Below are 72,089 nucleotides of genomic sequence, written 5' to 3'. Positions count from 1 at the left end.
AGTGAAGTCCTAGGTGCAAAATTTGGTCACTACTTTGTGTGATTTTTGTGAAAAACATCAAAATATCATGAAAAATTTGAAAATTTTGCATTTTATGAACTTCTGAAATTCTCTGCTTCTAAAAAAAGGAAGTCATAGCACATAAATTAGTTGCTAAATCACATTACCAATATGTCCTCTTTATTCTGGCATAATTTGGGAAACATATTTTACTTTTTTAGGATGTTATGGGGCTTAGAAATTTATTAGCAAATTATCACATTTTGTGAAAATTTCCAAAACTGATTTTTTTTAGGGACCAGTTCTTGTTTTAAATGGATTTAGAAGGCTTGTATACTGGAAACCTCCATAAGTAACCCCATTTTGGAAACTAGACACCTTAAAGAATTAATCTAGGGGTATAATGAGCATTTTAACCCTACAGGGGCTGGAGGAAAGTATTCACAATTCACATTAAAATTTTCAAATAATATATACGTTTAGATTAAAGTTTCTCATTTTCAAAAGGAACATGAGAAAAAAGCATGCCAAAATTTGGAACGCAGGTTCTCCTGAATACAACGGTACCCCATATGTGGGCGTAAACCACTGTATGGGCAAACAGCCGGTCTCAGAAGGGAAGGAGCGCCAATTAGCTTTTTTAATGCAGATTTTGCTGAAGAAGTTTCTGAGCGCCAGGTGCGTTTGCAGAGCCCCTGTAGTGTCCGCAGAATAGAATCCCCCCAAAGTCACCCCATTTTCGAAAGTACACCCCTCAAAGAATTCATCTTTGGGTAGGATGAGCATTTTGACCCCACATGCATTAGAGGAAAGTATTCAAAATTAGACAGTAAAAATGAAAAACACGAATTTTTCCAATAATATGTTTGTTTAGTTTGAAATTTCTCAATTTCACTAGGAACAAGAGAAAAAAAGTACCACCAAATTTATAACGCAGGTTCTCCTTAATACAACGGTACCCCATATGTGGGCATAAATCACTGTATGGGCACACAGCCGGGCTCAGAAGGAAAGGAGCGCCAATTAGCTTCTTTAATGCAGATTTTTCAGAAGAAGTTTCTGAGCGCCAGTTGCGTTTTTGCAGCGCCCCTCTAGTGTCAGCAGAAGAGAAACCCCCCAAAAGTCACCCCATTTTGGAAAGTACACCCCTCAAAGAATTTGTCTTGGGGTGTGGTGACCATTTTGACCCCACAAGTATTAGAGGAAAGTATTTAAAAGTAGACAGTAAAAATGAAAACTCGAATTTTTCCAATAATATGTTCCTTTAGTTTAAAATTTCTAAATTTCACGAGGAACAGGAGAGAAAAAGTACCCCAAAATCTGTAACGCAGGTTCTCCTGAGTAGAACGGTACCTCATATGTGGGCATAAACCACTGTATGGGCACACAGCAGGGCTCAGAAGGAAGGGAGCGACAATTTGCTGGAGCAAAACCGCAGCTAGAAACAGTTATTAGAATAGTGCAGTTACTAAAATACAATAAAAAAAATTAGATTACAGGTAATGTGGGGTGGTTACGGGTAATCTGGAGGTGGTTACGGGTAATCTGCGGTGGTTACAGACAATCTGGGGTGGTTACAGGTAACCTGCTGTGGTTACCGCCAACGTGGGGTGGTTACGGATAAACTGAAGTGCTTATATGTAATTTGGGTTTGTTACGGCAATCTGGAGGGGGTCTTTGGCAATTTGGGGTGGTTAGAGACAGTGTGCGGTGGTTAAAGGCAAAGTGCGGTGGTCAGTGGCAATGTGTGGTGGTCAGTGGCAACGTGCGGTGGTCAGTGGCAACGTGCGGTGGTCAGTGGCAACGTGCAGTGGTTACGTGTAATCTGGCGTGATTACGGGCAACCTGGGGCGGTTAGGGGCAACGTGCGGTGGTTACGGGTAATCTGGTGTGATTACAGGCAACCTGGGGTGGTTAGGGGCAACGTGCGGTGGTTACGTGCAATCTGGCGTGATTACGGGCAACGTGCGGTGGTTACGGGCAACGTGCGGTGGTTACGTGTAATCTGGCGTGGTTACGGGTAATCTGGTGTGATTACAGGCAACCTGGGGCGGTTAGGGGCAAAGTGCGGTGGTTACGGGCAACTTGCGTTTGTTACAGGCAACGTGCGGTGGTTACGTGCAATCTGGCGTGATTACGGGCAACGTGCTGTGGTTACGGGCAACGTGCGGTGGTTATGTGTAATCTGGCGTGGTTACGGGTAATCTGGTGTGATTACAGGCAACCTGGGGCGGTTAAGGGCAACGTGCGGTGGTTACGGGCAACGTGCGGTGGTTAGGGGCAACGTGCGGTGGTTATGTGTAATCTGGCGTGATTACGGACAACCTGGGGTGGTTATGGGTAATCTGTTGTGATTACATGCAACCTGGGGCAGTTAGGGGCAACGTGCGGTGGTTAGGGGCAACGTGCGGTTGTCACGGGCAATCTGGCGTGATTACGGGCAATGTGCGGTGGTTACGGGCAACGTGCGGTTGTTTCGGGCAACATGCGGTTGTTACGGGCAAAGTGCGGTGGTTACGGGCAATGTGTGGTTGTTACGGGCAATGTGCAGTGGTTACGGGCAATGTGCGGTTGTTACGGGCAACGTGTGGTGGTTACGTGCAATCTGGCGTGATTACGGACAACCTGGGGCGGTTATGGGCAACGTGCGGTAGTTACGGGTAATCTGGGGGGGTTAGGGGTAATTTGGGAGTAAACTGCAATTATTACTATAATAAAAAGTGTGTGTTTTATTTTTTTGTATGTTTGTCACTTTTTGTACTTTATACATTCATTTTTACTGTATTACTATGATTACTGTGATATTTTCTATCACAGTAATCATAGTTTAGTGACAGAGACCAAATTGGTCTCTGTCACTTAAAATTTTCAGAGCTGGCTGCTTCTGGCGCGCATGTGCACATCAGAAGCAGTCAGGACGTCAAGGAGGACGGACCTCCGTGGATCCGGTGAGTATATGGGGAAGGGCGGGTGACTGGGGGACGGGGTTGCCGGGGGGGGGGGGGCGACTTGGGGGGCGACACTGTAACACTTTTTAATCCCCTGTCACCAATGATTTATGGGATAAAAAGTGCCGGCAGCACTGGGAACAGGCGATCAGCGGTATATAGTATATATCGCCGATCGCCTGTTCCGGGACCCCACAGGGGGGGTCCCCGATCACTGCCCCATGCTCTCCGCTACCTCCGGTGGCGGAGAGCATGGGACTTTGATAATTTTTTCATTTAAATCCCTACGAACAAACATCGTTTGTTCGCAGGGATGGGGGCGGCCATCTTGGATTTGATGGCCGCCCAGGGAGGGAGCGGGTTAGTGATCGGGGCACTAGGGGGGCTGATCTGCGGTCTGATTATTACATTTTCATCTCCCCCCACCGTGGATTCACGGTGGGGGGAGATGAAAGCTGTCGGCGGCGCCGGTACCGGAGATTGCCGTTATAACGTTGATAGCGGTGATCTCCGGTACTGGCGGCAGGGGAAGGGGGGCCGGGGGACACAGTGACAGTGGTGGCCGGAGGAGGCAACGTCCTGCAGCCTCCTCCCGCCGCCCGATCGGCGGCAAACATGACATCTCCCCATAGACGCTGCGGTCGCATCGACCGCGGCAATTATGGGGTTAACTGCCCGGGGGGAGCGCGGCTCCCCTCCGGGCAGAGGCAGCGGGAGGATGTGGTGTGATACTGCCTCCTCCCACTGCCCGATCCCACTGCCCGACAGCGGGGGGAGGCAGGAACAACATGACGTTTGGGGAACGTCATGTTGCATTAACTACCTACTTTACATGACGTTCCCCAAACGTCATTTTGCGGCAAGGGGTTAATGATACTTGTCACAGGTAATATTACTTTTTCAGCACAATAAAAACATTTTCCTGTTGTGAGCCTGAGATTGTGTTCATGCATTCTATTCAAATACCAAGGTAAACCATTCCCTAACACAATAGTAGAAGTGACTTACAACGCACTGGAGCCTCATTAAAATGCTGCAATTAGAAATCCAGTAACAAGGGTGTATAAAGAGAAGCTTCCATCTAAATATACCAGTTACTTATCCTATTTTCCTAAGGCAGATAATGTCACTAAAACCCTCAGGAGAAAACTAGTTCCCGGTAGTTGCCTGTAGCTCATTTACTATTTACGAACTATGCTGTATTATTTGACTTAACTGTAAATCGTGATCAATATAGCTAAATAATGTATAGGCTATCTTAACTTGTTTGCTGTTGTACATAACCGGAGTGGCAGAAGGCTAAAATATTTAATAGTTGCAGATGGTCACATTTACATTTATTTGGCCACATATACTTTTAATTTGAATTTGCTTAGGAGACAAATTAGACGATTACTATGATAATCTGTAAATATGATAATAGGACAGAATTATAATAAATCAATATAAATATAAAATAATAATTCTTATTTTATTATGATAGTGATTCTACAGACTATTGTGAAACCTCTCCAAAAGACCACCTCACAAATTCATTAAACAGGACTATATCTACCCATGCTGTCACTAGTTTATGCCATTTCCCCCACTTGTTCCACCCTGCAAACTCCAACTCTGTGACATGACTGTAGGAAGGGTATAGCCTGAAAAGGGCTATAAAAGGACGCAGACAGTGAGCCCTTGTCTGGTCCCATATCTGCACTGAGTAGTCTTACAGAAAATCTGCACATTGCACAGGCTGCTTGTCTCCTCTTATTGCTCACTTGTCCCCCTCAACCCCTCACGCCTCCATAGCCTATAATAGGCAGTGCAAACTTTTTTTTTTTTTTTTTTTTTGCTGTAGATGTCTTTTTCTTGACAGTTTCTTACATTTGCCTGTACTATTGATTTCTATATGACAGTTATACCCTTTTATAAGATAAATTAGAATTTCTAAATCATATAAGAAATTAAAGGTGTCTCTAATGCAGAAGTTGTTGTTCATGTTTATGTATGATAGCTATTCAAAGGTAGAATCATAAACTTTTTATGGGAAAACTTTGGGTTATTTTACAGTTTCAGTACTTTTCTTATTGGATATGAGAAAATGACTTACAGGACACAATTTACTAACACTTTAAGTTAAATTGCTATTTCTCCCCAGTGTAAGAGAAACAATTGTCATATGTGCCATTTTCTAGCAAAAAAGTATTGTATTTGTTATTCTTTAGAATAATACTAAAACTCCAGAAAGCAATTTTATCAACAGAAAGACATTTTTAAACTACAATGTTTCTTTGTGGGCAAAAAGAAGAAAAAAATCTCCACATGGAAGCTATTTTCATGTAAATTCTAGGAATTCCGAACATATTGGGAAAGCATATATTTTATTTTGCCACTTTACTGTGAGAAGTGACTTGCAGTTCAGTCTTGTCTACAGTGTTTATTCATAGTGATCTCAAAGGTGATTTATCACACTGTTACACTAGAGGTCTACAACAATTTAAATTAGAGCTTTTCAGCACTGACATTAAATCTATGGAAATAAATCACTTTGGAAAGCCCATTATTTCTTAATTACGGGACATATTAGTGTCTAGGTTTTGAAAATCTCTCGTGGCTTCAAGGAACATTTGGTTAGAAGGAAAGTTTTCACTTAACCTTCCTTCTGTGCAACATGTCAAAACAACATCTATATCTGACGAACATTAGGACATAAGTATGCATTAGGTAATGCATTATTAGACAGTATGGATTATAGCTTACTTTAAATCTTCCATGACACAGAAGATATACCATTTCTGTAAATAACATCATAGGCTTAAAATATTGTGTAAAACAGTAACAGTTTATAGTTAAAAATTTTAACAGTTAAAAAGTGGTAAATAAAATACTAGTCGAGGTAACATGGTTTTAAATGTATTTTCCTTAAGAAAAAATTTGTGTCTTTGCATTTATTTAATTGTCTTTAAAGTTTCTAGTGTAAGCACACACACACGTCCACTTCAACTTTTGAAGAATGGAAGAAGTCCAGTAACTTTGCGAGGTTCCAATCTGAAACATCTTTATTATAATGCAAACAAACTCCACAGTCCATGACTAAGGACCTGCATGTCTAAACTGGATTTGCAAATTAAACCTGTTGAACCTGGGATCGTTTAGAACTTTGGTTTGTTAACGAACTGAACTTTTGACCGACTTTGATCGAACCTTTAAAAAATGTCTGTCTAAAAGGTTTTTTAACTGTTTTAGGACTATCCCAAATCCCGTTTTATAAGTGTAATACCTGCTCAAAGTCTCCTTCTATTGATGGCCACTGCCCTTGAATATAGTGTAGAAGGTTGGTCCAAAGCATAGGAAGAACAAAGACCTGCCCCTCCTTAAGGGAACAAAAGTTTACAAAGACCAAAATCAAACTTCTCTACCAACTGCCACTCTGGGTCTGAAGTTTACTGCCGGAACGTCTGGAGTCCACAAAGCACCATCATTTTATGGGAGCTTGATGCCCGAATGAGAGACTGTATCCCTGCCTTAGCGAGAGGAGAGAGCTAAGAAGAAGTCAGCATGGCAAACACAGAGCAGCACTGTGACGGAACTCCTTCACAAACCCTAGAGTACTACAGGCATCTAAAGTGAGGCATGTGCCTTCTACTCCAGGTCCTCTATCCACAACGAGGCTGTATGATCTAGCTGGGGTGACCTGATAGACCAAACCGAAAGATCGGAGCTACCCACTATGAGGCCACTCACTTTAATGCTGAGGCCCCTGAGTCCGGAAGCATCCCTCATTAATGAATGGCTGTTTGTGGAAGAGGAATGTCTCCAATCTGTCCAACTCCTTCAGCCCAATCCTGTGGGGCCATTCAAGAACCATCAGAGCTAGTTCAAGGCTAAGAAAAAAACAGGAATAGTATGTGAGGAGACAGCTTAGAACACTGCAGCCAGTTAAAACTCTTTCTAAAAGAAGAGAAGCAGTGGGGGTGGAGTTCGACCTGATGAGGAACATCAAGAAACCCTTTTTGTTATTCAGGGATCAGTGAAAAAGGATTACCACCCTGAGTATCTCCACAACCTAAAATCTGGTGGTGAAGTATACTCCTATGAAGGGGTGGTGGGCAGTGGCTGTCACACGTCCTGTGTTGCTACCTCCAGGGCCTCCCTCCTTGTTGACATCAGAAGAGTGGAAGGAGGATCTGAATCAGCTGTCCCTTGCATTACTCCCATCACTAGAGGGTCTGCGCCTGAAACCAATCCAAGACGGTCTACTAATTGGGAGTCTAAGCAGCGGCCACACCAGTCCAAGAAGTGGTTGTTGCTAAATCTAGTAACATTCCCACTGTGGCCATGAGTGCAACTGAGGCAGTGATTAACACTACTGTTAAACCCTCCAGAAGATCATTTTGGGCGTCATCCTCACCGTCAGGCTACGTTTTTTGCACCCAAGTGATCATAGACTAAAAACTGTGTGCGGGGCTTACAGATTACCTTAGTGATCCGGTTCAGCCAGGATGCCTGCAAGTTAACAGATGACTATCCCCAAGGGGCAGCAGGAGTGTCTGGTGCAGAAACTCCACCAGAAAAAGCATGCCCTCTTTACCAGCGGGCATAAGGGAGAGGCCACAATGGGACATAACCAGTGGTCGGTCCTTCATCTGGAGACCCACAACTGTCAGGCCAAAACAGGAAAACACACGGAGGACTTGTGGTGGATTCCGCTTCTCATCCCCTGGCGCTCCCGCTTCACTCCCCGCCTGTGCCATAGACTCCATTTTATGGTCAGGCAGATTCCTCTGTCCGGAATTTGCCTGTACATAGAATGGAGTATATGGCACAGGTGGAAAGTGCAGCGGGAGTGTGCAGGGACGAGCGGCAGAATCCTCCACAAGACCTCCACTTGTTTTCCTCACTGTACATATACCCTTAGTGTGTAACATTGAAGCAAATGTGCCTGGTCTTAAGACAATAGTCAGTTCTTGTATTTGATTACACAATTAAATATAGAGTAACGTTTAACCCATAGCTGCACCAGGACGTTATTGAACGTCCTCGTGCCGCTATGGGAGTTCAGAGGGGGGTCGCGCGGCGACCACCCTCTGAACTGCCGCGATCCCGGGTGCCGCGTGTAGCCCGGGCTCGCGGCTATTAGCGGGCACGGTCCGATCGCCGTGCCCGCTAATTAAGTACTTAGAAGCAGCTGTCAAAGTTGACAGCTGCTTCTAAATACTTGCTTTTATTCATACCTGGTGGTCTAGTGGGGGGATCGCCCCCCTGCGGCGCGATTGCGGGGGGGCGATCCCTGCATCCATCCCGGGCCGGGGTCTGCTCCGTAATGGCGCTGATCCCGGCTCGGCATTCTATTGCTTTTGGCTGCAGCAGCCAAAAGTAATAGAACACCGATCTCATGGATTCATGCAGTATAACTATACTGCATGGATCTCTATGAGAGATCAGAGTACATATACTAGAAGTCCCCCAGGGGGGCTTCTAGTATATGTGTAAAGTAAAAGAAAAATTTATTTTTAATAACACAAAACCCCCTCCCCTAATAAAAGTCTGAATCACCCCCCTTTCCCCATTTTATAAATAAAAATAAATTAATTAATTAATAAACAAACATGTTTGCTATTGCCGCGTACGTAATCGCCCAAACTATTAATTAATCACATTCCTGATCTCACACGGTAAACGGCATCAGCGAAAAAAAATCCCAAAGTGCAAAATTGCGCAATTTCTGTCGCATCAAATCCAGAATAATTGTAATAAAAAGCGATCAAAAAGTCATATATGCGCAATCAAGGTACCGATAGAAAGATCACATCATGGCGCAAAAAATGACACCTCACACAGACCCATAGACCAAAGGATAAAAGCGCTATAAGCCTGGGAATGGAGCCATTTTAAGTGACGTATATTTGTTAACAACGGTTTGAATTTTTTACAGGCCATCAGATACAATATAAGTTATACATGTTACATATCGTTTTAATCGTAACAACTTGAGGAACATGCATAACAAGTCAGTTTTACCCCAGGGTGAATGGCGTAAAAACACATTTCCCCCAAATAAAAGAAATGCGTTTTTTTTTTCAATTTCACCACACTTTGAATTTTTTTCTGGTTTCCCGGCACATTTTAGGCAAAAATTACATCTGCCATAGCAAAGTACAATTAGTTGCGCAAAAAATAATGGCTCACTTGGGTCTCTAGGTGGAAAAATGCAGGCGCTATGGCCTTATATACACGAGGAGGGAAAAACGAAAACGCAAAAATGAAAACTGGCTGTGTCCCCTAAGGGTTAAAGGGAATAATGTCAGCAACCGTGCCCTACCTGTGGGGCAGACAGTGTGTTGTAGCTGGAAGTCTCCTAGTTAACATTGTGCCCTTTGGTAATTTGGTAATCTGAGGAGTAGATTATGCTCAAAGGGGACTTCAGTAAGAGACCCAAGATTGTGCATAATCCATTCCATGGACAATTTACCAAAAGGTACCATGCTCACTAGGGGACTGCCAGCTACAGAGCACTGTCAGCACCTCAGATAAGGCAAGGGTGCTGACAGATTCCCTTTAAATCTAACTATTGTTTTTTGGGGAGAAGGGAAATATAGTTTTTGTTGGGGTTTTGTTGTGTTAATTATTTGCCATGAATGCGAATGTCATTTTGAGACTCTATGGATGCTAGTTTACGTACCAAAGGAGATCTGTTTATAAAAAGGACGTCCTAAAAATGTCCACTATGTAGAGGAAACAGTGCAAGGTGGCCTGTACTTGCTGCGGCAAGCAACCCCCAGGTCATTATCCCTGGCTTGGCTTGCTAACGGCAGCATGTTAGACGCAGCAGGAGACACGTAGGCAGGCAGGCTAGATTGCAGCAGAACTGATGGCTGGATCTTGGGCAACAGTAACAAAGGGGAGGAGACACAGGCAGAACCGCAGACATGAATCAAGGGTAGGGAAACTTGTACCACTATGCATGGTTGCAATATCAGAGGCTCTGACAGAAGAGCCAGGTGAGGCCAGGGTTTAAATAATAAGGTGGGCACTGGCCTTTTAAATCTAAGTGAGCCAGCATGTGCATACTGACAGTGGAGGAGAGGAGCAGGAGCGTGGATCCGTGGGCCACAGCCATGACAGATGTAGTGAAAGTTAAATGCCCGGCCTGAGGATTAAAATTTTTGGCACTTTGAAATTTTGCCTTTTTTCCACAGTAATTGCTAATGCTGTCTCTCAAACCTATACTCTGTAATACTACCAATAATAAAGCTGCAATACTTCACCTATTATAATGCAGTTTGTTTTGGTTCGGTTCAGATCAAACCTGAGTTGCGAGACTTCTATTTTTTCAGTTTCCATTTGGCTAACTTGCAATGTAGCTGATCTGAGTCTCAAGTGAAGTGGTGAGCTGGACATTTTTCTTAGTAGTATTGTGTCACTTCAACTTTTGAAACAACACAAAGGCAGAAGCGGGGCGCCTTCTAGTGCAGTAAATAAGGTCAGCTTCAAATAAGCAGAAGAGGTGAACAGAGTGTATGCTCACCTGTATAGGTTGTGCATATGTAGGCATGAGGAAGGCTCCATCTTATTTGTGAGCCCAAACGCATTGCGTCTGTTAATAAATACTGCTTGTTATGATATTATACCGCTTGGAGATTCTCCTTGGTGGTGTATGATATACTGGATTTCCCTACACCTGCGCCAGGCTCGTTTGGAAGGTTCCTTACTGTCCCAGTTGGTTGAGCTGGGAATTCGCTCTACTGCTACTTCAACTTTTGGTTACAGTAAAATTCTTTGATCTCAAAGTCACATAGATCATTGCAAGTATTTTGATATTGTCATCAACTTTTTCCCATAAAGAAGTACTGAGATGATGTATCAGTCCATTAACTCCCAATCTTCCCTTTACAGTAACATTTCTAAAATGCTATTGAATTGGTTGTCAGACAGGAGGAACTATAATATACTCTGAGCCTAAAGTTGCTAGAGAACAAACAAAACTGTACATTATAGTACAGTATGTAGTGTGTTTTACTACTTTGTTGTGCAAGTGATCCACAGTGACTTCAGGATAACACAGACATATATATATATATATATATATATATATATATATATATATATATATATACACACTACCGTACAAAAGTTTGTTTTTTGGTGCAATATCTACATAGGTGTATAGAGGCCTATTTCCAGCAACTATCACTCCAGTGTTCTAATGGTACAATGTGTTTGCTCATTGGCTCAGAAGGCTAATTGATGATTACAAAACCCTTGTGCAATCATGTTCGCACATCTGAAAACAGTCTAGCTCGTTAGCTACAAAACTGACCTTCCTTTGAGCAGATTGTGTTTCTGGAACATCACATTTGTGGGGTCAATTAAACGCTCAAAATGGCCAGAAAAAGAGAACTTTCGTCTGAAACTCGACAGTCTATTCTTGTTCTTAGAAATTAAGGCTATTCTATGCGAGAAATTGCTAAGAAATTGAAGATTTCCTACAAGCACTAACAGGCTCTAACCAGAGTGGAAAAAGAAGTGGGAGGCCGCGTTGCAAAACTAATAAAGAAGATAAGCACGTTAGAGTCTCTAGTTTGAGAAACAGACGCCTCACAGGTCCCCAACTGTCATCTTAATTAAATAGTTCCCGCAAAACACCAGTGTCAACATCTACAGTGAAGAGGCGGCTGCGGGATTTTGGGCTTCAGGGCAGAGTGGCAAAGAAAAAGCCATATCTGAGACTGGCCAATAAAAGAAAAAGATTAAGATGGGTAAAAAAACACAGACATTGGACAGAGGAAGACTGGAAAATAGTGTTGTGGACGGATTAATCCAAGTTTGAGGTGTTTGGATCACAAAAAAATAACGTTTGTGAGACGCAGAACAAATGAAAAGATGCTGGAAGAATGCCTGGCGCCATCTGTTAAGCATGGTGGAGGTAATGTGATGGTCTGGGGTTTCTTTGGTGCTGGTAAGGTGGGAGATTTGTACAGGGTAAGGTTATGTTCACACTACGTATATTTCTGGCCGTAGTTCATACGCGTCTGGACACGTGCGGCTGAAACTACGGTCGTGGGAAAAATAGACATGCGGCCGGATTGCGAACATGCAGGCGAACCGCGAACATACGGCCTTAGTACAGTTATGCTTCCTAGCTTGTTTCGAAGCGATCTGAAACAGGTCATTTACTTGGAAATTTTCGCCCAGTCCAATAAAACACACAGAATGTTAGGAATGTGACTTTGCGCTCCTCGGTCTGTGCCAGGCGGCCGAGGAAGCGCTGAATTTTTGTCTGTGTTTGCATATGAATTGTGTCTGAACTGTGTTTTACTTCAGCCACACCTGCCTTGCCTGTGAGACTTCTGGCAGTGCAGGGGTTACTGCACTGCTAGGTCTGTTCAGCTGAGCTTGGTGCTGGAATCAGGGCTGCTCCAATCAGCTGCTGGACCTAAGCTCTTACCCTGGATAAGAAGCAGTCAGATCCTCAGTTCCCCGCTGGCTATTAGTTGTCACTAGTCCCAGCTCCCCTACTCCTTTCCCAGCGTTCCCTGTCCCAATACCCTTGCTATTGCTCTGCCCGTGTTCTGACCTCTTGCTTGACATTTGACTATCCGCTCTCCTTCTGATTTTGTACTGCGTTGTCTGTTTGGTTTTGACCCTGCTAGTTGACTATCCTCCATTGTGTTTTGTTTGTCTGTCTACGTTTTGTGTATTCACCTACGCAGTGTAGGGACCGACTCCGTGGTTGTCCGCGACCGTTTAGGGTCGACCGAGGCAAGTAGGCAGGTGACAGTGGGTGGGTTCAGATCTAGGGTCACTGTCTCTTGTCTTGTCTACGCCTGCCAGTCCTGACAGAATAGCCAGCCTTAAAAAAAAAAAAAAAAATTTTTTTTTTTTGCAGTCACCTTGCATCATGGACGCCATGGAGGCTCTGGTTAACCAGATGCAAGGTCTGAACACGCTGGTTCAGAACCTTGCTGAGCGCGTCCAGGAGCAAGAGACTGCACCACTACAGGTGACCATGACCACCCCTCTACCTCTGGAACCTCCTGTGCAGCTCCCTGAAAAGTTTAAGGGAGACAGGAGGAGTTTCCGAACATTTAGAGAGGGATGCAAGTTGTTTTTTCGTTTGCGCCCCTGCTCCTCTGGGGGCGAGGACCAAAGGGTGGGCATTATTATGTCCCTCTTGCAGGGTCCTCCTCAGGAGTGGGCTTTTTCATTGTCCCCTGGATCCATGGAGTTGACCTCCGTGAATCAATTTTTTGCTGCCCTAGGGCTATTATATGATGACCCAGACCAGGCGGCAGTAGCAGAGCATCAGCTTACTTCTCTGAGACAGGGTAAGAGACCTGTAGAAGAATATTGTGCTGAGTTCCGGCAGTGGTGTGTACCATCCGGCTGGAACGATCCAGCTCTGCGTTGCCAGTTCCGGATGGGGTTGTCGGATCAGCTTAAAGATCTATTGGTAGTGTACCCTACCCCTGATACTTTAGAGGGGACCATGACATTAGCCATACGGGTGGACAGACGACTCAGAGACAGACGCAGAGAGAAAGACACCCCTGAATCTTCTAAAACCCTGTCCTCTGCTGTTTCTACTCCTAAGTTAAGTCCTTCTGTTCCCCGATTGCAAGATGAACCCATGCAACTCGGGGTTGCGGATGCCAAGATTAGACGGGCCTACCGCCTACAACATAATCTCTGCTTGTACTGTGGAAAGGCCGGACACCGGGTGAGGGAATGTACCTCCAGACCAGAACCACCTCCGGAAAAACTCCAGCGCCTGAGTGACGATCGAGGGGGTCACTCAGGTGCCCAGGTACCTCTTGAAAAGAAAAACAAATTAATGTTGCCTATTTCTTTGTTTTTGGGAGACAAATCTGTTTCTGGTTATGCTCATGTGGATTCGGGGGCCTCGGCCAACTTCATTAACTCTGCATTCTGGTCAGCTCTGGGAATATGCCCGCTTCAGCTTAGATGTCCGTTGACTATTACTGGTGCTGATTTTACACCCCTGGCCCAGGGTAAAGTCAGGTACATTACTCCTTCTATGGAGGTGCAGGTTGGGTCAGTACACAAGGAGATTCTTGATTTTCTGGTCATAGATAACTTGTCTTCTGACATAATTTTGGGTTTGCCCTGGTTGGAACAACATAATCCTGTATTTGATTGGTCCACTAAGGAGTTGATTAAATGGGGTTCTAAGTGTTCTTCTCACTGTATTGCATTAAATGTCACAGACTGCTCTACTATGGAGGGAGAGATTCCTGAGTTTGTAGCTGACTTTGCCGATGTGTTTGATGAAAAATCTGTGGAAGTTCTGCCACCGCACCGTCCGTACGATTGTGCTATTGATTTGATTCCAGGGTCCAAATATCCTAAGGGGAGAATTTTTAATTTGTGCAGACCCGAGAGGGAGGCCATGCGAGAATACATCCAGGATAGTCTTCGCAAAGGTCATATTCGTCCCTCTTGCTCTCCATTAGGTGCTGGTTTCTTTTTTGTGGGGAAGAAAGATGGTGGACTTAGACCCTGCATAGATTACCGTGAACTTAATAAGATCACCATTAAGAATCAGCACCCCCTTCCTCTTATTCCGGATCTGTTTAATCAGATTGTGGGTGCTCAGTGGTTCTCCAAGATTGATCTTCGTGGGGCCTACAATCTGATTCGAATAAGAGAAGGGGATGAATGGAAAACTGCCTTCAATACCCCTGAAGGGCATTTTGAATACCTAGTCATGCCCTTTGGGTTAAGTAACGCGCCGGCAGTTTTTCAGCACTTTGTAAATGATGTCTTTCGTAAATATCTTGGTCAGTTTCTGGTAGTATACCTGGACGACATCTTAATTTTTTCACCAGATTGGTCCTCTCATGTTTGTCACGTCCGTAAGGTATTGGAGTTACTCCGACAGAATCACCTCTACGCTAAATTGTCCAAGTGCCAGTTCGGGATCCAGAAAGTCTCTTTTCTTGGTTATATTATCACCCCTAACTCTTTTTGTATGGACCCCCTTAAAGTGACCGCTATTGAGAAATGGGAACGCCCAACTAACCTCAAGGCCCTGCAACGGTTTTTGGGGTTTGCCAATTATTATAGAAAATTTATTAAGGGGTTCTCTGTCATTGCTAAACCATTAACTGATTTGACCAGAAAAGGGGCAGATCTGGTGAACTGGAGCCCCGAAGCCGTACAGGCATTTGGACAGTTGAAGAGGTGTTTCTCTGAAGCTCCAATCCTTATTCAGCCTGATCCTGAGCAACCATTTATCATTGAGGTGGATGCTTCGGAGGTAGGGGTTGGAGCAGTTCTCTCACAGGGTCCTGTGACACTGACTAACTTAAGCCCTGTAGCCTACTTTTCAAGAAAATTCTCTAAAACAGAGTGTAATTATGATATCGGCAACAGAGAACTACTGGCCATTAAGTGGGCCTTTGATGAATGGAGACATTTTCTTGAAGGGGCTAAGCATAAGATTAAGGTTTTAACTGACCATAAGAACCTATTATACCTGGACAAGGCTAAACGCCTTACCCCCCGGCAAGCCAGGTGGGCATTATTTTTTACCCGGTTTAATTTTGAGATTACCTTTCGTCCTGGTTCTAAAAATGTCCGAGCTGATGCCCTGTCTCGCAGCTTTGATGTCAGCAGTGCCATCAGGGAAGAACCTGAGACTATTTTAACACCAGGAGTGGTCATTTCCACTCTCCAACCTGAACTTGCAGCTCAGGTGGTAAACTCACAGTCCCTAGCACCCAGGAATACTCCAGATGGGAAACTCTTTGTACCTCCTAATCTTAGACTCAGGGTTCTTGAAGAGACCCATTGTTCTGTATTAGCAGGTCACCCGGGCATTGCTGGCACAAAGTATTTGCTCTCACGTTGTTATTGGTGGCCTACTTGGGCCAGAGATGTTAAACTGTTTGTTGAGGCCTGTGAGGTCTGTGCCAGATCCAAGGTCCCTCGCAGATTACCCGAAGGTCTTTTACATCCTCTACCTTTACCTGAGAGACCTTGGACTCACCTTTCAATGGACTTCATCACTGACTTGCCGCCATCAAAAGGAAAGACTGTCATCTGGGTTGTTGTTGATAGATTCTCTAAAATGTGCCATCTCATTCCCCTTAAGAAACTTCCTAATTCACGTGCTTTAGCATCTTTGTTTATCAATCATATTCTACGGCTACATGGGGTGCCAGAGAACATTGTATCTGATAGAGGGGTGCAGTTTGTGTCTAAGTTCTGGAGGGAGTTCTGTGGTCGATTGGGCACTTTATTATCATTTTCATCTGCCTTTCACCCTCAGAGCAATGGGCAAACTGAAAGAGTGAACCAGTCATTGGAACAATTTCTCAGATGCTTTGTTTCTGGTGCCCAGGACAAATGGAAGGAGTATTTGTCCTTGGCAGAATTTGCCCTCAATAATAGGGAAAATCAATCTATCAAAATGTCGCCGTTTTTCTGTAATTATGGTTTTCATCCAAGGTATTCATCTGCGCATGCTTCTGAATCTGTTAACCCGTCCGCTGAAAAGACCTATAGTAGACTGTGCACAGTCTGGGCTCGAGCTCTTGAGAGCTTGGTTAAAGCCCAAGAATCTTCTAAAAGACAAGCCAACAAAAGACGCATATCTGGCCCAGAGTATTGTGTGGGTGACAAAGTGTGGCTTTCCACCAAAAACTTGAAGCTTAGGGTTCCGTCCGGAAAGCTAGCACCTAAATATATTGGTCCATATGCCATTACTGAAATCATTAACCCTGTTTCTTTCAGGTTACAACTGCCAAGAACCATGCGCATTCATAATGTGTTTCACAAATCTTTATTAAAGATGTATGTTACTCCGGTGTTGCCATCTACTCCCCCTGCCCCTCTGATCGTTCAGGGGGATCTTGAGTTTGAAGTGGAAAAGATTCTGGACTCTCGTCGGGTGCAGAACTCTGTCCAATACCTCATCCATTGGAAGGGGTTCGGCCCAGAAGAGCGAACTTGGGTGGCGAGCAAAGATATTCATGCTCCTCGCCTCATACGCCAGTTCCATGCTCGCAATCCCTCTAAGCCGGGTCCTTTGAAAGAGGGTCCGGAGGCCCCTCATAAGAGGGGGGGTACTGTTAGGAATGTGACTTTGCGCTCCTCGGTCTGTGCCAGGCGGCCGAGGAAGCGCTGAATTTTTGTCTGTGTTTGCATATGAATTGTGTCTGAACTGTGTTTTACTTCAGCCACACCTGCCTTGCCTGTGAGACTTCTGGCAGTGCAGGGGTTACTGCACTGCTAGGTCTGTTCAGCTGAGCTTGGTGCTGGAATCAGGGCTGCTCCAATCAGCTGCTGGACCTAAGCTCTTACCCTGGATAAGAAGCAGTCAGATCCTCAGTTCCCCGCTGGCTATTAGTTGTCACTAGTCCCAGCTCCCCTACTCCTTTCCCAGCGTTCCCTGTCCCAATACCCTTGCTATTGCTCTGCCCGTGTTCTGACCTCTTGCTTGACATTTGACTATCCGCTCTCCTTCTGATTTTGTACTGCGTTGTCTGTTTGGTTTTGACCCTGCTAGTTGACTATCCTCCATTGTGTTTTGTTTGTCTGTCTACGTTTTGTGTATTCACCTACGCAGTGTAGGGACCGACTCCGTGGTTGTCCGCGACCGTTTAGGGTCGACCGAGGCAAGTAGGCAGGTGACAGTGGGTGGGTTCAGATCTAGGGTCACTGTCTCTTGTCTTGTCTACGCCTGCCAGTCCTGACACAGAACCTTTTGGATCTAAAAATCAAGTTCAATTTGGCTGAAATAAGTACTCCGTACGGGACCGCATTGATATCCACGGCCGTGAGTTGGAACAGTTCCGGCCGTAAACAATGTTCTTGTTCATTTTTCACAGCGCCGTATACGATTCGGCTGTAGGCTCATACGTAGTGTGCATTGTGCGGCCGGAAATCGTATACTTCCAAGCGTATGCATCAACCTCAAAACTACGGGCGTATATTTGCGGTTCGCACTACGGCCAGAAATATACGTAGTGTGAACATAGCCTAAAAGAGATTTTGAATAAGAAAGGCTATCACTCAATTTTGCAACGCCATGCCATACCCAGTGGACAGCGCTTGATTGGAGCCAATTTCATCCTACAACAGGAGAATGATCCTAAACACACCTCCAAATTGTGCAATAACTATTTATAGCAGAAGCAGGCAGCTGGTATTCCATCGGTAATGGAGTGGCCAGCGCAGTCACCAGATCTGAACCCCATTGAGCTGTTGTGGGAGCAGCTTGACCGTATGGTACTCCAGAAGTGCCCATCCAACCAATCCAACTTATGGGAGCTGCTTCTAGAAGCGTGGGGTGCAATTTCTCCAGCTTACCTCAATAGATTAACAGCTAGAATGCCAAAGGTGAGCAATGCCGTAATTGCTGCAAAAGGTGGATTCTTTCACGAAAGCAAAGTTTGATGTAAAAACAATGTTATTTCAAATACAAATCATTATTTCTAACCTTGTCAATGTCTTGACTCTATTTTCTATTCATTTCACAACGTATGGTGGTGAATAAGTGTGACTTTTCATGGATAACACAAAATTGTTTGGGTGACCCCAAACTTTTGAACGATAGTGTATATATATATCTTCTGCATGTTAATGGTTTTTTTTTTAAGTCTCTAGGAGTGCAGCTCAAACTTTGTTATAACATGAAGCCCTTTCTCATTTTATTTATCCTTTATGATAGCTTCTAGGATATAAGCTAACATGGGATCATGTTAACCCTGGCAACATCTTGAGGGGCAACCACAGATTTAATCAAATCATTTGGACATAAAATGTAAAGCATTATGCCTTGAGTACAAAAAAGGAACAATAAATCAAATGCAAAATAAATAGGTAGAAACAGAAGTCAATGTTTGTGACAGAACTATAAGAAATCAGCAAAATTAAATGGCATTTAGAAATGCGAAACAAACCTTAGAACCAATATCTACGTACAGGAGAATAAACAGGAGGCTATAAATTAGCGATTCAACTTCCGGGTTCCGGTGCCATGCTGTAGGGACGTGCGGAGACACAGCTCCGTGCTCGCCACGCCTGCTCACCCGCCTTCTACCCGCACCACTGCTCCTAGCGCCCTCAGTCATAGCTGCATCGCTCAGGGGAGACTTTATGGACCGCTTCGTACAATCAATGGGTCCTGAAAGCAAGGCAAGTCAATGGGAAAAGCCGTGAAGGAAAAGGCGTGAGGCGCCAAAATGGCGGACAGGCCGCCAGTCGTTAAATCCAGAGACAGCTCTCCCACACGTTCGGGCAATGAGACCTCAGATGGAGAGGACGCCCCAAACCTGGACTATCATAGGCTGGCCTCGGCGGTTGCTAGCCGCCTCCTACCAGCGATCCAGTCCACACTTACTACCACAGTGACGGCCACCTTAAAGAAACTGCAGGCGGGGGTCACGCAGCATAGCGGACGCCTGGAAGAGGCAGAAGCTAACCTACGGGTTATAGGGGTCATGGAAACGGGGGCCCAACAAGATCTAGTGGCACTGTGTGAAGTCACCATACCTTCCCTATTGGGCCTGCCTCGCACTTGTAAAGTAGAGCGGGCACATAGACTGGGTTCTGATGTGAGAAACCAAACCAGCGGAGCATCGCTTCCAGCTCTCCAGCATCGCCCCCGACCCTGCCAAGTCATTGTCCGGTACTTGGACTACTCCGATAAGGCAGAAATATTACGAACATTCAGACGCCATCGTGATGGGATCTTATATGACAACGTTAAACTGCTGATCTTTGCGGATTACTCCACGGAAACCACTAGACAACGTAAGCTGTTCTCCCCAGTGTGTTCAATTCTCTATAAGAGGAAGATCAGATTTGCCCTTCTACATCCTGCCACACTCCGGGTCTTTCATCAAGATGGCTCGTTCTTGACATACCGATCCCCGGACAAAGCCCAGGAAGACCTAGGTCTCTACGCTGATCCCCAAATGCGAGATGAGAATAGACCCACCCGACACCAAGCTTCCTTATCAACCGGACGGAGCGGTGAAACACGAGCCTCTACGCCTTCGGGAGATTCTGAATGGTTCTCTGCACCCAAGGAGCAGCGTCGCAGGAGATCTTCTCTGCCACCTTGACGACCTCGAGGTCCCGGAGGGTGATAATGCCATGGACACGGCACTACAGGAGGGTGACTGTTAGTTTATGGAAGAGCTTAATTAGTTCATGCTCCCATGCTTATACCCAAGATATATTTACTTAGTTTAGGGTTGTTGTTTTCTTATTATGCGGTTGGTAGGCGCGGCGAGTAGTAGCTGAAATAGTTATCATGCTGATGACAATGCCTTACAGTATGGAAAAAAGTGGAGTCAATGGAAGCCGCTCTCTGGTTGCTACACCAGCGATACAGCCACCAGAGCAGCTGGTCTGGTTACATGTGTTGGGGGGGAGGGATTGTTGGCGGTTTGTTGGGTGGGAACAGGGTGGGATGCTCGCTGAGGGAGGGTTCACCTCTTGTCTCCATAGGTATAAGATCAATACTGCTCCAGGCTGATGCTACGCCTGATTTCTTGGAATGTAAAAGGGCTTAGGTCACCCCAGAAGCGGACTATGTTCCTTAAATACCTAAAGAAATTTAAACCTGATTTGGTTCTGCTGCAGGAGACCCATTTGGGCGAGGAGGATTTCTTCCGTCTTCAGAAACTCTGGGTACAAGATGTTTATGGGTCCCCCGCAGTAGATCGCAAGAGTGGAGTTGTCACCCTAATTAGTAGAGCCTTCAATGGAGAGGTCCTGGGCTCTGATCAGGATACTGAAGGCCGTATCTGTTCCTTAAAGGTGAGATTGTTAAATGAAGAGGTTGGGATTTACAATATTTATGTCCCGAATGGGAATAACGTTGCCTTTTATACTATGCTTACCTCCCGACTCCTTGCTGACCCCACGCCTAACAAATTGGTCGCAGGAGATTTCAATGAGGTAATGTCTATTTCGGAAGACAGATCACGTTGCCGTTCTGGCTCTATGCCATTGCCTCAAAGAACTTCTCCTTTTGAACTCTTGATCCAATGTGTGGGACTATCTGACACGTGGAGATATCCACATCCTGACTCACGTGAATTTTCCTTTTATTCTGCCCCCCATGATTCTTGGTCTAGAATTGATTATATTCTGTCATCCTACTCCTTTCTACCTAAACTACTATAAAGGAACTAGTCATTTCTGACCATGCTCCCCTGCTAAGTACTTTTGTAACAGATATGCCTCGTGGTAGTGATTTTCTTTGGAGGTTCCCGATTGGGTTAGCTAAGGACGATGAATTTAAAGTTTTACTTAAAGGCTGGTGGTTGGAGTACACTACCCATAATGCGTCACACGCTGACCAACCCCAATTATTCTGGGATGCAGCAAAATCTGTTCTGCGGGGCTGTATTATGGCGTATAAGTACTCCCTCCAGAAAAAGCTCGCGGTTAATATCAGCAAATATAGCACAGCACTTAGGGAGGCATACACTCACTTTAAGACAGCCCCATCCGACCTGACAAGGAAAACTTGGCAGCAGACACGTACTGAATATGAACAATGGATGGAGAGGAAGAAGGCACTAAACAGATCATATTTTGATACTCTTCTTTTTAGACACAGCAATAAGGCAGGCCGTATTTTGGCCAGATTTGCTAAGGGTCCCCTTCCTCTACAAAATATTACAGCACTGCAAGACGCAATTGGAACAACGCATAGCCATCCAAAGGAAGTAGTCTCTATCCTCCAAGGTTTTTATCAAAATCTCTATACTGCTCCTAACTCTCCCCCTGATGGGGACAAGGCCTCCTGGTTGAACTGCAATCTACCTTCCCTGTCAGAGGAACAAGTTTCCTTTCTTAACTCCCCGATCTCACTAGAAGAATTATCAGGGGTCATTAAACACCGAAAATCTCATAAGGCACCAGGTCCTGATGGATTTTCTGGAGATTTTTTTTTATAAGATCCTCAACCAGGAAATGTCCCCTACCTTGCTGGCACTCTACAAAACCTATCTAGAAGGCATCCCGATACCTGGCCCATCTAATACAGCACACATTAAGGTGCTTTTAAAACCGGGCAAGGACCCCAAACTGCCGGGATCTTATCGCCCTATATTTTTATTGAACTTAGATTTAAAAATAATATCTAAGGTTATGGCAGACCGGTTGTCTCTGGTTATGCCAGAACTTATATCACCATCCCAAGTAAGCTTTACTAAGGGTAGGGCAGCAGTCATGAATATAAGAAAAGTGCTGGCGGTTTTAGATGAGGTCAGATTTCGACCTCAAGATCATCCATCCCCAGCTCTCCTGTCTATTGACGCTGAGAAAGCTTTTGATAGCATGAGCTGGGGATGGATGATGGAGGTGATGGGGAGGATGGGCTTCACTGCCCTCTTTCTAGCCTATATTAAGGGCCTATAGAGTAATCCTTTTGCTAGAATTTACCTGCCTGGCTTCCTTTCTCCATCTTTTCCCCTCTTCTGGGGAACACGCCAGGGGTGCCCGCTGTCCCCATTACTTTTCAATTTGGCTATAGAGCCCCTTTTTAGAAGACTGCAAATGGCTTCAGACATGGCGGGAGTGAGGATAGGTGCAGGGGAGGTTCATGTAGCTCTATTTGCTGACGATCTTCTTGTCTTCTTGGATGACTACGTGAGGAACACGGACAAGGTGCTCAGATATTTAGAACAATTTGGTAGCCATTCTGGCTTTAAAGTCAATGTTGTCAAAAGCGAAATATTATCCCTGTCCTCCAGGTTGTCGGCCGGGTCGACACCTACCAGGAACCTGTCAGTAAAGTGGGCAACTTCTTCAATTACTTATTTAGATAGGGGTGGGTAGGGAAGCGGGCTCTCTTTACACTATGAACTTTCCCCCAATAATTAGGAAAATTCACAGAGATCTTCAGAAATGGTCGAAACTACCACTTTCGTTATTGGCATGGGTTTCTTTGTTGAAAATGATGGGCTTTGCTAAACTCCTGTACTCGTTGCAGACAGTCCCACTACTTCTTAACTATGCTACATTACTGTCGAAGGCGTTCAGCTCTTTCATATGGGCTTCGAAGAGGCCACGAATATCACAGAAAAAACTAACTCTTCCTAAAGAAAAGGGAGGCCTTAACTTCCCTGATGTACGTCTATACAATTAAGCCTGCATGCTATGCAATGGGATAGATTGGGTGAAACGCACAACTCTTACTCTAATTATGATCTAGAATCCCAAATGGTAGCTCCTTGGTCATTGAACTGTTTACTCCATGCAAAATATGGGGCCTTACCTGCTCCTCTTGAGAGATACGGTTAAGGCCTGAAAGCATAGTCGGAAACTTCTGGGTCTCCCATTTCTGGTTAGTGCACATATGGAATTTTGGAAACACCCAGAATTTTCCCAAGGTCAGCAAAACCCTATGTTCCGAGTGTGGAGAACAAAGGGGATAAAAGAGGCTTCAGATCTTATGAATGTTTTGGAACAGAGATATTTGTAATTTCCAGAAGTACAGGAGGCCTTTGCCCTCTCACCTAGCCACTTTATCGCTTTCCAACAGATTCATGGGTTTCTACTTTCTAGACTGCGAAATTTACAGAATGAGTTGAGATCTAATCCAATATCTGCTTATATACGCACCTCTATGTCCACTCATTTTTTCTCTTTCTTGCTTATTACTCTACGCCATGCCGCACTTAAAGGGGTTGAATCATCCTTGTTTAAATATTGGGGAGACAAGCTGCCTCTCCCTGAACTGCCAGCTCAAATCCTTAAGGGTTGGAACATGGTGCGAAAGGCTGTTATATGTGAACAATGGAGGGAATTTCAGTTTCGTATTCTGCACCACGCCACTTATGGGTTTACTTTCCCGAGAACCCCAGAACATCCGGACCGGATTGTAGCGTGCCCAAATTGTGGCGAACCCAAGACAGATCTATATCATGGGATATTTACTTGCCCTTTGGTCCGAACCTTCTGGGGAGACCTTGTCTCCTTACTCTAAGAGAAATTGCATGTAGTTATCACTGTGAACTCCCATTTGATAATATTGCACATCCCTCCTGATGAGGGCAGGTTGTCTTTACTGATACATACTTTTCTTGTGGTGGCGAAATGCTGAAATGCGAAATGGGTTTGTTGATTGTTTATATGACACTATGTTGTGTATGTTGACAAAGATAGAGACACATTGTTTCTCTCTATACTCTAATCTTTATTATGTAAAACTGGAAATCTTGAATAAAAATGATGTTTGAAAAAAAAAAAAAAAAAATTAGCGATCCAATAGTGTGGAGTACTGGATAAAAGTGATAGCGATGAATCACCAACCTATGTTAGCCGAGGAAATTATGTTTAATTTTTGTCAAGTGCTGTTCTAAAAAAATAAATAAATAAATACAAATATTTTTAAACAATCACATTTAGGCTATGTTCACACTATGTATGTGTGCAGCTGTATTTTTTATGCGGCTGGAAATGTGCGGCTGAAACTACGGCCGTGGGAAAAAAATAAGACATGCGGCTGAAAACATACGATCATTTACTTAGAAATCTGGTTCAACTAAAAATAACAAATAAAATCTTTAGAAAGTGATGCAAACACCTCTGGATGCATCTGGGAAAGCAGGGAAACAGTTTACATGAATTGCTATTACCGGGGTTTGCGATCCTCTGCAATATGCCGATGCCTCTTATGGTTAATATATTTAATTAAAAAAACACATTTTCGTTGTAATAAAGTCCCTTTCATTGTTCAATAATTAAATTTAAACAAATCTATCATTTTGCAATTAAATATACTGTTAAAATAAATATATATATATATATATATATATATAAATAAATGTATATTTATATATATATTTATTTTTTGACAGTATATTTAATTGCACAATAATGGATTCGATTAAATTATTGAACAACGAAACTGATTTTATTACAACGAAAATGTGTTTTATTAATTAAATATTAATTAGTACAGGAAGCTCCAGTAAGCCGTTAATTCATATTGCCGGCAATAGAGCATTCTGTACTAATCATCACTTTACTTTAATTAAAACATCAAATGTTTTTTTCTAATTATGTTATCACAATAGCATTATTAGAAGAAACATTTAGAATTATATGTGCGCTCACCTGATTGGCTGATCGGCTGAGCGCACAAATAATTAGCGGGTCCGCAGCACAGTGACTTCATTGTGCTGCGGACCAGCGAAGAGGACACATCGAGGTGAGTATAAAGCTCTCCCCACCCCCTCCCCTGTACTGCACCCCTCCCAGCAAGGAAGGGGGGTCAGTTAACCCCTTCCTTGCTGGGATGGGTGCAGTCTGACATCAGTCTGGCCCCCAAGGGGTTAAGGGGGATGCAATACATCCTCCCTTAACTTCTTGGGGGCCAGACTGTAAGCAGCGATCTGTAAAGATGCTGCATACTGTAAGGTGCACAACACCGCTCACAATGATGGGTGTTGTGCTCCTGTTTGTGTGTTTTTTGTGTGTTTTTCCCTTTTTTTTTTCAGATATCGGTATCCTGTGGATTACGTGGGATACCGTGGACTACATCGATGACCAGTGGTTGTTTGGTGTTTTTTTTTATAATAAAATGGTCAATGAGGGGTGTGGGGGTGTTTTTATTTGAATAAAAAAATTTTTTCACTTGTGTGTTGTCTTTATTTCTTTACTTTATAGACTTATTAGTGGAAGCCGTCTAATAGACGGAATCCATTATTAAGTCGGGGCCTAGTGTTAGCCGGTATAAAATGGCTAACACTAACCCCCCATTATTACCCCAGTACCCAATGCCACCATGGGTACTGGGAAGAGCCGGGTGCCAGTGGTCCCGGAGGGTCAAAATTGGTGCTCCTGGACTGGGGCGGCAGCAGGCTGGTAAGATTTAGGCTGGGGAGGGCCTAAACCAATGGCTCTTCCCACCCTGGTGTTACCAGGCTGCTGTCGTTTGGTTTTTAACCCGGCTGGTTATAAAAATAGGGGGGACCCTATGCAGATTTTTTTTTTTAATAAATAATTTAAAAAAAACGCATAGGGTCCTTCCTATTTTTATAACCAGCCGGGTTAAAAACCAAGCGACAGCAGCTTGGTAACACCAGGGTGGGAGGAGCCATTGGTTTAGGCCCTCCCCAGCCTAAATCTTACCAGAAATAAAGACAACACACAAGTGAAATTTTTTTAATTCAAATAAAAACACTCCCACACCCCTCATTGACCATTTTATAAAAAAAAAAACACCAAACAACTGCTGGTCATCGACGTAGTCCACGGAATCCCACGTAATCCACAGGATACCGATATCTGAAAAACAAAAAGGGAGAAACACACAAAAAACACACAAACAGGAGCACAACACCCATCATTGTGAGCGGTGTTGTGCACCTTACAGTATGCAGCATCTTTACAGATCGCTGCTTACAGTCTGGCCCCCAAGGGGTTAGGGGAGGATGTATTGCATCCTTCTTAACCCCTTGGGGGCCAGACTGATGTCAGACTGCACCCATCCCAGCAAGGAAGGGGTTAAGTGACCCCCCTTCCTTGCTGGGAGGGGTGCAGTGCAGGGGAGGTGGTGGGGAGAGCTTTATACTCACACCAATGTTTCCTCTTCGCTTGTCCGCAGCACAATGAAGTCACTGTGCTGCGGATCCGCTAATTATATGTGCACTGAGCCGATTAGCCAATCAGCTGAGCGCACATATAATTCAAAATGTTTCTTCTAATAATGCTATTGTGATAACATAATTCGAAAAAACATTTGATGTTTTAATTAAAGTAAAGTGATGATTAGTACAGAATGCTCTATTGCCGGCAATATGAATTAACGGCTTACTGGAGCTTCCTGTACTAATTAATATTTAATTAATAAAACACATTTTCGTTGTAATAAAATCAGTTTCGTTGTTCAATAATTTAATTTAAACAAATCCATCATTGTGCAATTAAATATACTGTCAAAAAATAAATATATATATAAATATACATTTATTTATATATATATTTATTTTAACAGTATATTTAATTGCACAATGATGGATTCGTTAGAATTAAATTATTGAACAACGAAAGGGACTTTATTACAAAGAAAATGTGTTTTATTAATTTAATATATTAACTATTAGAGGCATCGGCATTCGGCATCATTGCCGGCTATTTTTGAAGTACTCCGTACGGACCGCCTGTCAATCCACGGCCGCATTTCCAGCCGCAAACAATGGTCTTGTTCATTTTGTACGGGTCCGTTTACGATAGGGCCGTAGATTCATACATAGTGTGCACTGTGCAGCTGTATATCGTATACTTTCCAGCGTACGCATGAACCGGAAAAATCCGGCCGATGATTTACCGCCCGCAATACAGCCGCACAGATACAGAGTGTGAACCTAGCCTTAATGTCACATAAAGGACCATAGTAGATGGCAATTAATGATTTAGTAGTCATTGTACAAGTGTATAAAACATTTGGACACTTCTAATTCGAGTTTTATTATGATGATGAAGTCTTTATCACAATAATAATGTATCTTGCCATAGAGCAAGGAAGGTTTAATAGAGTTTAGCTAAAAAGCAACAAAATTTGCTCATCCAGAATCTAATGAATTATCTGTTGTTTTATTTAGTCTTGGTTGTTTAGTTTTCTAAGTGCACTTATTCTCCAGTCATTCCAGACTTCTTTTGGGATTTGGAACATTTGGAAAGCAAAAAAGATTTTTCCATGACTAAATGAACTGATCACCAATTTATTAGATATGGATAGAGATGACCGATCCGGGTTCGGGTTTCGAGTTGATCCGAACCCGAGCATTTGGCATTTGATTAGCAGTGGCTGCTGAACTTGGATAAAGCTCTAAGGTTGTCTGGAAAGCATGGATACAGCCAATGACTATATCCATGATTTCCACATAGTCTTAGGGCTTTATCCAACTTCAGCAGCCACCGCTAATCAAATACAGAAAGTTCGGGTTCGGATCGACTCGAGCATGCTCGAGGTTAGCTCATCTCTAGATATGGATTTAAAGAATATAATTTTGCTCAACTCTTTTGTTAAAGCTTTTCTTCTAGAAATATATACCAAATTAATGACATGGCTAGCAAACAGTGTGCATCTAAAAGTTATGATAAAAATGTAAAAAAAATTAAGATAATTCTAAACTGATCCATTATGAGGCTCTATCAAGAGGGCTAATCATTTAACTGCCCTTTGACCAGATTGATGTAGAAAGGTGTTTATCATTAGTAAAATCCTAGGCCATCAAAAAAGGCTAGAAGATGAGAAGCGAAAATTTGGATTTTTATTTTGTTGATAATTTCTTAGATTTAAAAATTACACTTCAACCTCTTCTTCCTGCTAAACAGCTTAAGGCTATGTTCACACGTAAGTTCAGTAGTAATGATGGCCCTTGTTGCCGATTTTCAACAACGGCCGTAATTTCTACTGAACCTATATTGTTCTGCAGGCTAAGGGAATCCCTGCTGGAATCTATACACATAGTATACACGTCAGTTTTCTGCGGCCGTGCCCACAACCCAATTCATCAGAAGTGAAGCTCATCCGTCCAGTGCTGCAGTACCAGCCGCGATGATCTTCTCTGACACCTGCCGTTCTGTGACCTGGCCTGGTCACAAAACGGCTGGAGTTTTACGCCATGTGAGCATCGCCTAACAGTTGTTTGTTTGAGGCAGGTTTAATAAAGCCAATAATTTCTGAAAGCGAACCAACTTTTTTTTCTTTTTAATTTGATATGTTTTGTGTATTTGTGTACCGCATGAAAAAGCTTAATGAAACATTATTTTAAGAAGGGTGATTCCATAATTTTCACCAGATGTATATAATAAAGCTTTATTAGGGAACACGGATAGCGATATGTCTCATCTTATATCTATTCTTGACTTCTTATATCCCAAAATGAGTGGTGCAAGAGGGTAAAAAAAGTTTTAATTTACATTTTTTGATACTCTGGCAGATGCTATACATGTCTATATGTGTCCACTTAGAAGCTATGGTGTGTGGATTGCAGGTTTTGCTGTGAAGATGCAATCATGTTTTACTTTCTTTTATAAGAAACTAGAGTCCTTAGCTAAATTTGCAAATAAGGACGGACATATCTGTTATACAGATATGAAATGTACCAGCCTAATGCTTGTCTTATGCTATTATACTGGCTGTATCATTGTGAGGTATCAGCACTTCATTGTGCTAACCTTTCACTTCTTACTAAGAAGCCGGTGCCATGTTAAATCAACACCTGTGTCATCAGTATACCTCTAAATCAACAGGGAAAATTGCCCAGTAAAGGGTCATGCCAAGTTTAATATTTTCAGGTCTATAAAGACATGAAGTAAATACTCTATTCTTTCTATAGATGAACATTTTTTAAGCTTTCTAGCTTGTTCTTCCAAAATGTATATTCTTGTCTACAATAAAAAGTATTTGTTTGTTAAAAATCTAAATTTTACTTAAATTTCATGCAGTTATATTCTAAGAATTTAGCCTGATTGATTTCAGCAGATCAGTAGAGGTTAGTTTCTTTCTCCCCAAATAATCTCATCATTAGGGTGCGTTCACACCTACAGGATCCGCAGCGGATTTTGCAGCGAAATCAGCTGCAGATCCTGTACTGTGAAGCTCAATGGGTCCCATACATGCAGCGGATCCGCTGCCTGCATGGGACCTGGCCCCTTTAACCCCTGCGCTGCCGCCGGCCGCCCGCAGGCTCGATCGCCGCCCCGTCCCCCCCGCACGCCCGATCGCAGCCACGCAGCCCCGTCCCCGAGCATACATCACCTGCTCGGGCCGTGGCTGTGTGATGCTCCCGGCTCACACAGCCACAGCCTGAGCAGGTGATGTATACTTGGGGCTGCGATCAGGCGTGCAGGGGGGCCGGGGCTGCGGGGCTACGATCGGGTGTGCGGGGGGGTCGGGGGTTTAAGGGGGCCGGGGCTGTAAGATGCGGGTGGCCGGTGGCGGCGCAGGGGTTAAAGGGGCCGGGTGCAGGCAGCGGATGCGCTGCATGTATGGGACCCATTGAGCTTCACAGTACAGGATCCGCAGCTGATTTTGCTGAAAACTCGCAGCATGAAAATCTGCTGCGGATCCTGTAGGTGTAAACGCACCCTTAAACTATATTTCCCAGCAACTCTACTTTTTTATTTAAATTTATCAGGAATTGATATACAAAGTATTTTCGACTATTGTACAGTTTGTTATTATACCACAAATAACCTAATATACTTACCAAATTCATCATAGTCCTTTAAAGTGAATCTCCATTTTTGTCATTGTATCATTTTAAAGTCTAAAATTCTGATGATTAATTTTAACATGCCTTTTTAGTAGTCTGAATATTTTCTTTTTTCCCTTTTCTATGCAGAGGTGTAAATCTCTTACACACACACAGATTTAAAACACAACATTCCGGTTGACTGCATACTGCTTGAGTTTAACCCCTTAACGACATCGGGCGTAAATTTACGCCCTCACGCCCTGGTACTTGGCACATCAGGGCGTAAATTTACGCCCGATGTTTCCCCGATCACTGTGTGTTCGCACACAGCGATCGGGGAAGATGGCCTGCTATAAATCATAGCAGGCCATCTTAGCTTCTCGGCACGGGGGGTGGTTAACACCCTCCGTGCTTACGATCGCCGCTATTGGCTGATCAATTCAGATTAGCCAATAGCGGCGATCGGAACCTTTCCGGGTCATCGGTGACCCGATGACCCGGAAAAAAATGGCGGTCGGTGCTGTCCGAGCACGGCACCGACCGCCATTACTGTAAAAAGTAATGGTGGTCACGGTGCCACCGGCGATCGGGCCGGTGGCACGGCGATCAGAGTCCCCCAAAATAGTAAATACCTGCTCTGGACCCCTCAGCTAGGTAGCTGAGGGGTCCAGAGCAGGTATTTGTACATTACTCACCTGTCCCGGTGTCCTGATCGGCGTCTTCCGGGTTTGCGGCGTCCTCCGTCTTCTCCTTCGGTCTTCGGCTCTTTCCGGCGGTCCCCATCGTCTTTTTTCGGCTATTTTCGGCTCCAGCCTCGTCTTTTTCCGGATTTTGCGCTCTGCTGCCCCCTAGCGGCTGATATGTGTAATACACTTATCAGCAGCTACAGGGATATTCAGAATGTAGAAAAAGTTGTTGTTTTTTTCCAAATTTTTTTTTTCTATTTTCCGCACCCTATCGCCGCTGAGTGTTGATCAGCATCGCACGAAAGTGCGCTGCTAATCAGCAACTCCTCCTTTTTGACGTAGGGTGTTTTTTTTACTATATCCTACTGCCACGGTCTGCTGATAAGTGCCGTACATAAGTGCGGCATTTATCAGCAACGCCTTTGTTGCCGTAGGTTTTTTTATACTTAATGTAAAAAAACACATGTAAAAAACACTACATTACACCACACTACATTGAATAAAGTTTGACACTACATCACTACATACCTAATATACCATTCCCCGTATAAAGATGACCCCCAGGGTGTTTTCGGCGTCAGAGGGATACGTTATTATTGCCTCCGACACCGAAACAGCCAGTGAGGATGAATGGGGGGATCCTTCTTTCCTCCATTCATCCTCATCATCCCCATCATCCAGTGACGTGTCTGGGGGTAGCGTAGCGTACGCTGCCTCCCAGACACGTCTTTTCCGCCAGTACCGTCCCAATAAGAGATGACGGTATGGCATGAAATTCTCCAAACTCTGTGAGAGTACCTCTGGGTACTCTTACAGATTTAGGGTACGTGCACACTGCGGAATGGCGAAGGATAACCCTTTGTGCATTCCGCAGCTGGCACCCGCCGGCAGCCTGATGCGGGCGCGCGTCTCCACCCGTGTCATAGACTCCATTCTATGCACAGGCGGATTCCATCGTCCATCCAAGGAATGAACACGTTGGTCGGAGAGCGGAATCCGCCCGTGCATAGAATGGAGTCTATGACACGGATGGAGACGTGCACCTGCATCACTCCGCCGGCGGGTGCCAACTGCGGAATGCACGAAGGGTTATCTGTCACGATTCCGCAGTGTGCACGTACCCTTAGAGTGTATGTAGGAAGGGACACCCGAATCCAGCCCCCAGATGCCACCTCCCCCCCCATCCTCGGAACAAGTGGGAAGATCGTCCGAGAACTGATCTTCCCACTGCTGGATAAAGGTTACCACCTGTACGGGGATAACTTTTATACCAGCACCCCCTCTTCCGGTCCCTCGCTGCCCTGTAGCTTGCGGCACGATCCGAACATATCAGAAGCAGTAATAGAGCCCTAATATTTAGCAGCCATGGAGCAGACCCAGCGCTTCTGGATATGAAGGACCCCGTATCGCACCAGGACAACATTTTCCAGGTGACGTCCCCCACACTGGAGAAAGGGAGACCCCAGAAGAAGTGTAGAGTGTGGTGTAACAGGGGGATCAGGAAGGACGCCATTTTCCAGTGTGACACCTGTCCTGATCGCCCCGGCCTCTGCATACTGGATCGCTTCAAGGCGCACCACACGTCACTGGAGTTCTACATGATCTAAATTCTGTTGTTTATTCCTATTTCAGGGGTCACGTTGATCCAGGGATTATTCTGATCGCCATTATGGAGTCGGGAAGGAATTTTTTCCCTGTGATGAGGCTACTGTTGTCTGCCTTACGAGGGTTTTTTGCCTTCCTCTGGATCAACACAGGTTGAATTTGATGGACACCTGTCATTTTCAACCTTATAAACTAATAATTGGCCTAATACCCCCAAATAAATTAGAATTGTCCCTTTTCCCCAGCTAAGTAGTTATGGCCGCCATTCCCATTAGAGGATGCCATGATGTAATTACAAAGCCTATGTGCGGCCAGGACAGTAGAAACCCCCCACAAGTGACCCCATTCTGGAAACTATACCCGATAAGGAATCTAACAAGGGGGGCAGCCGGGATATGGCCCCCTGATGACGGCCACATTTGGGACGTGAAAATGAAAAAAATGGTATTTTTTATTTTCTCGGCACATGTTCTACATAAGTGCCCGTCACCAGTGGGGTCCATATGCTCACTGTACCCCTTGTTAGATTCCTTATGGGGTGTAGTTTCCAGAATGGGGTCACTTGTGGGGGGTTTCTACTGTCCTTGCAGCACAGGAGCTTTGTATATGCGACATGGCCTCCATCCTCCATTGCAGCCTCTAAATGGCGCTCTGTCCCTTTGGTGGCTTGCCCTGTGCCCATATGGCACATTATGCCCACATGTGGGGTATTTTCGTACTCAGGGGAAACTACCCTACACGTTTTGTGTTCATTTTCTTTTTTAACCCCTTGTGGAAATGGAAAAAATCAAGGCTAGACCAACATTTAGTGTAATTTTCGTAAAATTTTTACTCTAAATCATTAATCTTGTCATGATTTTTTTCATTTTCACAAGGGGCTAAAAGATAAAAAAAAAACAATAAATGTGTAGCGCAATTTCCCCTGAGTACGGAAATACCCCACATGTGGACATAAAGCGCCATGCGGGTGCAGGGTAAGCCTCCGAAGGGAAGGAGCGCCATTTGGTTTTTGAAGGCTGGATTTGGATGGAATGGATTTCGAGGGGCCATGTTGCATTCAAAAGGCCCCTGTGTTGCCAAGACAGTTGAAACCCCCCACAAGTGACCCCATTATGGAAACTACACCCCTCAGGGAATGTAACAAGGGGTGTAGTGAGCATATGGACCCCACTGGTGACGGGCACAAATGTGAAACAATGTGGCGTGAAAATGAAATATTACATTTATTTTTTACACTATAATGCTGGTTTAGCCTTGAATTTATCATTTTCACAAGGGGTTAAAAGAGTAAAAAAAAAAAAAAATGTGTAGAGCAATTTCCCCCGAGTCCGTAAATACCCCACATGTGGACATAAAGCGCCATGTGGGCGCAAGGCAAGCCTCCGAAGGGAAGGAGCGCCATTTGGATTTTGGAGGTTGGATTTGGCTAGAATGAATGATGAACGCCATGTCGCATTTACAGAGCCCTCGTGCTGCCAAAACACTGGAAACCCCCCACAAGTGACCCCATTCTGGAAACTGCACCCCTCAAGGAATCTAACAAGGGGTGCAGTGAGGATATGGACCCCTTGATGACGGGCACATTTGTGGCATGAAAGTGAAAAAATGAAAATTTTCCCTTTCACGTCACATTGTTCCACATTTGTGCCCGTCACCAGTGGGGTCCATATGCTCACTGCACCCCTTGTTAGATTCCATGAGGGGTGTAGTTTCCAGAATGGGGTCACTTGTGGAGGGTTTACAGTGTCTTGGCAGCACGAAGGCTCTGTAAATGCGTCATGGCCCTGGAAATCCTTTCCAGTGAAATTCAGCTTCCAAAAGCCAATTGGCGCTCCTTCCCTTTGGAGGCTCGTCCTGCGCCCCCTTGGCACTTTATCGCCACATGTGGGGCTTTTCCGTACTCGGGAGAAGCTGCGCTACACATTTTGTGTCTTTCTTTTCCTCTTATCCCTTTAAGAAAATGAAAAATTGAAGGCTAGAACAACGTTTTAGTGTAAAAAATAAATTTTTCTTTTTTCACGCCATATTGTTCGCAAAATTTGTGAAGCACCTGTGGGGTCCAAATGCTCACTGCACCCCTTGTTACATTCCTTGAGGGGTGTAGTTTTCTAAATGGTGTCCCTTTAGGGGTGTTTTTTAGGTTTTGGCACCCCAGAGCCTCTGCCAACCTGAAGTGGTACAGTCAAAAATGACCAAATATAACGGAGGCATTGAAATTCACTAGGCGCTCCATTATATCTGAGGCTTGTGGTTGCGTCCAATAGCGCAATAGGGCCACATATGGGGTATTTTTATAAACTGCAGAAACGGGGTAATAATTATTGGGGTGCATTTCTCTGGTAATAGGTTTATAATTATGAAAAATATTGGATTACAATAAAATCTCTGCACAGAAAATTAAAATTTTCAAATCTCTTACACACTTAGCTTTTATTTCTGTGACTCCCCTAAAGGGTTAAAACACTTTCTGGATATGCTTTTGCAGAGTGTGGGAGGTGCAGTTTCTGAAATGGGGTGCTTTGTGGGGCTTTCTAACATACAGGCCCCTCAAATACACTTTAAACCTGAACAGGTCCCTAAAAATATCTGATTTTGAAATTTTACTGAAAATTTTGAAATTTGCTGCTAAAGTTTTAGGCTTCCTATTGTCTAAAAAAAATGAAAGATCGTTTAATAAATGCTGCCAACATAAAGTAGACATGCTACTAATGCTATTTAATATATAATTTATGTGGTATAACCACTTTCTGTATAAGCAAAAAAGTTTCAAAGTTGGAAAAATGCATTTTTTCACATTTTTCACATTATTTGGGGTTTTTTCATAAAGATTCGTTATGAGTATCGACTCCAATTTACCAGAAATGTAAAGTACAATATGTCACGAGAAAACAATCTCAGAATCAGCCGGATAGGTAAAAGAATCCCGAAGTTATTAATGAATAAAGTGACACTGGTCACTCATAAATTTCATAAAATTTGTCTCTGTCATTAAGGCCATTTCAGGCTCTGTCCTTAAGGGGTTAATGTATATTCTGTGTGCAGTAGGCTTGTATGTTTTTTTCTAGTAGCTAAACCTACGACTAATCAACGTATTCAGAGCTCTATATCAAAAAGATAATAAACCTATGACAGGAAAGCAAAGAATTTTAAGCTAGTTTAGATAAAATTAAAACATCTAAATAAAAAGGTATTTAGAAGAGGTTTACTAGAGGTTCTTCTACCTCACAATGTCCTTACAGTACTGCCTGAAGGGTATCCCTTATTTCCTGAAATGTACTCTTAAGGATCCTACTCCACTATAACCATTTCCAGGCTGACAGTATACTCTTACCACTTAACCCCTTTAGGACCGGTCTTATTTTCATTTTCTCCCCAACAGACCCATATGAGCCCTTATTTTTTGTGCCACTAATTTTAATTCGCAATGGGAGATTTAATAGTTTTTTATTAACCCTTTAAGGACCGTGCTAACTTTCGTTTTTGCGTTTTCGTTTTTTCCTCCATGTGCTTAAAGGGCCATAGCACTTGCATTTTACACCTACAGACCCACATGAGCCCTTTTTTTTTTGCGTCACTGATTGTACTTCGCAATGACAGGCTGAATTTTTCCATAAAATATGCTGCGAAACCAGAAAAAAATTATATGCGCAGTGAAATTGAAAAAAAAAACGCAATTATATTTCTTTGGGGGGGCTTCATTTTTGCGCCGTGTGTCCTATGGAAAAACTTAGTTGTTATATATGTTCCTCAAGTCATTACGATTAAAACGATATGTACCATGTATAACTTTTATTGTATCTGATGGCCTATAAAAAATTAAAACCATTGTTAACAAATATACGTTCCTTAAAATTGCTCTATTCCCAGGCTTATAACGCTTTTATCCTTTGATCTATGGGGCTGTGTCAGATGTCATTTTTTGCACCATGATGTGTTCTTTCTATCGGTACCTTGATTGCGCATATGCGACTTTTTGATCGCTTTATATTACATTTTTTCTGGATTTGAGGCGACCAAAAATGCGCAATTTTGCACTTTGGGATTTTTTTGCGCTTACACCGTTTACCGTGCGAGATCAGGAATGTGATTATTTAATAGTTCGGGCAATTACGCACGCGGTGATAAAAAACATGTTTATTTATTTATTTTTATTTGTAAAATGGGAAAAGGTGGGTGATTCAGACTTTTATTAGTGGAGGGGATTTTTTATTAATAAAAACACTTTTTTTAACTTTCCCTTACAGTAATATGAAGCCCCCTGGGGGACTTTTATATACACAGAACTGATCTCCCATTGAGATCAATCCTGTGTATATAATAGAGCAATGATCCATCAGATCGGTGCTCTATTATAATGGTCTGCTGAAGACCATCTGAATAGATTGCCGAGCCGGGATCAGCGTTATTCCGACGCTGTGCCCCGGCCGGCTCATTAGAACGGATCTCCCCTCCGCGATCGCATCGCGGGGGGGGGGGGGAGATCCCTCACTGGACACCAGGGAGAGGGGGCACAGGTGCTATTCAAATGCAGCTGTCAGCTTTGACAGCGGTATTTGAATAGTTAATTAGCCGGCCGCGGCAATCGGCCGCGCCGGCTAATACCCGCGGTCCCTGGCTGCACTTAGCAACCGGGGACCGCGCGCTGCAGAGAGGGCTCACGCCGGGAGCCCTCTCTGTTTACTCTTAACGGCCGCATGACAGGTATACCCGTCATGCGTCGTTAAGAGGTTAAGTATGCTGTGAAACAAGAAAAAAATTATTTGTGCAGTGAAATGGAAAAAAGAAATGTGTTTTCATTTTGGAAGGTTTTAGTGTTTAAGCCATTCGTTCAATAATAAAACTGACATATTATAACGCTTTTATACTTTAGTCCATGGGGCTGTGTGAGTAGTCATTTTTTGTACCATGATCTGTTTTTTCTATTGGTACCTTGCTTGCGTACATGCAACTTTTTTTATTACTTTTTATTACATCTGGATTTGATGTGAGAAAAATATGCAATTTTGCACTTTGGTGGGTTTTTGCGCTTACGCCATTTACCGTGGAAGATCAGAAATGTGATTATTTAATAGTTTGGTCGATTACACACATGGCAATACCAAATATGCTTGTTTATTTGTTTATTTATTTTTATTTTTAAAATGGGAAAAGGAGGGTGATTCAAACTTTTATTAGGGGAGGGGATTTTTTTATTAATAAAAATACTTTATTTTTTCCTGTATAATTCAATTGTTAGTCCCGCTGAGGGATGTTTATTATTATTGAAGTGATCTCCTATAGAGATCACTGCGGTATACTTAATACAACAATGATTGATCAGATCAGTGCTTTATTACTCTGGTCTGCAGCAGACCACATACATGGATTGCCAAGCCAGGATCAGCGTCAGGGCCACACTGAGCCCCGGCCTGGTAAATAGAGGGGATCGTATCCTGGGGGTGGGAGATCCCTTCACTAGACACCAGGGATAGGGGCACATAATTCATTTAAATGCAGCTGTCAGTTTTGACAGCTGCATTTAAATGTATGATTAGCAGATGTGACGATTGGACCGCAGTTACAGGCTGAAGATAGCAGCTGGGATTGCGACGGTTCAGAGCGGGGTTGCCGCACGACCCCTCTCTGAACCCCCCCCCACCCACATCAGGACGTAGAGTTAGGTTCTGATGTGGGAAGGGGTTAAAAAGGAACTGTCACCACCATGCTGATGACAAAACTATTCTGAAACATCTTTTATGTTCTTTCGCCCTTGCAAGAAGTGTAGGATTCAATAAGCAAGTGGATGTTACCGATTAGGGGAGTATCTTTACACTGTCTGACTATATCAGAGCTGACAGTGCCAGACTAAGTAAGTACACACCACCAACTGGTAACACCCACCCATTTAAATCTGTGCACTGTATGCTTATTATAATAATACATCGGTATTTAAGCAAAATTTCACCCTGAAGTGTTGCTCGGTACTCAAACATTGCTTGGTATCCAAACAAAATCAGGGGAGATAACTGTCAGCTGAACTATTGTTCAAACAGCTGACAGGTTTAAACAGCTGTCCGCTCCTGTCTTATTCTCTGCTGTGGGAAACACCTTGTAAAGAAGCGGGACACCAGTGACAGCAGTCTTCTGCACCACAATCACTGGCTCCTGCTTCTTCCTGCCGCCTCTGCCGCCTCCCCAAGGTGTGGGGATATACCCCGCTAGCTGGCCCAAGCTCCTGGCACCCCTCTCCCGGTCCCTGAACCGCTTATCGGACTGTTTGAATTTTGCACCAGAGCAGCTTTAGGAGTCGGCAGAGGAGGCGTAAAGAAGCAGGAGCTGCTGCAGGCCGGTGTAGGAGTCGAATATGCTGGGGGAAGAGGGAGCCAGGGGCTGCTAGGTAAGCAATGTAAATCCCCGCTGTTTACACTTGCCGTGCACTCCTGCTTCTCTCAGCTACGGGGAACACCCTGTAAAGAAGCCAGGATTTCCGTCATAATGACAGGAACCCCTGCTTTAAACGGATGTTTCCTGCAGCTGAAAAAGTGTCATTGCTGCCTTTTGTTTGTGTTGTGCTAATGGTGTTTAATTACAATGTATCCCAATGCTCCCTGAGCTCAGTGATTCTTGTGTTTTGTTGGTCTATTTTTCATTGCTCCAGAATCCTCCTCCACACTGATTAGGGGCAAATACCCAGAAACAGCTGTCTGTGGAATGATGCCTAGCCTTGGTAACCCTTGTCTTATGTTGTTATACTTGCAAAAGTTAGACTTTGACTTATAGGGGCCATCCTGGTGTTTCCCTATTTAACCTCTAGACAACCCTGGGCGTACCTAGGGGAGTTCAAAGCGGGGCCTTGCGACGGCCCCCTCTGAACTGCCGAGGTCTCTGGTGCTGCATGTAGCCCGGGACCGCAGCTATTAGTGGGCACGGTCCGATCACCGTACCCGCTAATTAAGTATTCAGATGCAGATGTCAAAGTTGACAGCTGCATCTGGTGTCTAGTGGGTGGATTGCCCCTCCCCCCTGCCCCCTGTGACATAGTTTTAGTTTTAGGTTTTATTTTCGGCCCATCTGTCCCTGCCTCTAGCAGCAACCTCTCCCTATTCTAATCAGCAGCAGAATGGAGGCAGGACATGTGACCACCACTATTGTACAGTGGAGTCAAATTTCCCACCTGTCTTATACTGAGCATGGCTGTGATTGCTAGGCAACACTGAAGCAGTAAAATCTGGCTGATTGGCTGCTGAGTTGTGACGTTGTCAGAACTACGAGCCCAATCAGGGACAGTCCTGGCATGTCCTTGATTGGGTTCGTGGACCCGAATACATGGGTTCAGGCCCAGACCTGTTAGTCGCTAAACATTTTATAAAAAAAATACCTGTAAAAAAGAGAAAACCGAAAAGAAAAAAAAAGAAAAACTTGCATCCAAAACATCAAATATACACATATTTTTAGAGTTCTATAATCAGAACAACTACAATTTATAACAACTACATTATTTAACATAATAGTTCATGGAGTGGTAAAAGAAAAGTACTGAAAAATCCCTTTCTTGCATTTCCATAAATAATGATTTACTATACTCACTAACATAAATTTACCTCTAAAATAATATTAAATAAAAGTACAACTAGCCTAAAAACAACAGCATCGACCTATAATTTAAAAAAAATAAATAACAGCTGGAGTGCCGAGAGGCAAAAACAAAATATTTTGGTCCTTTAGACCAACAAAGGCCTGGCATTGAAAAAGTTAAAGAGCATCTGTGACGAAAATGCTGAAACTAATCATGTGCATGTGAATGATGAGTGAATCTTTGAAAATTTGCCTTGTCAGTGTTTTGCCAATAAGGCATTTTCTCTTACAGAGCCGTTACAAATAAGACAATGGAGGCAGACATACGAATCCATAGTCTATCATTTCAGCCTCCATTGACTTTTGATATGGTAAATATGGCTTTGTAAAAGAAAAACTGACTTCAAAGAAATGCAACTAGACAATTTTTTAGAGGTTCCCTTATCTTTGTTTTGTACTATGTAATGGTTACTTTCAGTTCATAAACTGTGTTTGTACAGAATCTGTTTCATAATAAAAAAAAAGCTATTAATAATTACTCATTATTATATCAAGTTTTCCAACTTATGAACTTATAATGTAAGGCTAGAATGGATTTATATGATGAGATGAAAAACTACTACTACTACTACTACTACTACTACTACTACTAATAATAATAATAATAATAATAATAATAACAATAATAATAATCATCATCATCAAAATAACTTTATTTATATAGCGCCAACAAATTCCGCAGCACTTTACAATTCTCGGGGTAGAAACCTAGACAAAAATCAGACAATGCAGAGATATCCATATTATTATCCATACATGAGGAAGGAGGGCCCTGCTCACAAGAGCTTACAGACTATGAGGAGAGGGGTTGAGACTACTTGAAGCTTCATTGTTACAATCGTCCGGCCATCTTTATAAATAGGGCAATGCAAGTGGAGGTGGGTGAACCAGTCACCAACCAATGCCTGCATGTACAGGCCTAAGTGCTTAAATGCTTAGCGTGTGTGTGTGTGTGTGTGTGTGTGTGTGTGTGTGTGTAAGGGGGGGGGGGGGCAAATTAGGAAACATTTGAAGCTTTGGGTATTGGTGGGGAGTCTGACAGTCTTGGGTAATGCATTCCATAGAATTGGGGCAGCTCAGGTTAAGTTGTGAAGACAGGAGTGTGAGGTTTGGATAAGGGAGGATGTTAGGTGTAGGTCATTAGTGGAGCATGAAGCACGGGTGGGATGGTAGACTGAGATGAGGGAGGAGATGTACGGAGGTGCAGCATTGTGGAGTGCTTTGTGGGTTAGCAGGAGGAGTTTAAATTGTATCCTGTGTTTACTAGGGAGCCAATGTAGTGACTGGCACAGAGGGGAGGCATCGGTGTAGCGGCTAGACCGGGAGATGAGCCTGGCTGCTGTATTAACCCCTAGACGACCCTGGGCGTACCCATACGTCCACCAGTGGCCTAGGGGAGTTCTGAACCACCGCGGTCTTAGGTGCTGCATGTAGCCCGGGACCGCGGCTATTAGCGGGCCCGACCCGATTGCCGTGCCCGCTAATTAAGTATTCAGATGCAGCTGTCAAAGTTGGCATTCTCCATGTTAGCAGCCAGTGCGGATGCCAAACCACCTCTCCGATGTGTGACAGCTGTTTTGCATGTATTCACTGCTTTTCCAGACACCGCCCAATATCGTTGCTCTGATGTGTACAACTTGGCGTCTAGAAACTTCATTAAAAACAACAATGAATATGAAAATTCTTACATAACAATACAATATTATTTACACACCTCCCTCCTGCTATAGAATAAGTTGTGGCTAAATATGAAATTAAGAAAAATCATTGAGTTAATAATTATTACTGCAGCCTCAGTTGGGTAATTTAAACATGCTTTAAAAATGGTTAATTGCCCACTTTTTTTTACATGAGGTTTTACATAAGGGGAACAGATGGCATTTATTAAAGTACATTTTTTTTTATAACAAGTGCAAGTTCTACATTTATTTCTGTTTCATGTAACTTTTAATTTAATTCTATACTGGGCCAACTTTACAGCAAGCTTTTCAGTATCAGTATGGCTTTCTTTCAAGTTGAATTTATAACAAAATGTCTATATGTATCGCCTATCACATTTGATTCGTATTTGTGAGATTTTTTAATTAACTTCTTTTGAACTAAATCATATGTTAGGCTAGAAGTAAAAATTCTAATCCACCATGTAAAAGTAATAATGTGTAAAGTAATAACAATACCATAAAATTTCTCTGGGTTACCACGTCTGGAGATGAAGGGTTTCTTTGTAGCATACTATTTTCATTTTTGCATAGTTTCTGACAGAGGCTAAGCTAGCAGGGGGCCAGAGGGTAGCAGCCCTGGGCCAACTTACAAACTTACATGTTGGGGCCCACTTACTATACACAAGGGCTACACAATTAAAACAGCTTCTGTCACCGCATTCAACAACATTGTTCACAGAATCCAGATGTAGTTGCAGACTGCTCCCTACAAGACCTTGCTCAAGCTGGTGCAATGCAGCAGGGACATCACTGTGTTTATGCTCACCATTATACCTTTTATAATATATATATATATATATATATATATATATATATATATATATATATATATTTCAGTACATACCAGGACATGTGAATATTTTCTATGCCTGGCATCATCTTGTCAAAATATAATTCTTATAATTCTACATACTGTATTAAAGCATCACAAATTCTTTACCTTTAGTGCTGTGGAATCGTGCCACCAAAAATAAAAAAAAATACAAGCCATCAATTTCTTTTTCTTTTGAGGACAGGGAACAATAATTGGCAAAACTATGTAAAGTTCTGCGGAATCTGTGTGCGCTATAAGAATAAAAGCATTATTTAAAAAAAAAAAAAAAAAAAAGATATGACTGAGAATCTGCCTTTGGCCATGAATTGTGTTTATTCTGTGTTTGCATTCTGAGCTGTGTCCTTCTGTTCTGCTAATTGTTTTCCCTGCCCCACCCGTGTCTGCTGTGTTTCTTCTGGTCATGTAATGGTTAACCTGGTTTTGCCTCAGTGATTGACAGCTGCAGGGCCGGCTCCAGGTTTTTGTGGGCCCTTGGGCGAGAGAGCCTCAGCGGGCCCCTTTGTATAGCACACCTCGGGGCACACCTAGCATACCTCGGGGCACACCTACCAAATAAAGTTTGACAAAATATCGAAAAAAAACATAATCCAGTAACTCACAGGTGACGTCTTCTTTGATCTGAGGCGATCGCTCTCCGTTTCCTCTCCATCTGGCCCAGACCTCCATGAGGATTTCTTCCAGCTACAATTCATCTCTTCGGGACCTGTCAGACAAACATGTTAGGCTCCGCACTTTTCCAGCAACTTCCTTCCCTTTTTCCCACCCATAGGCTCCTATACAGTAGTAACTCCACTGTTTGTGGGTCCCGTGCTGTGCCCCCCATATAGTAATAATGCCCTCTGTCCCCATAGTAATGCCCCCTGCTCTGCCCCATAGAAATGCCCCCTGATCTCCCTCAGCACAAGAAAATAAAAAAATAAAACATACTCACTAATCCGGGGGACAGGTCCTCTTCTCCCTTGTGTGCACCTTGTGGATCCACCAGCAGGCGTGATGACGTCATCACTCTGCGCCTGTTGGTGAGAGCGCATCCATGCTAGAATGGACTAGAATTGAGTTGCTAGAAGGAAGTCGTCCCCCTGGAGTCTGTATTCTAGCTTCTTCACCATAGAGCAGGCTAGAATGGAGTTACAATAAGAGACATTACATGAGGTATACCAGGGGGAACTACAACTCCCAGCATGTCCAGCCTGTTATTATGGGATATCAGAGGACATTACAGGAGGAGATATAATAGGACTACAGCGTGTCCAGCCTGTTATTATGGGATATCAAAGGGCATTACAGGAGGAGATTTAAGAGGAGTACTACAACTCCCAGCATGGACAGCTGTTATTATGGGAGATCAGAGGCCATTACAGAAGGAGATATAAGAGGACTACAACTCCCAACATGGACAGCCTGTTATTATGGGAGATCAGAGGCCATTACAGGAGGAGATATGAGGAGAACTACAACTCCCAGCATGGACAGCCTGTTATTATGGGAGATCAGAGGCCATTACAGAAGGAGATATAAGAGAAGGACTAAAACTCACAGCATACAGAGGGAAGGTATTAGTGAGCCCCGCCTCCTCATGTCACATGACAATGATCACAGGTCCTTCATCCATATACAGCCTCTCCCGTTCTCAGCCCCGCCCCCTTATGACGTCACCACAGGTCCTTCATCCATATGCAGCCTCTCCCGTTCTCAGTCCCGCCGCCTTATGACGTCACCACAGGTCCTTCCCCAGTGCAGCAAACACGGCAGGTCCTTCCCCAGCCCCTCCAGCCCTCCCCCGGACTTGGGGTCGGCAGCACCCCCTCCCCCGGGGGTCGGTGATGCGGCGGGCGTCTGTCTTACTGCTTGGGCAAGTGTCGGGGGCCCCTTTGGCGGCCGTGGTCCCCGGCACTTGCCCGAGTATGCCAGGTGCTGACGCCGGCCCTGGACAGCTGGTCCCTCCAATCGCCTTCTGGACCAGGTTCCTGGTTTCCATTTAAAGGGATTGTCCAGCGAAAATCTTTTTCTTTCAAATCAACTGGTGTCAGAAAGTTATATACTGTATATTTGTAATTTACTTCTATTAAAAAATCTCAAGTCTTCCCATACTTATTAGCTGCTGTATGTCATGCAGGAAATGTTGTTTCATTTTCAGTCTGAAACAGTGCTCTCTGCTGACATCTTTGGCCGAGACAGGAACTGTTCAGAACAGGAGAATTTTTCTATGGGGATTTCCATAGAAAGTATCTCCTACTCTGGAGAGTTCCTGTCTTGGCCAGAGATGTCAGCAGAGAGCACTGTGTCAGACTGAAAATAAAACAACATTTCCTGCAGGACATACAGTAGCCATCTTGTACTAATTACAAAACCACAACACAAAATGCATTTAAAGATTACCTTTGCCTTTAAGATAATACATCTGGAAAAGTGTTTCTTTTTTTCCCCTCGTTTGTTTCAATTTAGGTTGTTTTAATATGCAGTCAGTACACTGTGCTATAAACTCTCAGGCATTAGGTTCAGGAGTCATTTACTTTTTGCTTTTCTGTGAGCCAGCGAAAAGGTACGGCAGAACGGTAAGGAGCTTTTCACACTATGGCTAAACAGCTGGTAAGGGCTGAGGGATTTATCTAATTTAGAATAACACACATTAGCTTAACAAGAGGACCCTCAGACTTCAATAAAAGTCTTCTGTAACACCTGCTAAGAGTCTGGCCAAGTTATTAATTCCCCATACCAGCTGCATAGCCATATTTTCTTCCAAAACTCAAGGGATACTCTTACTAAATAAACAATACCTCCTAAAGCTTCAAGGGCAGTTTACAAGACGCTGAATAAGTATATTGTAAGTGATGTACTGTATACCTAGATATATTTTATGAAATATAAATAGAGCATTAAGGTTCTCAATGCAGCACACTTGAGTATATCAATCTTTTTGATCAAAATCATTGCATTGGACTGCAGGTAAAATATCCATGTAATCTTAGTATTGTTATGGTTCATTAACAAATTTAGCTCTTCTACAATTGCATTATCAGGATTTTACATATGCTGTTATTCTGTTCTTCATTAAGGTCTAATGTTCAGCAATTGCAATATGAAGATATATATATATATATATATATATATATATATATATATATATATATATATACTGTATATCTAAATACCTTATCTTTGAATTGCTTTTAATGTTACTCAATTTGGGTGGTGTTGCAAATTTACCACATCTACGCTTAGGAATACTGACCAGTAAACTATGTGTAAACATACACACCAATACAGAGAATCCTAAATAACTCAAAATAATGAAAAATATAAGACACTTTTATTGATTAAAAACTGTAGACAAAAATAAACATACATATATTGATCGGCAACTGAAAATAGATTAAAACAACAAAGACAGAGGAGGGCTACCAGACATGGACTGTTATAATGATATTACATATATATAAAGTGCAAACATTCAGCAAAGGGCAAGTATATAGAAAGATGCATGGTAACAGGAAAAACGCATATGCAAAAAAATATCACTAGCAATCTTAGAAATATACCTGCACACCAGTAACATGTCTGTATCAACGATGTGTAGCCCTCTCCCCTATGTACGTTTACGTAGAAACAAACACAGAAACTTAGCAGTGACATACTTTTGTTTCTGCTTAGTGGATCTCTGTACGCTATATATTGGTATATATGTGAGGACATAGCCTGTCATTGGATTATATTTTATATGTTTTATGCATTATTAATGTTATTTATTGTATTTCTATTTTTTCAGTGTAGCTATCAGTCTAAAACACACACCTATCAGTTAGGCTACAGTAAAACCCACTGTCTCCTAAAATTACAACCAAAGTTGGTAAGTACAGTAAAGTTTCCAGAAGAATAGAGGGTTTTTGTGAAGCAGGCAGAGGTTATGCAAAGGGTTATGCACATTTAAACCAGTTGTAACCGGAAGTTAAGAGAGTACAAGTTGAGCCAGAGAGAACAGCTAGAGGTGAGCCAGGACAATGTGAGAGGCATTCAGCTGCATTTCGACAGAGAGAAAAGAGAACGAAGGCCAAAAAAGGCCAGAGTATGGTTGGGAACTGTAGTCCAGGACCAGGAAAGACAGGCTTTGAGTGTGTTTTTCCAAACATTTAGATAATATGGAATCTTTTGCTGCGTCTTTTATCTCTGGGAAGATAAGTTGTACAAGAGCTTATTATAATTTTTCTAAGATTCATATGTTGGCTTCTGGCTAAACCTGTATACCCCTCAACTCCCCAGCTGACCTTTAACCCCTAGACAACCTAGGACGTACCTGTACGCCCTGGCTGCCTGTCACCAGACAACCCTGGATATTTATCCCGCTATGAAGTGGGCTCTGGAGCTGAGCGACTGCAATTAGCACTTTTAATGATGGCCTTCACCGTTAATGACAGGCTGCAGCCTACTCTTCATTACAGTAGGACACCCGAGATTATGCATAATCGCACACCAAAAACCTGGTCATATGCGTGTATGTGAGATGGGCATACAGGTAATTCAGCAATAGAGATGAGCGAGTACTAAAATGCTGGGGTGCTCGATACTTAAGACGAATATTTCCGATGCTCAGGTGCTTGTCTCGAGTAACGAACTCCATTGAAGTCAATGGGAAACTCAAGCATTTTTGCAGGGGACCAAAGCTCTGCACAGTGAAGGTTTCCTGAAAACCTCAGACAATGATGGAAACAAGATGGAAATCGACAGGAAACAGCAGGGGCAGTGTGCATGGATGCCTCTGGGCTGGCTAATTGCAACATTATGCCAAATTATAGTCTCCAGGCTCTCTCCCCCATGTTCCTGTACCTCTTCCCTCGCTCCAACTTCTGTTCACTGTCGGGGCAGTAATCTCCTGAGCTGATTGATGTCAGGGGTGAAAGTGCAGCCTTGGACACACTAATGCAGTAGCTGTACTTCACTGATCCCCGGCTCTCTCCCTGTACAATGACTCACCCTCCTTCTCGGCTCTCTTCTTACTGCACAGCCAGCAGACCTCCATGTGACTGATGGCTGTCAGGGTGTGAAGACGCACAGCACAGTGAGGATAGGTATACCTGAACTACAGATCCCAGCCAGCCAAGAGAATATCAGCAACAGGACAAATTGACTACTGACAGCAGATTTGGGAGTAGTCTTATAGAGTGTGTGTGTAAATGATGCTTTTTTTTAAAGGCACCACGTTCACAGGACACAGCACAGTGAGGATCTGTATAGCTGAATTACAGATACCAGCCAGCCAAAGTAATGTCAGCAACAGGACAAATTGACTACTGACAGCTGCACTACAAGTCCAAGCCAGCAGCAAAGTGTAGCAAAAACAAAAAAATGTTTTAAAAATTTTAAGCCCTTAGAAGGACTGTTGGGTTCTTTGTGATGGATTCCTGCCTAACCGCACACTAGTTCCCTGGCTAACACTCTCCCTGACAGACAGCCTGCATCTGAAGCGAGCATCGTGTGACCTGATTCTTACATGCCCAGGTCATTTGATCTGGCCAGCCAATCGCTGCTATCGACATGTAGGGTTCCCACGTGAGGCTACAAGCTCCCAAAGACTCTCCTGTATGATGATTGGCTGAAAAAAGCCGCCAAACACGCAGGAAGAGGAAGATGCCATTGTCTCAAGTATAGCGAGATGCTCGTCCCTGTACGGAGCACCTTTGAGTACCCTAATACTTGAACGAGTACCAAGCTTGGACGAGCATGTTCGCTCATCTCTATTAAGCAACAGTCAACTGGAAAATCCCTTTAGAATTAGCTCTAAATAATTGGTCTCATGGAATCCTATCTGATGGAAAATTTGGATGGATAAACTTTTTGTAGCTGAGGAAAGAGAACCACTGCGCTGTGAAAATGATCCAGTAATTGCGCATGTTGGAAAATTATCAATTCTTTCTTTTTTTCTCTGTGAAGGCAGATGTAAAATCAGGTGTATAAGCCAAGTCACATGCACCTGTAGGCCAGGTTCAGACTATGTAAGTGTGCGGCTGTATATGCGGCTGTAATTGTGCGGCAGTATTTTTGGTGGTTCATGCGTACGCTGGAAAGTATAGGATATACGGCTGCACAGTGCACACTATGTATGAATCTACGGCCCTATCGTAAACGGACCCGTAAAAAATGAACAAGACCATTGTTTGCGGCTGGAAACGCGGCCGTGGATTGACAGGCGGTCCGTACGGAGTACTTCAAAAATAGCCGGCAATGATGCCGAATGCCGATGCCTCTAATAGTTAATATATTAAATTAATAAAACACATTTTCTTTGTAATAAAGTCCCTTTCATTGTTCAATAATTTAATTCTAACGAATCCATCATTTTGCAATTAAATATACTGTTAAAATAAATATATATATATGAATAAATGTATATTTATATATATATATATTTATCTTTTTGACAGTATATTTAATTGCACAATGATGGATTCGTTAGAATTAAATTATTGAACAACGAAACTGAATTTATTTAATCGAAAATGTGTTTTATTAATTAAATATTAATTAGTACAGGAAGCTCCATAAGCCGTTAATTCATATTGCCGGCAAAAGAGCATTCTGTACTAATCATCACTTTAGTTTAATGAAAACATCAAATATTTCTTCTAATTATGTTATCACAATAGCATTATTAGAAGAAACATTTAGAATTATATGTGCGCTCAGCTGATTGGCTGATCGGCTGAGCGCACATATAAAGAGCCGATCCGCAGTACTGACTTCATTGTGCTATGGACCAGCGAAGAGGACACATCGGGGTGAGTATAGAGCTCTCCCCACCCCCTCCCCAGCACTGCACACCTCCCAGCAAGGAAGGGGGGGTCACTTAACCCCTTTCTTGCTGGGATGGGTGCAGTCTGACATCAGTCTGGCCCCCAAGGGGTTAAGGGGGATGCAATACATCCTCCCTTAACCCCTTGGGGGCCAGACTGTAAGCAGCGATCTGTAAAGATGCTGCATACTGTAAGGAGCACAACACCGCTCACAATGATGGGTGTTGTGCTCCTGTTTGTGTGTTTCTCCCTTTTTGTTCTTCAGATATCGGTATCCTGGGGATTACGTCGGATTCCGTGCACTACGTCGATGACCAGCGTTTTTTTTTTTTATAAAATGGTCAATAAGGGGTGTGGGAGTGTTTTTATTTGAATAAAAATTTTTTTTAACTTGTGTCTTGTCTTTATTTCTTTACTTTATAGACTTAGTAATAGACGGAATCCATTACTAAGTTGGGGCCTAGTGTTAGCCGGTATAAAATGGCTAACACTAACCCCCTATTATTACCCCAGTACCAAATGCCACCAGGGGTACTGGGAAGAGCCGGGTGCCAGTGGTCCCGGAGCGTCAAAATTTGCGCTCCTGGACCGGGCGGCAGCAGGCTGGTAAGATTTAGGCTGGGGAGGGCCTAAACCAATGGCTCTTCCCACCCTGGTGTTACCAGGCTGCTGTCGTTTGGTTTTTAACCCGGCTGGTTATAAAAATAGGGGGGACCCTATGCGTTTTTTTTTTAATTATTTATTTATTTAGAAAAAAACCGCATAGGGTCCCCCCTATTTTTATAACCAGCCGGGTTAAAAACCAAACGACAGCAGCCTGGTAACACCAGGGTGGGAAGAGCCATTGGTTTAGGCCCTCCCCAGCCTAAATCTTACCAGCCTGCTAAATCTTACCAGCCAGCCTAAATCTTACCAACCACTTGCACCCGGCTCTTCCCAGTACCCCTGGTGGCATTGGGTACTGGGGTAATAATAGGGGGTTAGTGTAAGCCATTTTATACCGGCTAACACTAGGCCCCAACTTAGTAATGGATTCCGTCTATTAGACGGCTTCCACTACTAAGTCTATAAAGTAAAGAAATAAAGAGAAGACACAAGTTAAAAAATTTTTTTATTCAAATAAAAACACCCCCACACCCCTCATTGACCATTTTATAAAAAAAAAAAAAAAAAAAAAAAAAAAAAAGGTCATCGGCTTAGTCCACGGAATCCGACGTTATCCCCAGGATACCGATATCTGAAAAACAAAAAGGGAGAAACACACAAAAAACACACAAACAGGAGCACAACACCCATCATTGTGAGCGGTGTTGTGCTCCTTACAGTATGCAGCATCTTTACAGATCGCTGCTTACAGTCTGGCCCCCAAGGGGTTAAGGGAGGATGTATTGCATCCCCCTTAACCCCTTGGGGGCCAGACTGATGTCAGACTGCACCCATCCCAGCAAGGAAGGGGTTAAGTGACCCCCCCCCTTCCTTGCTGGGAGGTGTGCAGTGCTGGGGAGGGGGTGGGGAGAGCTCTATACTCACCCCGATGTGTCCTCTTCGCTGGTCCGCAGCACAATGAAGTCACTGTGCTGCGGACCGGCTCATTATATGTGCGCTCAGCCGATCAGCCAATCAGCTGAGCGCACATATAATTCTAAATGTTTCTTCTAATAATGCTATTGTGATAACATAATTAGAAGAAACATTTGATGTTTTCATTAAAGTAAAGTGATGATTAGTACAGAATGCTCTTTTGCCGGCAATATGAATTAACGGCTTATGGAGCTTCCTGTACTAATTAATATTTAATTAATAAAACACATTTTCGTTGAAATAAAATCAGTTTCGTTGTTCAATAATTTAATTCTAACGAATCCATCATTTTGCAATTAAATATACTGTCAAAAATAAATATATATATATATATATATAAATATACATTTATTTATCTATATATTTATTTTAACAGTATATTTAATTGCCAAATGATGGATTAGTTTAAATTTAATTATTGAACAACGAAAGGGACTTTATTACAACGAAAATGTGTTTTATTATTTTAATAGATTAACCATGAGAGACATCGGCATTAGTGCAGAGGATCGCAAACCCCGGTAATAGCAATTCATGTAAACTGTTTCCCTGCTTTCCCAGATGCATCCAGAGGTGTTTGCATCACTTTCTTAAGATTTTATTTGTTATTTTTAGTTGAACCAGATTTCCAAGTAAATGACCGTATGTTTTGAGCCGCATGTCTATTTTTTCCCACGGCCGTAGTTTCATCCGCACATTTACAGCCGCATAAAAAATACAGCCGCACAGTTACATAGTGTGAACCTAGCCCCGAATGGATAGAAGAACTTGAAGTAGAACTGACACAATTAGATCCGAATGAGCCTGAAATGCATACATTTCCTCAACAGTAAAAGAGATTTATGTCAATTAGAGCATATTTTGTAAAGTAATCACAGCAATTTTTTTTACATGATTTGGGGTTGAAACTAATGGAAAGACACCTGAGCTATTCTTTTATGTTTATCTGATCTCTGCCAGTACTCATGTAGGTGTGCCTTAATATGTCAGAATATGTAAAACTTACTTTATGTAGCCCTGTCTTTTTGTCTGTACTTAAGCCGCATGCAGCGTGCAACCTGCAGTGTGAACAGAGGCATAGAGGTGCTGCCAATTTTTTGCTTTTTTTCTGTTGTATGTGGGGAGTGTGGCTACCTCCTGTTGTCATGTAAGTGCTATATATAGAGATTTGGCTCCTATCTGCCCAGTTGTAGGCTTATTTAGCCCAGGAGAGGCTATTGCTAGTGTGAGAATGCTGAAGTAGGACCATGCCTCTGAGGACACCTTAACGTGGTGACATGGTAAACTCTTATCAAATAGTTTGCTAAGATACTCGGTTTTTAATATCCATAGAGCAGATTTTTATCATGTGTATGCTGGGGGGAATATATACAGTAAGCACTTGCACCTGTAGGTTGCTGTTGCACTTTCTGTTTTTTTTTTTTATCTGTACTTAAACAACGATCAACAAGTAAAGGTGACAATCTGCAAAACTGCTGTAAATGTATGGCATGAATGGCTAACACAATACACAATGCACAGTATGGCATGAAACTACATTTTGTAAGGAAGGCACATATAATTTCAAAAGGAGTTCTTACCACACAAGTGCGTGCATCTCAGGCTGCAATAGCTATTACAGACTGAGATACACATACATGTGTAGTAAGCATGAATCCAAGCCACAAGCTAACATGGAGGTCTGAGATAACGGACACGCTACCAAACTATAAAGGCTTTGTGATAACACTGCTTGTATTCTTTTTTTCCCTGAGCATTATTTATTATGGACAGCTAAGTAAAAGAGTGGAAGAAAGCAGATGCGTTGCATGAGAACGCGGTGTTTGGCTGATATAGCAAGATCCAAGCGGTCACTGATTATATGCGCTCCTGGCTGCTGGGGAATGTGTTGTCTACATTCTCTCCTCCAATATATGAGAACGGACATTTAATTCCTGCAGAAACTGTTCTTTGGTTGGCAAGGATAAGATCACTCACAATTTTATTTTATTTCTGTTTACATTTCCGAGACCGGTGATGCATAGGCTCATCCGGAGGGTGAAGCGAACCTGACCGTGAGACATCAACTTGGTTTGGGCGTTGTGATTTAGTGAGTGGTGAAGCATTATAAACTAATTATAAGTTGAATAATTTCCTAGCACTTGTTCTCACACAGGAACATTACTGCTTCCAAGGTGCGTTTTTTTTTTTTAGTTTCCAAACACAAAATTGCACTATGAATATATAGTAATATACTTTTTAAAATCAATTTAAAATATGCAGTTAAAATTCTGCTATTCTCACAGATCTGGTCACTGGGGTAGAAAAAAAAAAACATCCTGCACAAACAGGCAAAACAAATCCTTGTGCATGGAGCCTGTATGGTAGCACATGGATTGTCCTTAGGTTGTGATGAGGCATTACATTCTCACCTAGATTCAATGGCTCCAGGGGAGAACACCTACTCTATATGACATGCCTTTCGTAGCCATTTTACAAATCCACACAACACCTCATTGACAGTGTGGTAAATCCATCCCAATATAATCAGATTTTTTTATTTTCTGTTAATGTAATTCCAAGCTATAATATTACATAATATATAGAGCAGTCAGAATGTTAACAGACTCTTCATCAGTTCTATATTGAACACTTTTTCTTAATTACATTTTCAGGCACCTGTTTAGTCCTTTCATAGAACAGTGACTTTGTTAAGGCACTTGGAACATATCCATCTTGAGTAAGTAAAGGGTAAAGCCATGTACAACTTTCCCAAAATTGATTAATTTATGGATAAGCACCTGTTCCTGCTGCTATGACAACTGTTCCCGCTGGTTTCATTAATCAGTCCTAAGACGTTATCATCAAGAAACTGGCTATAGATCCTCACAGAATGAAAAAGTCAATTCTACCCAAACCTTTTTTCCTGTCACTGATTAACATTCCCTCTCACTTTGACTCCCCACATTCTAGAACAATGAGCTCATTTGTGCTTTCAACTGTCATTAGCCTGCTAGAACTACTCTACCTGTATGCAGTGTCATTTTCTAAGCTCCATGGGTGCATTGAGTGTCTTGTTATAGTAGCATGAAGTGCTTTTTTATTTTTCGATAAAGATGTGTTTTTAAATAAATTTAAAAAAAAAATATATATATATATATATATATATATATATATATATATATATTGAAATGTGAAAAAATGTATTTTAAACTTACAATCAGGGGCGGCCTTTGCTATGTGCAATCATTGAGGCTGCTAGCCTGTCAGGGGGGATGGGTAAGTAATTATTCTACTTACCCATCCATGCTGCCTCCTACAGGGCCGGCATTAGCGCCCCCACTGCTGTACCCTGCACTGTAACAAGCATTCATACTTAAAAGCAGCAGCACTGACAGAGCAGGGACCATTGGCTCCCTCCCTGTCAGTCACTCTTGTGACTGCAGGCAACTTGTTAATGCGGGCAAAACACTGCCTGCTGCCTGCAGAGAAGAAGAGATGCACAGACCCAGGTGAGTATAAATGTTTGTCTTTTTTGTTTATTTTAGAAGATTACTTCTATATGGGAGTGAGACTAACATACAAGCAGTATATACAACTGCGAGAGCAGAAAGGGCATCTATATACTGCTGGGGAAGCACACAGGGGATCAATATGCAACTGGGGGAGCACACAGGGGGTCTATGTACTGCTGGGGGCAGCACACAGAGGTCTATATACTGCTGGGGGCAGCACACAAGGAGTCTATACTACTGGGGGCAACACACAAGGATTCTATATACTACTGGGGGCAGCGCACAGTAGGTCTATATACTACTGGGGGCAGCACACAGGGTGTCTATATAGAACTGGGAAACTCCTCCTCTCCAACAACCGGATTCCGGGCGCAGGTCCAGGTAGCCAGGAATAGATACCAAATATAAAAATTATTTATTAAAACATATGATACAAGACACAACGTGCTTTGAGACTAGTCCTGTCTCTTTCTCAAGTGTCAATAGCATTATCATGATAAAAAAAAAAAAAAGGTTGCACAATTCACTAAACCTATGCCTAAGCCTTAGGCTGCAGCAATGTTAATTTACGATGCAGGATGGCACAGTCGCAGAAGCCTATGACACCTGAAAACAGGTACTGTACATTCTGGTGTGGAAAGTTACAGCTTTCCATGGCATACGGTTACATTTTTTTTCCCCAAAAAAATATAAAAAAAATTAAATAAAATGTTTTGAAAAGTTGCTTTCAGTATTTACTGCCCAGTTAGGCTATGTTCACACTGCGTACGAGTCTGGCCGCATTTTGTACGCCGCCGTACATGTGCGGCTGAAACTACGGGTGTGGGAAAAATAGACATGCGGCCGGATGCGTACAAACCGCGAACATACACCCGGAGTACAGTTATGCTTCCCTAGCTTGTTTCGAAGCGATCTGAAACAGGCCATTTACTTGGAAATCTTCGCCCAGCCTCGTAAACCACACAGAACCTTTTGGATCGAAAAATCAAGTTCAATTTGGCTGAAATAAGTACTCCGTACGGGACCGCATAGAAATCCACGGCCGTGAGTTGGAACATTTCCGTCCTCAAACAATGGTCGTGTTCATTTTTCATGGCGCCGCATATGATCCGGCCGTAAGCTCATACGTAGTGTGCATTGTGCAGGGGTATATCGTATACTTTCAAGCGAATGCATCAACCTCAAAACTACGTGCGTATATTCGCGGTTCCCACTACGGCCGGAATCATACGCAGTGTGAACATAGCCTAATACTGGATTTAGTAAAAGTGTAGGCCTGGGTGAAATCGGAAGGGACACTTCAAATGTAGGGATGAGCATTTTGTCCGAAACCCAAACACTCTGCATTTGATTACTGGTGGCTGAAGAAGTTGGATGCAACCCTAAGGCTGTCTGGAAAAGATCGGTACAGCCATAGGTTGTATCTATGTTTTCCAGGACTGCCTAGGGTTGTCATCCAACTTCTTCAGCAACCAGTAATCAAATGCAGAGTGTTTGGGACTGGACGAACCCAAGCATGCTCAAGTACTTGAAGTACTATTGAAGTACTGTACAAACAACACAGGCACTTTCAGTAATTCCATAGTGGTACACAAAGAGATGTTATAGTGAATGATCTCTAGTACATTTAAAGTTATTGCTAGAGTTTCAAGGGATCAAGGGAACAAGCCTCATGGTATACACCCCTCATACACAAGAAAATTATTTACGTACATAGATATAGTACTTCTAGCCTTGACTGCTGTCCATGTCCCCATATCTACTACAGACTACTCCTCATGCCCTATTCTGTTGCAGAGATTGCAATACATGTCCCTATTTCTTTCACAGACTGCTTCCCATGTTTTCTTTGTTACTCAGATTGCTCTGCATGCCCTGTCCCTCATAGACTGCCACCCACGTCCCTCTCACAGATAACTTACCGTGTTCCTTCTTAAACAGACTGCTGCCCAAAACTCTGTACATAGAGTAATATTTATGCCCTGTATTAAACAGGCTGTATTAAACAGGCTGCTCCCCATCTGTTACAGACACAGCATTTCATGACCCAATTTTTCCATAGACAGTTCTTCATGCCTTCCTTTGTTAAAGAGCCTCCTCTCTATGCCCTCATTTGTCTCAGAGATTCCGCCATCAACCCCTGCTACATCTGCCCCAGGCTGCTGATTGTTCTTCATGCCCCCTTGTTACCTAACTATTCTTTATACCTCATCTATCACAGTCTGCTCATATACCTTCCTCTAAACACCCTTATGCTACTTTGAATACTTTTCAACATAAAGTGCACTATTAACGTAAAGTACTGTATTTTCCTGCTTATAAGACGACTTTTTAACCCTGAAAATTTTTCCTAGAAGTCGGGGGTCGTCTTATACGGCGAGTATGGTCACTCCCTACGGTGGGGGAGCTAAAAAATGGAAGCATTCCCCAATGTATGGGGAGACCACTATAAAAAAACAATTCTACTCACCTGTGACCCATTCCCGGCAGTGCCGGGAAAAGGACAGGAGACGCAGGGCTGCCGGAAACAGGTTACAGGTGTATTGTTGTTTTTTTTTTCCCCTTTAGCTGCAGTTAACCCTGCCTGACTGCAGCAGGGCTCCAGATAGTAAACCCTGCTGCGGTCATGCAGGGGATAACATTTTCCAGAGTGTAAGGCGAACCCCTGACAATTTCTTAAAAGTCAGGGGTGGAAAATATGGTATATTCTATTTTATTTAATCACTTTAAAATGACTCACTTAGGTTGACATTTTATACATTACTTCCATTTAAAGCCTCAGTGTCCTTATATAACTGTCTGAGTTGTATCCAGCAGGCTTGAAAGATTGTCCTGGCAATGAATGACTGGAAAGCACCTTGATGCTTTCATAACATACGAGATCTGTTAGAACTTCATCACTCTGAGCAATAAACAAGAACTTGGCAGCTAACTATTGTCATCTTTTTAGATTTAATCAGCAGACCCAATGGCTGCCAGATAATTTCAGCTATGAAAAAATACATTTCTTCTGAATCCATGGGAATGATTAAAACGGGTCAGGCCATTCAGCCTAAGGTTCGGGTATGCATATGATTTTGTGGGGAATATGATGGTGTAAAGAATAAATAGCTCTAATTTGCCTGCCTTACTTTACAGAGAAATATGACTCATTTATTGATTGTTATAAATTGTTATGTTGAGCCAACGGCAACTGGATAGATCCATAAGTCTTCATCTACAGTCATGCATAAATCTTTTTGATGTTCTAAGGACCAGAACGATACACAGAATAACATTTTAAAAGTGAAATGGATGAATCACTTTCATGCAGTAAATCTTCCTGGTTGGCAACATTAATTGTATATTGGTTTATTTTTGTTCAACTACATTTGTTTGCCGGTAATTTGAGAGTGAGTGAAAAGGCTGTGTAATAGCACATGATAGTAATACACTGAAAGCAGAACTAGCATGAAGACTAAAAAAGAGTATTTAATGTAAGACATAAATTGAAAATGTGAAGTCAAAAGCATATATCTGAATGCTTTATTCCAGTTATTGGTAGATGACTCAGTACTTGCCAAATGTAGCAACAGCTGTTGATAGGACATGACAACATGTTCCTACCTACTCATGTGTCCACTAGTCTGGTCACACAATGGGCTACTGTTGACATGTTGACTAGGAGTGTCATTTCTAAAATTATTGTGAAATGTGCTAAAGCTAGGAATATTAGCCTATTATGAGGCTTTTTTCACTTATGGCATAATGTGTTCAATAACCTTGCTGAATCTGGGCCTCTGGCTTTTTCCAAGACACACATACATATCAACACCAGCTTATTGATTCCACAAAGTGCAAGAGGCAACCCATGCATGCATCTCTGGGGGTGTTTAAGCTATCTCCAGTTTAAGGCTGGGTTCACACTACGTATATTTCAGTCAGTATTGTGGTCCTCATATTGCAACCAAAACCAGGAGTGGATTGAAAACACAGAAAGGCTCTGATCACACAATGTTGAAATTGAGTGGATGGCCGCCATATAACAGTAAATAACGGCCATTATTTCAATATAACAGCCGTTGTTTTAAAATACCAGCAAATATTTGCCATTATATGGCGGCCATCCACTCAATTTCAACATTGTGTGAACAGATCCTTTCTGTGTTTTCAATCCACTCCTGGTTTTGGTTGCAATATGAGGACCACAATACTGACTGAAATATATGTAGTGTGAACCCAGCCATTATGAACAAGGAAGGAGGAAACCCCTCATAGGGTATGGGAGTGAACTTCTCACCCCCACTTTGGTCACTCCCAAAAAAAATCCCCCTAGTGATGCATTCACATGTCACTCCAGGGCTGCTTCCTGATAAATGCATTATAAATACGTCAACAACAGATACAGCTGCTGCTGGTAGTAGCTTTAGAGGTTTCTTATATCACGTTTATCCTCTGTAATATATACCCCATCAAGATCCCTTCATATAGCTTTAAACCACTCAAGAAATCACAACAGCCATTAAAACATCATGCAACAAGTACCCTATCAGGAACCATTGTGCGAGCTCTAAGTACCCTTGTAATATCTTAAAAACCCCAAGAACAGTTACTGTCCAGTTACCATGCAGGTGCTGAGTCAGTGAAGTAGCAGAGGTACCAAAGTCGCTCTTTAAGGGACTGTACCAAAGTTGCTCTTAAAGGGACTGTACAAAAGTGGCTCTTAAAGGGAGGGTATCAAGGGTTAAAGTCTCTCTTAAAGGGAAGTCACTGTTAAGGTGCGTTCTTTTCAAGCACATATTCTAAATCAGTTCCTATTTCCATTTTGATATCTGCTGTTTGATATTCTTAGATTAATTTATTGGCTATTGATTATTTAGCATTACGTTTTAATGAAGAAAAAAAAAAGATATTTCGAGTTTTCTTTTCATTCTCATGGAATTAAAGTCCCTGCAAACAACATTTGCTTTGAGAAAAATGGCATTAAATGGGCAGAGCTAATTAACACTTTTCATCTTGTTCTTTGGTATTAAAATAATAAAACGATAAAGCTTTCTCTACAATATTAATTTTCTAGACATTCTTCTTACCATGCAATTGTGCATTAATTTTGTGACATTATCATAAAATGATGCAATTAACTGATAGGTCATTGGGCTTGTGATGTGGAACCTCAGGATACATAACACATAATGAAATCTATTACACAGGCAAACCTTAGTAAAATGATCAGTAGAAAGGTTTATATAGTCCATTCAAAATGTCACCAATAAAAAGATATTTAAAATATATTAAGAACTTGTTAAGGATAATGTCAGGAAGTTGAGGTTCTCATGGAAAATGTTGATGCTAGTATGCATAAGAGTGATGTGACACAATGTGAACTAAAATGTCATTAACCAATAAATATATCCATTATTTATCACTTTAGTACTAAAGAGTTTTCACAGTAGAAAAGTAGAACAAACATCCAAGAAATTACATGCATCTACTGGTGTTACCACAAGGAGTCTAGAAGGATTTAATAAATATGTTGGCTTAACATGTCGAGTATCTAACTTTTCCTTCACTTTCTTTTCCCTTTCCTGTAGATTGCAAACCTTCTGTGACAGGGCCCTCTTACCTACTATATCATTCGCCACTAGCTCATGGTATTTTCATTTCTTTTTTTTTTTTTTCTTTTTTTTCTTTTTTTTTTTTTATTGTTTTCAAGTAGCAATGACATCACCATTGGCAAAATAGTTTGTGTCGAGGTGAAGAAGGTTGCAATATAACATCAGTAAGATGCCATGGACACATTAACAAAAGCAAGATGCCATAGACACATTAACAAAATTGAAATGGAAAAGGAATCATAAACAGTTAACGTAACCTACATATACATAAACATATAGACATGCTCATACAGGTGGTGAATTTGAGATGGAACGCACCATGCTGCGTAGTCACAGAGGAATCGTTCCAGGTGAAGAGCATGTGGGTTTGTAATTAACTATAAATAGTATCTATGGTTACTCAGAGTAGATGCAGTGGAGGGTTCAGCATAAAGTGAGTAACCCGCAAGCTATCGTAGTCGTGGGGGGGGGGGGGAGGGAAGTAGGGGGGTTGAGAGGGGGGTGTGAGAGTGAGAGAGTAAAGTAGGGGGTAAGTGGGAGGGTTTGAGGGAAGGATAGTAGATCTAATAAGAGGAGAGGATAAAGCATTGAGGGAAGGTATGGGGATGGGGAGGGGGGGGTGAAGAAGAGGCAAGAGTGGGGAGTGAAATAGGGTAGTTGTAAAAAAAAAATGCCTAATGGAGCAGGAGGTGGAGATAGTCTCAAGTGCTGAAGTGTAAGTAGGAGGGAAGCAAAAGCACTCCCTTCTACAGTGTAGCAGGTGGAGATGGGGACGTAGGAGGGGAAGCTGTGGAGGGCAGCCATGCAAGGTAGTGGCGTGATGTCAACCATGGTCTCCAGATTTTTAGGAATGAGTCATGGGACCTATTGGCCCAGCTAGAAAGTTCTTCAAAACGACAGATCTGATTTACCTTCTCAACCCACTCCTTGACGGAGGGAGGGGAGGTCTGTTTCCACTTTAGCGGGATAAGTGATTTGGCTGCTGCTAGTAAGTGCGACATCAAGTTGCGCTTGTTAGGTGTATATGTGGGGGATGGCCTACCCAGTAACACAAGATCTGCCGATAATGTTGATTTAATTGATAGGATTGTGTTTATGGTGGTTTCTATTTGTTTCCAGTAGGGGACAATTTGTGGACAAGTCCACCATATATGTGACAGGGAGCCCTTGTGGGATTGGCATCTCCAGCATCTGTCCGTTGGCGAAAGTCTGTATGCATACAGCCACTCTGGGGTTTTGTACCACCTAGAGAGAAGTTTGTAGTGGTTTTCCTGCAGCAGCACGCAGCGTGAGTATCCATGCGAGAATTGGAGGATTGTTCTGATATCTGAGTCAGTTAGAGTTATGTTGAGTTCCCTTTCCCATGAGTGTAGGAATCCCGGTTTGATGTTGTGTGAACGCTCTATAAGAAGCCTATAGAGGGAAGAGATAGATCTCGCTTTTATAGTTGGGTTTGTGCATATCTTCTCAAATTCTGTTAACTCTCTTGAGAGATAATTTGTTGAGAGCAATTTGGAGAGGGTTTGTGTGATGTGTGCTTTGTGGAGGAAGGTCAAGTTGCATGGCCCCAAGGCGTCCCATAATACTTCCTTTTTCAGTTCCTGGTTCGGCGAAATCAGGTCAGCTAGAGGTGTGTGTTCCAGTTTATGCCAGATAGTAGCATATGCGTGCTGGGGGATATCAAGGAGTCCAGGGGTCAGGGAGGCAGGCATAATGGGCGAGGGGGATGGGGATAAGTGGGGTTGTAAGTTTCTCCATACGGCACATGTACCTACTAGTGTGTGAGGGGTGGAATCGTTTAGGTAGCCATAGGTCTTCCAGGGATAATCCCATTGGGATCGATCTAGGAGATCTGGACGATGTGGAGGTAGACGTAGGGGGAGCTATATTGTTATTTGAAAGTGGGAAGACTATGTTGATCCAGTTGTTTAGATGGGTGGCTTGGTAATATATTGTCAGGTCAGGGAGGCCTATACCGCCTTTGTGGGTCTGTTGTGTCAGGAGAGAGTGGGCTGTGCGGGGTCTCTTTCCTTTCCAGAGATATCTAGAGAAAATGCTCTTGAGTGACATGGTATTTTCATTTCTGTTTATTGTTTTATGCTACATGTATGTACCTAAAGGGACATTCCAACAAAATGTAATTTTACCTTTCCCAATATAAGGCTTTACAGGAATATAGCCCTTACAAGAGTTTAATGTTGAGTGTTATTGAAAGTGCAGAGCCAAGCATTCTTAATGTTTGATGCAGCTTTGAAATTGATATTGACCTTGGGTATTACCATGGCTCTCAAAGGTTTCTCCCACTGCTGGAGAGTGGACTACTCCATTGACTAGGAAAATCTGTCACCTTCCTGCAGATGCTATTTTCTTTATACTAAAAGTATTCTTTTTTTCCGGCTACGGTAAACAGTTAGTGATAACATAGCATAGAGCAATAGCACAGCAACGGGGAAACAATTGCCAAGCAATAGATAAAACCACTCACCGTGCCTGCGTTACCACTATAGTCTTGCCTCTATTCATTCTCTATGAGGCCACTGAATGCTTCCAAGTGCAGCCCTCATAAGCATTCAGTGGCCCCATAAAGAATGAATTGGGCACAAGCTTAGGCCACTAATTTACTGTAATTGCTCCATTGACTATAGGGCGCTTGTGCCTCTGTTCTCAGGCGTGGGTGTCCCAGCATTAAGCTATTTATCCCTTTTGGATAGGGATTAACAGCCTGAGTGGGGAAAATACCTATAAAGAGTTAAAAGTGCCTGTTTCTAAATGTGGTGGAGGGAGAAGTACCTGTCAAGAGAATGCAGAAATGTTGTACAGGTTTATTTCCACATAATGAAATTAGAAGTATTGATACTTTGTTAGGCTATATACACACAACGTAATATTTCAGTAAAGAACGGACACTGATTGCAATGGAATCAGCGCCCTTTCTTCACTGCAGGGTTGGACTTTCATTGAAGTCAATGCAATGCCGCCTGCTGTGTCCACACATCGTTATTTTAATGCCCGTTCTTTAGAAAGGGTATTCAAATAATGTACATGCCTACTATTACCGGACGCTGTCCATCAAACAGTATACGGAAATAATAGCTGTTCACACAATGTAAAGTCGGCCGGCGGCTGTACTTTACAATGAAGTTAATGGCTAATTGATTTGCGAGCACATCCGTCAGTGCCCACAAGTCAATTGTAAAAAAAGAACATTCCTGCAGCCGATACAGAGGTATCTGCTGCAGGAACGTCCTTAATGCAGCCTGAGAACAGTTTGGCAGCATCCGTTGCTTTTAAACCAAGTGTGAACATAGCCTTATGCAATTACTTTGCAATTACAGTCGGCTTTGCACATAATCAATTTATTTTATATTAGGTATACTAAGGGCCCTATTACAGGTACAGATTATCTGACAGGAATGGACTATAAACAGAGAACAGGTAATAAAGGAAAGACTGAGATTTCTACTCTTTTCAAATCCATTTCTGGCTTTGGCTTTTAAAAATCTGTCAGATAATCTGTTGGTGTAATATGTCCCTATGAGGGTTATTATTAAGTAGTGTAAAGTCATAACATCCAATTCTTACCCTATTTAATAATATACCCATATAAAGCTCTTTGTTTGAACACTGGATAAAGGGCACAATGCAGCCTAATATGTGTACAGCAGGAGATCTCTTGAAGATCATTTAGTTGACATGAACTAACACAAACTATTAGATTGGAAAAACAAATAGCAACAGTATCATTTCATGGCAACTGTTCCAGCCATTCAGCTCTGAAATTTCCATTCTCTATCTAAAGTGTTTTTTCAGCCATGGACTCTGTCTTCAGCAGAGCTGAATAAATCAAAACAAAAGCCTAACGTTAATTCACTGGAGAAATGAAAGAATTATCAGCCTCTGAAAATTCTCTGTCCAGACATAATGTTCAGCTATCTTGTGAAAGACTTTTACTTTTCTCATTGTACACAATAAATCTGTTTCATTAGTTGCAGCTGTGAATTCTCAGCACACTCGAAATTGAGACTCGTCCTCTGAATTGCTGATCAAGTGACCATACCGAGCGTGTCACTTCTCTTATGAAGTGGGGCACTTCAAGAGTTTTAAGCTGCACTTACAACACCATTTACTAATGGTTTAAAATTGAGTTTTTAATAGATGTTTTATAGACTGTTACCTGGACTAGGAATTTTATAATACGCTGTGGCGGTAGGTAACACTGTTGTCTGACCCAGAGGAAAAGTTGAATTTGTCATTGTTCATAACCATACATAAGGAAATCTCACAGAAGTGGATCTGTGTTTCAGTAGCCCAGTCTATTGACTTTGTCATGTCCACCGTTTCCAATCTTCCACTGTCCACTTTTCATGCCTTTTTGGAAACTCGAGGCAATGCTTCCTATGGCGATATTGAAGTTGAGGCTTCTTCACCTTATTTTGAGCCATCATTGTAAGCTTGTATAATGCATTGCACGGTGCTAGCATGGAAATCTTTGATCTAACTATTATGAAGCATACGAGTGTTAAATGGGTTAACTGTCAGGATCACGGTCCTAACAGTTGTGACAGGAACCTGGCAATGTGTGACAGCCAGGTCCCACCGAGGATGGCACATGCATTTTGTCTGTGTCATCCTGTGGACGTACATGGACATACATTTGCGGTAAAGGGTTACACCTGCTGCCCTGTTCCCAGCGGTTCTCATCTATGCTAGGCAGGGTCTTACAGGGCTACCTACCCGACAGAACCTTAGCCTACTTTCTTACCTATACCATCTACTGTACAGATTTGTAATACTTGTATATACTCTTTGTGCACTTAATAAACATAATTTTGCACCATCCTCTAAGTCTACCACAGTAGTAATTTATCATTTTTGTTTGTTTTAAAAGTTTGTTTGTATAGACTTGTGTAGAACAATTTTCTATCAATTAGACAGGAACTCTCACTCTGTGTATACCATGTTCACATAGCGTAAGACACCTGCCGTTCTGTGACCCAGCAGGGTCACAGCACGGCAGGTGTCAGAGAAGATCATTCTGGACAGTACTGCAGTACCGGCCAGATGATGTTCACTTATGCTGAATTCGGATGCATCCAAATCCACCGCTGCTCACAATGGAGTGTGCGTACGGAGCCGCACGCTTTATTGTGTGCACTGACATGTCCTCTGCGGCTGCTATTCAATGAATAGTGGCCGCAGAAAACTGACATGTCAGTTTTTTGCTTGGCCGCTACCGATTCCGGCCAGAGTGTATACTATTTGTATATACTCCAGCCAGGATTCCCTCTAGCTGCAGCATATTGTAAGTTCAGTATTATTCAAGGCCACGTTGCCGTGATAAATACTGAACTTACGTTGTGAGAACATGGCCTTATACTGTATGTTATGCAAAATAGCTCTCACACCTCTTGAGCAAAGAGATGCCCCTTTAAGTCAAGTCTCGCTCAGTCAAGGATCCTTAGAACATTGAGTGGGGATTTTATGCCAAGCCTTACAGACCATTGGAGACTTACAGACCATTGAGAGCTATTTGGCATATACTTTCTTCCCAGAATTATCAGTGGAGCAGCATTTTTTCTGTAAGTCTCCACACATCTTTATGATGGACTCTCCTTAAGGAGAGTCCCTACCCCTTTGACCCACATTGATAGACCTCTCACTAGCCAACCAACACCTTACTCTGCACTGATAAGCAACCCAAAGTAAAACAACCACATTTGTCCGACCAAATTTATTGGTGCTTTTTTCAGGTCAGCATAAGGGTATGCAAAACAGGTGGAAATTCCAAGCATCAGGTGGGAGGCCACGGTAGAGGTTACGCTCAGAATTTCCACCTGTAGTAATAGAACCAGCTAACACAAAAAAAAAATGAAAAATACAGTGGTTTGCAATAAATTAGAATATCAACAAAAATTTTTTTTTCCCAGTAATTCAATTCAAAAAGTGACCTCATATATTCTGTAGAGTCATTACATACAGAGTGAACTTTTTCAAGCGTTTATTTCTGTTCAAGTTAATGATTATGGATTACAGCCAAGAAAAACCCAAAAGTCAGTATTTCAGAAAATTAGAATATTATATAAAACCAACTGAAAAAAAAAATGGTTTTAACACAGAAATGTCAACCAAATGAAAAGTCTGTACAGGAAATGCCCTCAATACTTGGTCGGGGCACCTTTTGCATGAATGACGGCATCAATGCAGCGGGGCATGGAGGTGATCAGCTGATGGCACTGCAGAGGTGTTATTGAAGCCCAGGTTGCTTTGATAGCGGCCTTCAGCTCATCTGCATTGTTGGGTCTGGTGTCCTTTATCTTTCTATTGACATTCCCCTATAAATTCTCTATGGGTTATGTTCTGGCGAGTTTGCTGGCTAATCAAGCATAGTGATGCTGTGGTTAGTAAACCAGGTATTGGTTCTTCTGGCAGTGTGGACAGATGCCAAATCCTCCTGAGGGTTGAAAATTCCATCTCTAAAAATCTTTTCAGCACAGGGAAGCATGAAGTATTCTAAAATTTTCTGGTAGACAGCAGCATTGACTTTGGTATTAATGAAACACAGTAAACCTACACCAGCAGATGACATGGCTCCCCAAACCATCACTAATTGTGGAGACTTCATACTAGAGCTCAAGCAGCATGGATTGTTTGCCTCTTCACTCTTCCTCCAGACTCTGGGACCTTGATTTCCAAATGAAATGCAAAATTAACTTTCATCTGAAAACAGCACCTTGGACCATTGATCAACAGTTCAGTTCTTCTTTTCCTTGGCCCAGATAAGACGCTTCTGGCTTTGTTTATTGGTCAGGAGTGGCTTGACACATGGAATGCAACACTTGTAGCCCATGTCCTGCAGATGTCTGTATATGGTGGCTTTTGAAGCACTGACTCCAGCAGCAGTCCACTCTTTGTAAATCTCAGTTCTCCTGGCTGCTTGTGCACCTTTTTCTAACACACTTTTTCCTTCTACTCAACTTTCCTTTAATATGCTTTGATACAGCACTCTAAAAACAGCCAGCTTCTTTAGCAATGAACTTTTGTGGCTTACCCTCCTTGTGGAGTGTGTGAATGACTGCCTTCTGGACATCTGTCAAGTCAGCAGTCTTCCCCGTGATTGTGTTGCATACTGAACCAGACTAAGGGACCTTTTATAACACTTAGGAAGCTGCTGCAGGTGTTTTGGGTTAATTATTCTAATTTTCTGAATTACTGACTTTTGGGTTTTTGGGTCTTGGCTGTAATCCATAATCATCAACTTTAGCAGAAATAAACGCTAGAAAAAGTTCACTCTGTATGTAATGACTCTATAGAATATATGAGGTCACTTTTTGAATTAAATACTGAAAAAAAAATGTTGTTGTTGATATTCTAATTTATTGCAAACCATGTAGTTTCTTTTACAATGTGAAATGTTGACAACTGAATTGAACTATCTCTATATGAACAGCAGGGTAAAGAAGATAAAGCGAAAAGTTTTTGCACATAACTATACTGGAAGCGAATCCGTCTTCAGTATCTGTGTAAATCTGCATGGGCCAAAAGGACCTAGATAAATTAAGAAAAAATAGTAGATGCAATATATAGTCCTCTCCTTTATTTTAGTAAAAAAATGCCTGGATATTAATATAAAGGCTATTGGTTATTTTTGAGCGAACATGGAGCAAAAAGTAAACAAACAAAAAATAAACTACCTATAGTAAGAACCTCTCAAATGAGAAAAAGTCAACCACAGTAACCACAAGTTTCAGAACCGCATAATAAATATTTGAAAAAATATTACATTTCAAATTTGACAGAGCAGAAGGATTTTGAACCCCTAGACGAGCCTGGGCATACCTGTACGGCCAGGGCCGCCTAGGTGTGTTCAGAGCAGGGCCGCAGGGGGGCTTCTAGTATAAGTATAAAAGGGAATAAGAATAAAAGTTCGAATCACCCCCCGCTCGCTTCACTGTGTGCTATGCGAGGTTCTGATGCGGGCGTGCGCTGATGCGCCCGCATCGGAACCCTGCGGCCGAAAGATCATCTAGCCGGTACTTAAGCACTCTATATGTAGTGTGAACATACCCTAAGACTGATCACATATCAATATGATGTTCAGAAACTAGAAAATTGTGGTGTTAATTTGTAAGAGAAGATCTGCAGGGGTCTGCAGGTGTAGTGTCGGGGGCAGCAGCAGCTGGTAATACATCCCTGGGTGCTGTATATATGGCGGTCTGGAGGTGTAGCGCCGGGTGCAGCAGCAGCTGGTAATACGGCCCTGGGTACTGTACATATGGGGGATCTGCAGGTGTAGTGTCGGGGGCAGCAGCAGCTGTTAATATGGCCCTGGGTACTGTACATATGGGGGGTCTGCAGGTGTAGTGCCGAGGGCAGCAGCAGCTGCTAATACGGCCCTAGGTACTGTATATATTGGGGTCTGCAGGTGTAGTGCTTGGGCAGCAGCAGCTGGTAATACAGCCTTGTCTGTATGAATATAACACACAGTATATATCTATCTGTATGACTATAACACACGGTATATATCTATCTGTATGACTATAACATACGGTAGTCATTATAATGGAGGTCACCCAACTTTTCTTGCATCTTGTATAGTAGTTAGTATATGGAGGTCACCCAGCTTTCCCAGCATCTTGTATAGTAGTCAGTATATGGAGGTCACTGAGCTTTGATATTGGAAAGATTTTAATGCAAAAAAATGATTTTTGTGGAAATACCCCTGTTAAAATTACACTTTTTGCCACTGAGAAAGATTCTTGGATATATATCTGTATGACAATAACACACGGCAAATATATATCTGTATGACTATAACTAATGGTATATAAAAATATATGATATACATATATATATATATATATATATATATATATCGGTATATTTGAATGATATTTCACCTCCAAAACTGACTTAAATTAACTTTTACTAACTCACGATAAATGTAACTTAGCAACTCCTATGTATGATTGATTCATGCATATGACAGATTGGGACACAGCTTTTATACTATTATTTAATGATAAAAAATGACAAATGGACTTTTGAGTGTGAATAAGAAAATAGTAGAGGTCACCCAGCTTTATCAAACCAAATTAATGCTATCTACGAAGAGGAAAATGCTATCTAACTACGTCTACGCTTGTCGATAAGCTTGTCCCTAAGTCCCTGAGCTTGTCCCTAAGTCCCTGAGCTTGCTAAACACCCCACTAACTAACTAACTAAGCTAAATAGCAGCATGCAAGCACAGACAGACAGAGAGCAGTCTGTACAACACAATGAGTGAGCAGAAATTGGCGCCCAGAACACATCACAGTGATATATATATATATATATATATATATATATATATATGAGATGGTCATGTGATTTTAGCAGCCAATGAGATCGCTACACCTCAGCAATGACGTTTCTGACTCTTTTTTGTGAACTTGAACACTAACTCGAACAAACAGTAAAAAGTTTGGTTCAGTTCGAGCTCGAGAAAATCAAGATGTTCGACTCGAACTTAACTTTTCTCGAACAGTTTGATCAACACTAGTAAAGAGACCTAAAGGGGTTTGAAATCTTGCTGCTTAACATTTCTTTTCTTTTTCAGCTTCCCAGTTCCAGGTCTCATGACTGAAAGACTATTATTTTGTTTCTCTTATTGAGAGCAATAAGACCTATAACTAAAGAAGCATGGAAGCAATTTGCTTTGATTTCTTACTATCATTAACTCAAGATCTTCATCTACTTCTTAAATAGAGTCTATAATTAAGACCATAACTCTCTTAACCCGGCGACCGATAAGTAATAAATGTTTAAAGAAAGGCTGTGCTCCATTAATGGAGAGGTTTAGTAAAAATGAATGGATAAAGAACATGGCAGATTGGACAATGGGGAAAAAACTGAATGATTGACAAGCTGATTGACATTTTTCAATTTTGACACTGTCACAGTAACAGACGCTGTTGAAAAAAATCGCCACTCTGTAATTGTCCCACTATTGTAGCTACTATAGTTTGTCTGTTTTAACAAAAATTCTTTTGTATGTGGTTTGCGAATATTCGCTAATTTGTGCAAATATTAGTGAACTTCATTAAACGAATTTCCGAGTGATTCGCTCATCTCTACTTTAGATCATGAAAAAACAGCAATAAAAACACAGCCAGGTGTTAGCTGGAAATCAATAGAAGTTTATGATCTGCCTTACACACTTTTTTTTTTTGTGGCATTTTTTCTCCTTCTGGCATTTCTGAGGCTCTTTGGCAGTTTTTCTAAAACGCAGCATGCTGAGTGTGTGTGTGTGTGTGTGTGTGTGTGTGTGCGTGTGTGTGTGTGTGTGTTTTCATACTGCGCTTTTCTTCCATAGGCTTCAAAGGGATTGTTCTGGTCATCTCAAAAACTCTATTGCTGTATGTATGTTTTTTTTCCCCTGGCATTTTGTACTTTTTTGGTCCAGCAACTAGATCATATGATGACAGAGGAAAAGGAAGGAAGTTGGACCATCTTAGTGCACACAAATATGCCTAAACCACAAAAAAGATTATTCAAACAAAGTTAAAAATTTCAGAAAAAAAGGCAAAAAACACACAAATGCATGAAAGAACACCATCCACTGCATTGGTGCTGTTTATTTATTTATTTATTTTTTTGTAAACTAAGGAGCATTATTTTTAAGTTGTTCAGACAGTTTTTCGTTTTTCTTTTTTTTACCGTCTTTTCACTGTTTTTACTATTATATTCAGAGGACTTTTCAATTAAAGACCCACCTAAAGGCCAATTTGTCCACCTAAACTAGAATAATGTACCAGCAGCCATCATTGCACTGTTGGGCGGCTAAACAGCAAAATGTTGTTTGAAAGGAAGAAAAGAGAAACACTGTAGAATTACTAAAATAAGTAATGGGGACAATACATTTTTTGATGGAGAGATGGCGGTCACTGACCATTTAAATAGCTACAATAGGATGTTATAGCTATACTACTACTACTACTACTACTACTACTACTACTACTACTACTACTACCACCATCTCTAATAATAATAATAATATTTATTTGTATAGCACCAACAGATTCTGCCCAAATGACAGTAAGTGCTTGAGTTGAGTTGAATATTGCTTGAGTTGAGTTGAATATTGATTGAAAGTGCCATTTAATATGGTGGTTTTGGTGGTCTTATTGAAGCCACCCCTTTGCTAGGTCCTTCCCTGGAGGAATATCTGGCTAGTCTCATGTTTTGAGACTCTTAATTTATATATTTACATCTCCCTTGGGGCAATGCCCCTAGGTTTTCAATGTGTTAAGTGCTTTAACTAGCAGTCTATGGGGTCTTCTTTAGCCGATATCCCTGAAATCAGTGATTATTTTGCCATGTCAATTTTATGGCATAAAAACAAGCCCCATCCCCTAGTAAATTGCAATTTATTAGTTTTTGGTTTTCAATTTCATCCCACAAGTAACTTTTTTTTACATACATTTTAAGATACAATTTAAGGAGTCATGAGAAATTACAACTAGTTCCACAAAAAACAAGTCCTTACTTGTAGAAGGAAAAAAATCAAATTCCATCTTACAAACTCTAGTTAAATTTTACTACCTGGATTTGTTACTCACAATCTATGCTTCTGAAGAACATACACATTGTATATATTTTGCCTTTTAAATCTTTCACTGGGATTAAACTGCACTAAGCAAATACTTTGGTGTAAAAGTAATAATGCCAAAGCAGTGAAGCCATATTATTACGTTATGTACACTGCTGGATCATGTTAAATACAATAATATTTATAATATTCATATCTAGCTGCTAGTGACAAACTTGTTATCATTTGTGTCCATATTTGCTAACCTTGCTGCCATGTCTGAAGGGCAACGTGGTACTTCAAATAAACAGTGATACAATCATGTATTTTCTGTTGAATCCCTGGAGCTCATATGAAAAATAACCATTACAATTAGAGAAATACGAGCAAATACATAATCATTATGTTGGTCAAGTATAGACTGAATGACTTTTTCACAAATCCAATATGCAATTAATGTGAAGTGATCCAT

Source organism: Dendropsophus ebraccatus, chromosome 1 (genome assembly GCF_027789765.1).
Source record: "Dendropsophus ebraccatus isolate aDenEbr1 chromosome 1, aDenEbr1.pat, whole genome shotgun sequence".
NCBI lineage: Eukaryota > Metazoa > Chordata > Amphibia > Anura > Hylidae > Dendropsophus > Dendropsophus ebraccatus.
Note: the sequence above shows the minus strand (reverse complement) of the source record.